Source organism: Melanostigma gelatinosum, assembly GCF_949748355.1.
Source record: "Melanostigma gelatinosum genome assembly, chromosome: 17".
NCBI classification, from domain to species: domain Eukaryota; kingdom Metazoa; phylum Chordata; class Actinopteri; order Perciformes; family Zoarcidae; genus Melanostigma; species Melanostigma gelatinosum.
The window spans coordinates 14,818,420-14,877,099 of record NC_136650.1 but is presented as its reverse complement, the minus strand read 5'-3'; the positions used below and the strand labels follow the sequence as shown (position 1 = coordinate 14,877,099).

The 58,680-nt window shown below is 43.2% G+C and overlaps 4 protein-coding genes across 6 annotated transcripts in view; 2 read left to right on the top strand and 2 right to left on the bottom strand.

Annotated features, from left to right (window-relative positions):
• The first annotated feature begins 2,310 nt into the window (after positions 1-2,310).
• Positions 2,311-9,399, top strand: pdk4 (pyruvate dehydrogenase kinase, isozyme 4). The gene is made up of 11 exons (XM_079288047.1): positions 2,311-2,594; positions 2,918-3,059; positions 4,410-4,481; positions 4,671-4,855; positions 5,179-5,268; positions 5,666-5,743; positions 6,390-6,466; positions 6,556-6,654; positions 6,871-6,984; positions 7,241-7,354; positions 7,706-9,399. Exons 1-11 carry the CDS (start codon positions 2,477-2,479, stop codon positions 7,847-7,849), a joined length of 1,233 nt encoding a protein of 410 aa, XP_079144173.1. The 5' UTR covers positions 2,311-2,476; the 3' UTR covers positions 7,850-9,399.
• Positions 9,400-10,342: 943 nt separating this feature from the next.
• asb4 (ankyrin repeat and SOCS box containing 4) lies at positions 10,343-14,358 on the bottom strand. Its single transcript, XM_079287455.1, has 6 exons — positions 14,119-14,358; positions 13,287-13,586; positions 12,972-13,211; positions 12,626-12,873; positions 12,410-12,523; positions 10,343-12,190 (listed from the first exon to the last, which is right to left on the bottom strand). The coding sequence occupies exons 1-6, from the start codon at positions 14,294-14,296 to the stop codon at positions 12,002-12,004; spliced, it is 1,269 nt and encodes a 422-aa protein (XP_079143581.1). The 5' UTR covers positions 14,297-14,358; the 3' UTR covers positions 10,343-12,001.
• Positions 14,359-15,476: 1,118 nt separating this feature from the next.
• ppp1r9a (protein phosphatase 1, regulatory subunit 9A) lies at positions 15,477-52,795 on the bottom strand (the record flags this gene model as incomplete). Its single annotated transcript, XM_079287949.1, has 18 exons — positions 15,477-17,635; positions 17,983-18,165; positions 18,459-18,482; positions 19,035-19,154; positions 20,587-20,644; positions 20,936-20,999; positions 21,132-21,279; positions 22,018-22,106; positions 23,276-23,414; positions 24,238-24,334; positions 25,284-25,513; positions 25,775-25,828; positions 27,922-28,074; positions 31,889-32,024; positions 35,745-35,849; positions 40,361-40,481; positions 41,255-41,387; positions 51,398-52,795. 18 exons carry the CDS (start codon positions 52,793-52,795, stop codon positions 17,453-17,455), a joined length of 3,435 nt encoding a protein of 1,144 aa, XP_079144075.1. The 3' UTR covers positions 15,477-17,452.
• A 4,240-nt stretch (positions 52,796-57,035) lies between these two features.
• Positions 57,036-58,680, top strand: part of sgce (sarcoglycan, epsilon) — a 9,600-nt gene continuing 7,955 nt past the window's right edge. For 2 of the 3 annotated variants that reach the window (XM_079287655.1, XM_079287653.1), the window contains exon 1: positions 57,036-57,181. In XM_079287655.1, the coding sequence (XP_079143781.1) occupies positions 57,133-57,181 (49 nt within the window). In that variant the 5' untranslated portion in view covers positions 57,036-57,132. Of the gene's footprint in view, positions 57,182-58,317; positions 58,406-58,680 lie in introns of those variants that run through there. The other variant, XM_079287654.1, reaches the window with a different exon arrangement.

Sequence of the window (58,680 nt, the reverse complement as noted above, 5' to 3'; positions counted from 1 at the left end):
AGGAGGAGGAGGAGGAGGAGGAGGAGGAGGAGGAAATCCCACCTCCTCTGACACGCACTGTCATCGCTGGTGGCTTTTGTAATGTCGCCATCTTCTGGCCGTTTGGAGAAGTGTGTTGGAGTACCAAAAACAGACAGACACATGTTTGACACTCTTTAAAAAGACCGTCTTTTATTCTTATTTTTAGACAAGTAAAGTGGCTCGTGGTTGAACACTTTGCGAGTATTAGAAAGCGTAATTTATATGTTAGCTAGAGCATTGTATGTTGCAACGGTTGGTCCAAATGTGTCTCCACTGAGGAAGATCCGTGTGCGATCAGAAATGTGATTTTATTCGCTGACTTATTTCATGTACAAAAACGTAAAACACGTAGACACGTTTTTCGAGTGGATCGTCGATAGGTGATGCTGTAATAAAAGCTTTTGTTTTGTTCCAGCACTACGGATACTACTTCTTCTTCTACTACTGCTTTTTCTTCTTCGTTAGTGTTTATTGGCGGTTCGACAACCCAGCCTAGAGGCGCATTACCGCCCCCAACTGGACTGGAGTGTAAATCAAGCGATTATGCAGGAAGATAAATACATAATACACAAATTAATGGAGGGAAATTATTATTTTAGATATATCTGTTTAAAAAAAAAAGAAAGAAAAATTTGAAAAGAAAAATAAATATATATATATGTTTCACAGTATATCTTGCCTGCTGTTTTTTCCCAAGAAAATATTTGTGTGCACGCATGTAAACATAGTCAGTGTATAGCTGAAGATATTCATTCATTTTGCACTGAAGAGCTTAACTAAATGAGAAAACACTCAGCACGTTTCATTCGTCAAGTATTCAATTCACACAGGAGTATACAAAATAGGGCCTTAGGATGTAGTATTTATTATTTATTTATTACTCTTAATCTCCATCTTGTACATTCATGAGGAATATTTAATTAATGATGCCAGTTTAATTGATGATGCCAGATCTTGTACATGCTTAGTGCTTAAAAGCTGACAGATGCAATAGCAGCATTATTTATTTCCCTTTATTATCCACTGAAGAGCCAACAATATTGCCAATAGCTCTGTAGTATATACTCATGGTTTGATGCTCTTTTCTTAATATATGACTCACTCATTGGAGTACATACTGCTGCAGCTGCACACCTTGTTCCAGGATCCTGTTCCATCTGTGAATACAAACACAGATTCTAAAAAGTGCTGATCCAAATAGTTCTGGACTATGGGCCAAACTGGAAGCCGATCTGACTTGTCCTTCAATTTCTGCTGTATGTTGAGGTCTTTGCTTGGCAAGAGGAACAGCCAGAGAGGAATGGAAAAAAGATGAAAGTGTGGGGCTGTACTGTAATTGACGTAATCCTATGCTTTCTGCCTTTGCATAAACAATCCACCCCAAACTTTTCTTTTATGTTCCCAGCAGTTTGTTTAAATGCTCTTGGCAGAATGTGTATCATATTGCCTCTGGAGATTAACCCAGTATGCAAGCATTAACTTCACTCTCCTTGTCCTCAAAGGCATTTCGCCCATTTTCACCTGCATCGCTCATACTGGAGGTTTGATTCTGCTGCTGACATGTAAGCTATATGCCCAGTCAAAGACAGATCTCATTGGTGGCCAGTATATATTTTGCAGAGATGCTCAACTTTCTCCTTACTTCTGTCTTGGCAAGCAACAAAACACATTGAAGACCCAATTACATGCTCTACCACTGCCCAATGACTTTCCAGAGAGCATTATCTCTTTCCAAATCAAAAAAAAAGATAGTGATATAAGCTTTTACTACATTTACATTATCAAAGTATGAGGAGTAATTGAAAAATCTTCCTTTAATACATATTCAGTTGTAACTGCTTTTTAACTCAAAACTAAATGGGACCTTCAGCTCTTCGTCTTCCATGTTTTGTTGTGTCTGCCTCTTCTTCCCTCCCATTAAGCTAAATCTCCTGTTTCTGTTTTTCACATTCATTGTTCCTCCATGGCGCTGCCTTTCTCTTTGTTTTTTTCTTAGCGATGGCGGCCGCGTTAATACGGACCTTTTATTACTCTCTTCCTTGATTTTCTCCCACTTACGTTTATTTTTCACACGACTAGATAATGGTCACTACGGTTCGTGCTTTCCAGTCACACACTGGTGACAAAATGATTGAAAAACGAACCCTTTCCTGTTCCCTTTCCACTTCCTCCACCACGTGCTCCAAATCCAGGCGCCCATTGGTTGCTTGCCACGTCAAATCCCCCCCTACCTCCCGCCCAACAACAACAACACCACCAGCACACTGTTGCCAGTTGCATTTGAAGGGCACACGATCAGTTTGTCGGGAGGCAAGGACGCTGCTCGAGAAACAAAACGTAAACAATGATGGGGAACTCGTAACCAGCATCTGAGACTCTGGCTGACGGTCCACAAACTGGAGCGACCGATTATCCCCTAAAACACGGACGGACTGGCCGTAAAAAGACAGGAAAAATGAAGTTTGCTCAGCTTCTGCTGAAAAGCAGCTCCGTCTCAGGGATACCAAAGCAAGTGGAGAGGTTTGCGAAGTTCTCCCCCTCTCCATTGTCTATGAAGCAATTTATTGACTTCGGTAAGTGTTTCGAGGAGTATCGATTCAGTCGGACACTGTTTGCATGTTATATCATTCTTTAGCACACTCGCGGGGCAGTTGCACAACCCCCTGACAGCTGGTCTTTGACGGATTATTTGACCGGTTTGATGCTGTTCCCTCTGCAAAAAAAAAGAAAGAATACACATACTGCTGCTGGTTCCTCCTCCCAAGGACAGATCCAGTCCACAAAAAAAAAAATCCTGGATGTCATTTCCATGTTGATGTTTGGGAAAGGTTGCTGTGTTATTTATTTGATTGGATGTTTGCTCAGTGTCTCTCTCTGTCCCCTCACGTGTCTGCAGGCTCGGCCAATGCATGTGAGAAGACCTCTTTTGTGTTCCTGCGGCAGGAGCTTCCTGTCAGACTGGCCAACATCATGAAGGAAATAGATTTCCTCCCCGACAAGCTCCTGGGCACTCCGTCCCTAAAGCTCCTCATCAGCTGGTGGGATAAAATAAACAACTCTTCCTGCACATCACAATAAGGTTCAGAGGAACTGTAGCATGAGAGTCCTATTGCATGTCTGTTGTTATTTATTTGTCAGGGTTCCCAGGCTATACCAGGGTAAAAAATTGTACTTGTTTCAGCAGGAGATAGTTATGCAACAGTAGTGTCTGTGTTATTGAAAACCCTGTCCTTATTATTTGTCAACGCATCAACAGATCCAGTCATGCAATTTGTCCTCCTTTAGTTTTGGTAAATCCACCTCGTCACACGCTCGCAGCTATGAAAACATTGCCGCCGATTGCCTCCTTCCTCACCGTCATGTTTTCTGTGCACCCGCTCGCTGGACGCCGTTGATCTTGGAAGCATATATTTGAACAGACAGACTAATGCACCGGCGGTCATGTTGGTATGCTATTCCTATGTAATATACCATAATATATTCGGTTGTATCATAAAGATGCAGCACCGATTTTTGAATTTTGAAGGATCTGCATACCACTTGGTGCATGGCAGCATTTGTTTGTGGTCACAAAACCCTCACACACAGTTAAAGTTATGTCGGCGAGTGTTAATCTGTGTGCACACACCCTAATTCAAGGTACACTGTAAATAAGAATAAGGTTGTGAACACAGAGGGTGCAGCCAAGTACAGGTGTGCATGTGCAGGAGAAGTACAACATTGTATAGCAGGATAGCTGTAATCCTTTTTTCACTTGGAGTTAGATTTTACGTCATAGTTGCTCCTTCCTGACAGGACACGGTATTCTCCTGCAGACGTTACCCTCGCGTGTTGAGTGTGTTCGCACAAGTTGTGTTCAGACACGGTAACAATTAGCATAATCCCCACCCTTTACATAAGAACACCTACACTCTGGCTTTCGCTTCTCTTTTCTCTGCTGTCACGGCCTTGATATTTTCAATCAAGCTTGTCAAAATGCAAAGCCTCCAAAAAGGTTATTTCAAGATCTGTTGGAGTGATGGGACACAGTCCAAAGTGCGAGAGCTGAAGGTCAGTGGAGGGACAAACCACACTGCTGTTCACCTTTCACCCAGTCCCTCCACTGAGAGTGTGACTCGCTGAGCTCAGCACGTCTGCGTCCGCTGGCCTCCAGATGCATTCTGTGATAAAACAAGCATCTGGTATTTAAAGAGGACGGTGTTATTCTCATCATGTGGAAATGCTCAACGCCTAATTACGCCGCTGTTTAACTGGTTAAGATCCTTTTTTTTTTTTTACCATGCTTTCACATGAATGTAGCCGAATCACCATTTTGATTTACAGTAAAACAACTAGTTGAGTTTGTTTCTGTATATTTCTTGTAAAATCCATTATTTTGTGTCCGCCAGGTATTCCCAGAGTTTGTTGGAGATTGTAGATTTCTTCGAGAAGGATCCGGATGATAAGGACGTCCTGACAAAGTAAGTCATTTACAGACGCTTTCTGGTGCATACATGTTGCTTCTGTCAACTTTAAAGGCATTCAATTAAAAAATCAGAGCAGCTGGGTGAACTCACATGCCATTCTCACTGATGTGTAGGTATACTAACAAACCCGGTACGCTAACAACCCCTCAAAGACTCAAACGACCGTCGTGTCTTCGCCCTCAGCTTCACGCAGACTCTGGTGAACGTCCGTAACCGGCACAACAACGTGGTGCCCACCATGGCTCAGGGTGTGGTGGAGTACAAGGACGCCTTCGGCGTGGACCCCGTCACCAACCAGAACGTCCAGTACTTCCTGGACCGCTTCTACATGAGCCGCATCTCCACGCGCATGCTCATGAACCAGCACAGTCAGTATAGCACTCTGTCATTGACTGTGAGTTAATCAACACGGTTGCTCACACTCGAAGCTCGTGTCCTTAAATCAAACGCAATAAAGTGCCGATAATGTTTACGAGCAGTTTGAAATGTCACAGCGCATTTTGTGCTTTTTTTGTGTGATTGTGTCCGATCTCATTTGTACGATTTTAACGCTGTAGAAAAGACACCCAACCTCACTCAAACTGGACATGTGCTTCATATTTGACTTCATATTCACAACATCTAGGGACAGTGAATTGTGTCGATACGTATTTTGAAGTCACACACACATTTATTGCATTTTGCCCTGTAGCATTAATCTTTGACGGCAGTGTGAACCCAGCCCATCCGAAACATATTGGCAGCATCGACCCCAGCTGTGACGTTGTGGAGGTAATAAAAGGTAATGAATGATTTCCCTCAGCTCCAATACTGCTGTCTATACATACACGCACACACACACACACACACACACACACACACACACACACACACACACACACGCTGGATGTGTTGTCTTTTATTCATGACTGTTTGACCTTTTATGATTTGATATTTTTAGAGTCAGTAGGCTACACAAGGTGGGAAGTGAATAGACCCTCGTATTAAATTGGAGCTGTCTATTTCTGTTTGGCGTATGGTATAGTATAGTATAGTATAGTATAGTGTAGTATATTATGCCTGTTAGTGTAAACTGCTTCAAAGATGGAAACCATAATATCCTCTAATATTGTTCTCCATCTCTCACGGTGTAAAGTAACCGCAGATGATTCATTTTTTATTTTTGTTTCACTTTCTAGATGCCTATGAGATGTCAAAGATGCTTTGTGAGCAATATTACCTGACTTCTCCTGATATGGAGATCATAGAAGTCAATTGTAAGTCCAACAAAACAACCACAATTTCCCTGTTTTGCATTTTTTTAAAGTTACTCTTGTCTATACTGTATCTTTGTTGTTTCACCTGGATGGTCTGTGTGAGAGGATAGTTTCACTGCTGTGCTCTGAACCTGAACCTATCGTCCAATCTTTGTTGGTTCAAGTGAAACCCTTTGTGTCAATGTCCAGTTAGCTGGGTCTGCCAAGAGCTAATGCAGCATCAGACATTCCTCACTTTGAACAATTATCTACAGATGAACCGCAACAGAAATAGACCAGAAAAAAGGTTTCATTCTATCATGTTCCTCATATATATATTGCTCATACAGCTGGGGTTGGATAACATTAAAAACAGTGGGTTGTATGATTACATGCATAAAAAAAGACTCTTATACTGTATACATGAATAGAATATGTAGTTTTTACAATACACGTGGTAGTTTTTGCAGAACATGTACCAGAGCTTTGAATACAAACTGTACACGCTTGGCCGGAGTTAATGTGTTGTTTTATAAAGCAGGCATTTGTCCCAGAGCTCTGCATTCACCCACCGGTCTGCTTTACAGTCAGGATGTCTGGGTTTCAGATGTGTCATAGTTGAATATAGTGCCATCCATATGATCAGTATTCTAAATCTTTTTCACAGCCAAGAACCCCGACCAGCCCCTCCACATTGTCTACGTGCCATCCCATCTGTACCATATGCTGTTTGAGCTTTTCAAGGTACAGTACCAAACAAGCCTGGAAACCAGACGGATGTTACTCCTCACCGTGTGTCCGCTCACTCATTTTGTCATCGCTTTCTCTGCCAGAACGCCATGAGAGCGACAGTAGAGACCCACGAGATGAGCCTAACGCTGCCCCCGATCAAAGTGCGAGTCTCCCTGGGAACTGAGGATCTCACTATCAAGGTAGATGAGTCAAGATAGACACTTCCATCAACTATACTACATGTCCATGTGGACCTTGTTAGCATAACAATAAAACCAACCCGTGACTTGATGCACAAAGCATGACACTGCTTAGATTCCATCCAAATGGTAAATGATGAAGAGGCGACAAGTTCGCTGCTGCCAGAACAAGAAGGAGACCCTTGTAAATCGAACACACCTCCCCTTCGTTTTTAGATGTCTGACAGAGGAGGGGGAGTCCCTCTGAGGAAGATTGAGCATCTGTTCAGCTACATGTACTCCACGGCTCCGAGTCCAGTCCACGAGGACAACTCTCGCAATGCACCACTGGTGAGGCTGAACCCGTCTTCAGTGTTGACGAGTGTCTTCGTCGGTACACGGTGTGCTACCAAGACTATAAACTTGTGTTTGCATTTGAAACTGGGATTTAAAAGTCAATCACAGACTCACACAACTGAGCATGTTGCAAATTAGTTTATTACAAAGAGGATTGTAGTCCAGATTAAACTGAAGACCTGTTTACGACACAAACCCTCCACAGTGTCCACACTATGTTTTAAACGGGACCCTTTTTTTTTACCGTCAGGCTGGTTTCGGCTACGGCCTGCCCATCTCTCGTCTGTATGCCAAGTACTTCCAGGGAGACCTGCAGCTCTACTCTATGGAGGGCTACGGCACCTCAGCTGTCGTCTACCTGAAGGTGAGAACTCCACCACCTCCAAAACACACGTCAAAAATAACCTTCAAACGCCGAGTTGGTGTAGAGTTCAAATATGCATGTACCGGTACTGTCAACAACACAGCCTGGACTGACTGAGTGGTAGCAGATGTAAAGTGACTTTGTAAAACATTCCTTGCGCAACGAATGTGTGTCTTGTCGTGAGTTATAAATCACCTCATGTTCCATGTCAGGAGACCTTTGCTGTCTCTACTTAAACCAGTAAATCAAGCACAGAGTGAACTTTGTATGGGAACTGGATCTCACTCTGGGCAGACGTGTCTGTGTGATAAGGATGCGGACTAATACGTTGCCTTATGTTCTGCATCACAGGCGTTGTCCTCAGAGTCAGTGGAGAGACTTCCTGTTTTCAACAAGTCAGCCTTACGGCATTACCAGACGAGCATCGAGGCTGACGACTGGTGCATGCCCAGCAAGGATCCAAAGAGACTGGGCAATTCCAAGGGGACTCTGTGATGGTGGACGGACGTCTTATATAGTTTGAGTTAAAGAAGCGTAGAATTTAAAAGAAAAGGGTCCATGTTGGAGGAAATTGGACAAACTTGGACTGTAAGTGGGGGAAAGGCACCAAAGGCTTTCAGCATGCTACTGGACCTGGACTTGTGTACGCGGAATGTGGATTCATTTCTCACAGAGAGAAGCCTCGATGCAGGGAAACGGTCGTTGTTGGTGTCAAGAACCAGATAAATGCACTGAAATAACTGACTGAACTATTACTACCAGCCTCAAAGCATTTTAATGTAATTGCACGATGATTATGGGCTGCTAATGGCAATGGAAACAAGTATTAATCTTCTTTTGCCACACTCACCTTTCAGTTACAATAACCCAGTTGCACTTTGTAAGTAAGCTGTTTGTGTTTTTGTCCATTTTTTGTCTTTCAAAGCAGATCATTGCACAATCATAAGACGTAAGGAAGTGCATTCGATTAAATAATTATCAAGGCCTAGAAAAACCCATCCAAAGCCAGCTGCAGCGGGGTCAGTTGAGTTAAGGAGAATAGGAAAACATTCAGCGACCTCAGCATTAGCACAAAAGGAGCAAAGTCTGTTCCTCCACTTTTGTACACGTAAGCGTTTCAGTCCTTCATAACTTCCAGCATTGATTCACACAGACTCACTACAGCATTTCATTGTGGCTTAGTTCAAATACAAGTACAGCATTTCAGAGACACAATGAGCAGAATTTGCACTGGTTCTAAAATCACATCAATGTAAAGTCAATTGTTCCATTTCAGTCTTTTAGCTTCTTTTATGTGTGATGGTAACATGATTGGTGGATGTTGAGTTCCACATGGCAAAATAGTGTGCGCCTTTCTGGAGAAGGTTAATGGCTAAAACATAGTATTGCAACATATTTTAAATGAATATATATATGGTTGAACTGTGAATATTTGAAATGTAAAACTGCCAAATGAACCATGACCTCCACAATAGAAATTCTCCTCTTGTTGAAACAGAACTGAAACACACACTTTTTAAACTTTATACAAGAAAGTTTTCAGTGTTTTCAAAGAGCAACTGTCTAGAACTGCACTATTCATTTGATAATAGCAAGTGCTGCGTAATGATGCATGTGTTGTACTTTTAAATGACTTACTTTAAAGGGTGTGAAGGTCTGTGGGTTAAATGTTGATCTACAGAGAAGAACTGTATTTGAGCTTGCTGGGATGACACATACACATAAAGTTAACGCTGTATGCAATATGTATTGATCGAACAGCTATTGCCTTATCTGTATCTAACAATTACACATATTCCATGTCCCCATTAGCGGTCAAATACACTGTACTTCCCAATTATTTCTTTGCCAAGTTTGTAGCATTTAGAATTGCCTTGAGACCTTGTTGATTCAAATATGAAGTCACTAACTTCAGATTTTTTTGATTTGTAAGCTGTCTGCACCAACAGACACTTTGCATTTGATACCGTATAGACGCCGCTCTGTACCGTGTCGCCACAGTGGAAAAACCAGTGAATATAGGAAATAAAAATCTCACTTCTCAACTGACTGGAGATTCTGCTGTTTATAGTGTGTAAAGTACGCAGCATTGTGTGCCACTGCTCTGTGCAACAACGTCGCTGGAAGTTGTTGCATGCTCATTGTCCCCCTGACTCCCCTCTTCTCTCCCCACAGTTTGTTTTTCGGAAACTTTGCTCTGTTTGTGTGTCACCATCTCGGCCACAGTCCAGTGGCTTTTTCCGTGACCAGCTGCCAATAGGGGTTTGAGAACAGGCGGTCCTGCCCCGTCATTAGTGTGCCCACATGCCACACTCTACTCTGGTTTTGTGCCTTTTCTCTGCTTGTCTCTCTGAATCCTGTTTTCCAGTTCATTCCGGTATGATTACAAACACAGCATTATGCAAGCTCGTTCTCAAAGATAAGAGCAAAGAGATCACTGCAATGTCAGAATCACCACTGCGTTCAAGTTAAGTTAAAAGCCAATTTCCCACTTCCTGTTATGTATTATTTTATTATTAAAACATGATTTAAGAATATAGGCTCTCTCTGCCTGACTTTTACTGGTCTATTTTAAGAGTACAGGCAACCAGGCCTGACCCTTCAGTCATCCAGACAATGTTCCCTCCACAGAAGGTGTCTGGTACACATGCCGACCGACAGAGCTCAGCCACACCGGTTTACATATATGACCTATGGACTGCCATAGGTTTGGTAATAATAACACTGGCACATCAAAAGAACAAGCAACTGTTGTAAAATGGTGAGGTCACTGATATGACACTGGCCTCCATTTACCCGGATTGTTGAAAGAATGTGGAAACTGGAAATTCAATTCCTATCATTCTCCAAAGGAAAAAAAAAAGATATCTTTGTCTTAGTTATTCCTTTATAGTGACAATCTAAAATGTATGTCTGCCATGTGTGCACTGTATCATTGGAGAGGAAGAAAAAGCTCCGGTTCCTTTCTCCCATCCTAATTCAGCCTTCATCTTATGCTTCCAGTTCATTTCTCCCCATTCTCCTCTTCAACAAAAACACCATACAATAGATCAGCAGGGCTTCCCTCTCCAGGCAGCAGCCTCAGCCGCATGAGTGCTTTCCTCTAATAGACACCGATATTATCTCCCCATGTCAAATTAGACTTTACACCTTGATGAAATAGGCCGAGATGCTCACACCATTACAGCATGCTGTTGTGAATGGGCTGATTGGCGCAGGTCACAATGTAAGGTTTACCTGAGACTTTTTAAAGTACTTTAGTGGTTTTCCTTTAATCTAGAAGTCGGGATGGAAAAAAAAAAAGTTTGTGTTGAGTTGGTGGAGATTCTTATAAAACTTGACAAGGGTATTAAAGGTTCTCTATACCAAACTCAGAGCATATCTAGAGCCTCCACGTGGTTCACGACATGACGAAGGCTGAGCCGGCAGCTTGCAACAAACACTGCACAAAGGCAACAGTGCTGACAGAGCGAACTGTGTTTACCTGTCGGGGGGGAACAGAAATGTGTGCACTATTCTTCCACGATGACACAGTGAGTCAGGATGGCGTTATTAGCTCTAACCGCAGTAGGAAAGCAGTGCAGAGCAGCAACCGTGAGCTAACCAGTGGAGCACGCTCACATGTACCAACATGCACTACAAATAACACACACATGTCAACAAAGAACAGAGAAGCTCGGTTTAACAACACACACACACACACACACACACGGAAGGAGAGCGACTTCATTCTGTGCTCAGGTAGACATTACTCCACTACATCTTCACATAGCAAAAAGGTGTTTGCTGTCAATGCTCCGAATATCAAATTCAGCATCTTTAAGTTACCAGCACTGTTTTTGCAGAGTGGCCTCTGTTTAGAGAGAGTTGAGAGAAGTATTTACTTTATTTCTGGCTGACAAAAACGGTCCCATATACGTGACTTCATGTGCAGTCGACTGGAAGATACAAGCACTCGTGGTGGAGGGCTTTGTCAAGTGTTTGTACAGCAAAGAAAGGGGTATCGCGAGAGCATTAGCCCGAGAGTCAGCATTAAGGCTGGTTGCCAGGTAGATATGGATCCTCTGAAGTATGTGGCAACACTGTGATAGAGAGACAAGACTAATTGTATTTACTGACACTCATGCCACCGTCAAAGGAACCAGTACCTCCACTGTAGAATGTGAACGATATACATAATGGAAGGATTACAGAAAGAGAAGTTGTGGAGATTGACGGTGCTTCCATGTGACCCAATGGACAAAAATTCTCACTTGTCCATCACTATAAATGATTATTAGTAATTAGCACAACAATTTGTATCAGTGGATTGCTATTTCCTCATCTGTCCCTCAAATCTCTGTGCATGTCTGGATGAATAGTGAATCAATTCTCTCATGTGCAGCCTTAAACCACCATCTTTAAATCAGTTTCAATGGTGGTCATGTGATTAAAGTTCTACTCCAGCAAAGACAAGTTGCATGTTGTTTCTTCTGTACTGCCAAAGAGGGATTTCTGTATGTTCCAGAAAAAATCCTCTCGGAATGATGAGCAAAAATATAAAAGAGACACCCGTTAGTACCAGCTCCAATTAGCAGGCTTTTCACTGTCCAGTCAGCAGACAGGAAGTGAATGTTTCTATTGAAACTGTCAGGTGACAGGCTTTCATCAGTACAGTATCCCCTCAGGTTCCAGTTGTAAATATTGCTTCATGGGCGATGGCAGAGGCAGCTGTGGCACACCTCTGTGGCAGAACCCACCCAGGCTGGCTCTGATGGCACATCTGGTCAGGTGAAGCAGGCTCCGGGGAGAGTTGGTGCAAACAGCAAACAAAGAGTCGTAGAAGTCTTTGTGTCGCTGAGTGAGCGAAAGAAAAACAGGTAAAGATTTGACATCTTATCCGGATTGTAAATCATTTATAAAACCCCACCTTTCAAAACAAAACAATTGATCTCTTTACACAGCTTCTTAGGCTCTGACCTACCTTGTTTTTTAGTTTTTAACCAAGCGAGTCATATTAATCTTACTCACTGAACACATACTTCATACTGATCATGTCGTTTATCACTGTACTACCTTGTAGCAGTCATCAGGAATGGCAGCTCTCCACTTATTTGTGGGCTTTATGCGTTCATAAGAGTTGATCATGATTTCCACGGCTCCGGGGTAGTCGTAGCAGGTCTGCAACACCTGCACAAAACAACACACAACATTTTATTATTACAGCACAAGAATCTGCAGCTTCATAATGTGCAAAATATTTTCTAAAAACACAGGTCTCTATCTCTGTACCTTGTGGAACTGGGGCGGGTAGATCCGTGCTGCATTATGGTTGAGCAGCAGCTGATAGCAGAGCTCGGGTATGGCAAAGGGCCTGACATCAGTCACTTTGAGGACATACTGAATAGGGGCACAGCCATTGATGTCCATGGCTCTGGTGTCAGCTCCGGCCTCCAGCAGCATCTGCATCAGGACGTGGTCACAGTTCCAGGCTGCCTTGTGAAGAGCCGTTTTATTGTCCTCTTCTCTGAGGTTGGGATCTTGGAGAGAAGGAAAATGTTGTAGAAAACAAGACTCAAAGCATTCCATGGATGGTACACAATGTCAATATAAGTACAAAAGTCCCAAAAAAACTCACCAGCCTGGTGATCCAACAAGAGGCGACAGACAAGATGATGATCCTGGCTGTAGGTTTGCTCTTTAGAGTCAAAAGCCCAGAAGCACACAGTCATCAGGGGCGTCTCCTGGAGAGAGTTGGCTGCATTCACAGACGCTCCGTGGGCCAAGTAGAGAGCGATCAGCTCTGCGATGCCGAATCGGGCTGCTGTGTGCAAAGGTGTGTCCTCATTGTTTTGGCTGGGCATATCAACATTGGCACCTCCATGGGGAAACAAACAATGGTTATTATCACTTTCATTTATCTGCTAATGCCCATTCACCCTTCCCTGCTGACCTTTGAGGATAAGCTGCTTGGCACAGTCCACAGACTCCCTGGTGATGCAGTAGTGCAGGGGGGTGTGTCCGCTCAGCGACAGGCTGTTGACTTTTGCCCCGTGAGCCAAGAGCAAGGCGACACAGTCACCGTTGGAGACCTCGCAGGCCACATGCAGCGGCGTCTTCCCATTGGGCGTCCGGTTGATGGCGGCACCTTCTTGAAGAAGCACCAGTGCCGTTTCCACAGCATTGTACATCACGCTTACATGAATACCCATCGCCCAGGACCTCTCCAGTTTGTAGCCTGGGAGCCAGTAGGAAATAAGACAACTACTTAATCATTCAGGATCCCAGTGACTACTGGGGCCCGACAGGAACACAATATTTCCGGTCAAATGTAGAACTGTTACTGTGCGATTATTTCACAGATTTCTGTTTGTGCCGTTTCCTCTGTTCTTGTCTTACTGGTTTGAAATAGTTGGACTTCATTAGAAATAATAACATTAATTAAGGATGTTTTTTTTTCTTCTTACAAACTGAATTTTGATTGTTCCCCAGGAGCCTGAGCATGTTATTGTAATCCAGCTAGTGTCGAGTGTTTGTCCAGTTTTAGGATGAATGGGGATTTAACACCACCTACTGGAAAAACGACAGAGTGTGTTTACAATCTATTTTTCTAACTTAATGCTTTGTTAAAACTATGTCTCACAATCTGGTTTATTCTGGATTCTCACATGATAATATTTCAGGGCTTTAGTGCTTGATATAGTCTGACAAACATACAGTATATCAGCGTTGATTGTATTGCTGCAGGTGAAATGTGGCTCAATCTCTTCCTACTTTCTCCGTACCTTGTTTGTATGAGGCCAGCACCATGCTGGGGTCCTCCACCTCTAGCACAGTGTCAATGTCTAGCTTCCCAGTGTGCAGAATCTGCATGACCTCTTGGGCGTCGTTGGCCTGCAGGGCCTCCAAGAACTGTCGCTTCAGCTGTTTGACAGCCAGTTGTCTGGGGCTCAACTCCTCCATAAGCTCTGTGAAAGAAGGGCCTCGCACCTCGTATGGCACTGCCAAACCAGCCGGCTCCGACACTAACCCTCTCCACACAGCATGGAGGAGATTGCAAATAAACGCAGAAATAATAATAAAGGTGTCAATCATACCCACACTCCAAAAACCCAGCCATCAGATATGGGAGGGGTGTGAGGAAGAATATGCAGAGGGTCAACAAGTGACAGGAGGGAGCTGTCAGCGAGGAAAAAATAGGCCTGAAGTGAAATTAGGCTGAATATAAATAGAAAGAGGAGAGGGCGGGACTGGAAAGCTACAGCTGACTGGCTGTTCTGGAGTCAGTCTGCTGAAATGTCCACTAAGAGAAAGGCATCAGGTAGCGGATGGTCACATGGTAAAAACAGCAGGCCGTAGGGATGGCAAACAAATGTGCTTGTCCTCTTCTATTGTTTCTTTACATGACTATCAGGTTTCCCATGATATTATAGACAGAGAAGAATGAAAAATATGTCATATACAGTCATAACATGCATTTTGCAAACAGTTTTGCTGCAGAGATTTCTGTCCCTAGCTAGCAAATGACCACTAAAAACTATGTGTAGGAAGTCAGACAAATGGTAGAAAAAAAGAAGAACCAAAAGCAGACTATGGACAGTGACTGCACATTTTATTCAGTGTGACAGGTAGCTGCCCTTTCAAACTTTTCAGGATGCGAAGAAGAGAGCACGGTAATGACAAAAGAAAGGGAGGAGAATAAGCAGCGCAGATTTTTAGAAGGGTGAAAAGCACGGCGAGCAGTTTGTGGCGATTATCTTTTGCTCTCTTAATACATGAAAGACAAACCCTTCCGGGCATGACTCAAAACGCCTGCCAGGAGCACCAGGGTCTCATCCATACGTTGGTTTCATCATGCCAGGCAAGCTCAGTCAAGCACACACAGAAAAGATCCGGGAAACACATTGTGGCCTCAGGTGTGACCCTTAAGCTCCTCAGCCCTCAGACAAACTGTGCACACATACTGTCACCATAGAAAACAAGGCTTCTTTAGGATTCGTTCAGCATATTGCTCTGTGTTTTACTATACATACAAAAGAGTCAAAAGAGTGCAGTCGGCGGACTGAGTCGACAGGGCTGGGCTGGGCTGGGGGGGGGGGGGGTATTCACAGAAAGGTTCAAGTGTTAAAAAATATTCCATAAGAACACATCATGAGCAGTTTATTGGAGTTGCACTGGAGCAGCACTGTGGTTATTTTAGAGGAAAACAACAAGCACGGCGGGGGAGTATTTTCAAACTTTAAATCCTTCATTTGATAAAAAACATTTGAATCTAAATCACTTTTAATGAAATGTTTACTTATGTTTTGGCAATAGTTAGTAATCATACAATTCTGGATAAATCATTGTTAGGTGTTAATAATACTCGCAGTTTGAATAATTTATCATAAACAGTCGTCAGTTGCTTTCATTAAATACAGAAATAAATAAATAATAGCATTAGTACATCAGTGATACCTGTATTACTGTGGGATTGCATGGAGGTATCTGTAACCCTTACTCTATTTCTTGCTCTTAACCAGTCAACAGTACACAGTCAACAGTGTCTCTAGTCACTGTAAACCTATACGGAACGATTCTCGAGGAATGCTAAAGAAGTAACACAGGAAACATGTCTCTCAGTGAGCGTCATAATCCTAAAACAAGGATTGCAGAAGGTACACATGGCAAAACAATTTCAAAAAGGTCGATTTCTTTTATATCTGACGAGTAAATCAACGTGTTTCAAGTCTTGCTGAACCAGTTTCATAGGACAATTAAAACACAATTGCATCTATCAGGTACAATTCCCAGTGTAGCATCAGTAGTATCAGGCGTTATCATCTTTGAGACAATTTCTGGACTCACTGCATCATGTCCTCCGTCACAGAGATGACTTGTCTATATGGCAACATTCCTAAAATATTTTTCAGAATTAAAGTAATTTGCAAGGTGAACTTTGTCCTGTAATTGTACGAAAGGAAATAACAATTATAAATGTTTAGTCTACTGTATACGCTTGGACACTCACACTGAAGCGGCTAGAGTTCAGAAATCTATTCTAACTATTCTAGAAGTTGGAAAGGCAGTGGCGGGGTATTACTTTGTTATTGAGAGAGAATACAAAAAGAGGTCAAAAGCAGGTTACACGCCGTGTCGAAGCAACATTATGCATCTAAGCAGGAAGTTTAATTTTACAATTTTTTGTTTTGTTTTTGTGGTAAAGGAGTGGTTAGTTACAAATCTCATGATTACATCGTACCTGAAGTCTCCATCAGAACCAGTCCAATGAGTTACAGTATGTCCTTGTCGTCGTTCATACTTTGTGAACTGCTTTAGTATGGTACATGTGTACTGTAGGGAGCATTGGACAAGCCAGTGCAGAGGTTCAATTTACAGTCTATGCACTTCCAGTGTCCTTGCAAGTACTGAGAGAGTTTGTTTCTCCCTCTTAAACTTGGTTCCTGCTTCAGCTCCTACTGGAAAGTACCAGTGTTGCCTCCTCCGGTAGTGAAAGTAAGCAGCATGGGGACACCCAGTGGTGGGAGATGAATACTGCCTCATTTATTCCCCCTCACAGGCCTGACCTCTATGAGCTTTGTCAAAGCAAGAGAGCAATTTCACTGAGCTATGTATCTGAACAGGATATACATAAGTCTATTGAGATGGCACAGCAGACAAATCTGTATTATCACTGTACATGATCGCCTACGGGAGCTTTTTATGGGTAACACAGACGGCTCTAATGGGATGAGGATGAGATAAACTTTTCACAGACTTTTTCTAGCTATGAATAAATAAACCAAATTTACAGCAATAAACTGCAAAATAAATAGAACGGAGTAAATCTTAAATGGCCAAAAAAAACTCGGGAGCCAAAAGGATGGGAGTAAAATGAGGCAACTGAACGGGGCAGGATCCTATTATCCAACGGCTTGTTTTGGTTTAATTTGCTTGGTGGAAAAGTCACTCAACAGTCTCCGACAGTTGGGTGTGTGGCTCCACCAGTGAGAACTGTTAAACTACTGAGCAGGCGTCCCTCAGGGTTCATTTGTGGGACCTACTGCCGTTCTGTTCCTCGAGACGCTACTTGGTGTGGTGCTACAGTAAAGCGGGAGGTCGGAGATCTAACAATTCACTTCACTCTGCCGTGCTGTCTTTGTGCGCCTCTTTCTGCTGCTGCTCAAGCTCTCGCTTCCGTAGCTTCTCGCGTTGCTTCTCCACTTTCTCTCGGTTCCTCTTGGCCTTCTCCATCAGAACTTTAAGGTCTTTGATCTTTTTCTTGATCAGGGCACGGTCCTGGGAAGAAGAAACTCCAAGGGCCTGAAACAAATAAAACCCCACAAGTATCTTTCCTCTTTTCCAGCTTATAGTCTATGATATGACCGTTTATTTCACTTACATTTATTTTGTGACATCTTACAGCTGAAGAATAAACATTGCTCTCTCCATGTAACGGCAGCACTGTTTTTAAATTCCCCCCAAACATATGTTTGGCATTGCTATACTGCAATTTCTTGCACTCATTGGCTGACATGTGTACTGATATATATGTGTTCTCTAATATACAGTATATACGGTACATACAGTATATATATATATATATATATATATATATATAGATAGATATATATATGTATGTGAGCATGTATGAATCACTTTGAACTTACCTTGAGCTCAGCACTCTCCAGCTGTAGCAGCTGTTCTCCATCTATGTTTTTGGCAGTGAATTCTGGGATGTGGTGTTCTAAGTTGAGGCCCAGTAGCCAGCGGGCCACTTGCTGGGAGGTCCACTCAGTGATGCTGCAGTTCTGCCAGTGATACGGCTTCTGAGACTGTCCCTCGTCTAGGATCTGAACACATACAACAGGAAGAGAGACAGACGGGGAAAAAGAGGCAGATAAGATGCAAATCTTTCCAACTCGAACATACAGCAAGATAATGTTTAATGAACGCTTAATGAGCGCAGATGAAATCAACGACACATTCAAGACATTTCCAGAGTAACCATATTCTGTAGCAACACATACTGCTTTGTGGGAAAAGCCTTCATCACCGTGAATGATGTGTGGGAATGAAACACAGACAAATGGCTTTTACGCAACAGACAAAGAAAGACATGTATGCAGTTGAACACAGGTCTCACCTCATCGTCTATCATATCCAGACTCTGAATGCGGCAGCATTGAAATGAACAGAAGACGACTGGGTTGTTAACAAGGAAATCAATACAGCTTACACTACAACAGCCGAGACCAGCATTTGAATACAATGGGCCGAAGATGGTGCATTGATTTAAAGCTTGTTGTTTTCTGCACGATGAATATGAGAGAAGCTTCTTCCTGTAGAGATAATGCTTTTTCTGTCTTTAAAGCCATTAAGATAATAAATGGGGGCACAGAGACAACTGGAAAAAGTTGACAGATGAGTTGACAGACTACATTTTTACCAAATTGGGATTCATGTGGATGTCAAAGTGGATGTCATGTTAAGAGCATTTTGGCCACATTTGAACTGACAAGTAACAATAAAAAAGTACTACTTTTGTTAAATGTTCATTTTGTAAGTTTGTGTTTAGGGGGTGTTCCCTTGATGTGTTGAAATCAATCGCAGGTATATTGTTTGTTTAACCGTTCAGATAATTCATCTCATCTAGCAAACTACCATCACCTCATCCGACTTAATATATTTAATGTACAATATTTCAAGTTTATACGTTTACCTCATCTGAGGAGAGCACCAGTGTGTGTGAGCGTCCCGACATCTTGGCTTCACTCAGCAGGCCGCTGATCTCCACTGAGCTGCTGCTGCTGGCACTCAGACCATCGTTCAGAGTGGGTGCCTGAAATCAAAAACACACGTATAAGACTGGTGGTTAAGAGCCAACTGGCTCTGAGGCTGAGTTCTATTTCTTAAACAGAGAGATTGGATGAGGAGTGAACAAATCAGAAGGATTAAGACTTTTCCTTTGAGCACGTACCAGAATGATCTATGTGCTTCCTTCCTAATCTTTGATGGTCAGTAAGAAGTACATTCAACTAATGTATTTAAGCTGTTTGATAGACTGCAGGACGTCAGGGTTGTGCACATCCCTCATCTTTAAAGACATTCCATTATAGCACAAGCTGAGAATGTGATTAGTGGTTGGAGATGATGTAGCTGGATGCTATCCAATTGAAAAACATCTCTCTCTCTCTCTGTGTCCTTGTGAGTGTGCCAGAGTGTGGACATTTATGGAGTTACAGTATTAAGATCCAAGATCTGTGCACAAACATGCAAAGACAAGCTGCTGCTGAGAAATACGGACTGAAAGGAGGAGAAAAACTAATATTAATATACAGTATAGAGCAATAGTTGTTCTTACAGGCCTCCTTTTCTCCTCCTAGAATATACAGTATTTACATTGGTCCTCTGAATGAAAGACTTATGTGTTGAGTGTCAAAGACAAAGTGTAACATTACATATATATCAGATTTAGAGTTAAAGTCTAGCATTTCATCTTACGTGTAGCTTCATACTGTAGCTCAAAGAGTTCTGTCTGAGGTGAAAGCGAAACGAAGACTTTCAGCTCTTTGGGCTGAATCCTCACTTAAAAGCTCCTCATAACTATTAATGTGAATACATTCTGCGTTGGTTTATCTTCTCACTCCTCTCAAGCTAAGAGCATGTCCTTGGAGAGAGAAATGGATTTGATTGGTGCAGGATCACAAGTAATCTCCTTTTTAATCCTATGGTAACCACATCGGAAATTACACAGGATTAGAAACAGTTTTCATTCATTCAAGTTCCTTCACCGCAACGAATGCCCATGTTAACAACTTTAATCTTATTGTATCAGTACGACATCTAACTGATTGAATGCGCATTATGAAACAGAATGATTTACTAAACCGTGATTTAATACTTAAAAACAGATCACACGATTGCTAAAATGGACATTTCTTACAGTGAAGGCATAGTTAAGATGATAAAAGGATTATTATTGTTCAGGATTATGTAGGAATACTCGTTGATTTTCTTGGAATTATTAATGCAATTACGCATGTTTTGAAGTACAATACAATACCAAGTAATATGAATAGGAGAAGAAGTGGGGCGATGTAAGGGAGGCCTGTTCAACAGAAATAACACAACACATCAAAACTTGTCATCAAACTTACAGTATGAAGGTCTAAATATACAGGTCTGGCAAAAAGTCTGCTCTGACTCAACGTATAATCACATTAAAACAAAGTCCTCACTGTAAAGTGAATCATTATGTACAGTCACCAAACCTCAAGTACCTTGGCCTTGAGTTTCTCTGGACTGTCCTCTGCTGACATCTCTGTGGCGCTGAGGCGGAGAGGAAACACACATTCATAAACAGTTTCTGGACTTCCATTTCCAATAACATCAAGAAGGAGTTGTCCAGTACTGTGCACTAAATAGTTTCTGTGTATTCTGTACACCCATCTTCTCAAGTTAAATTTCCTCATCACTTTGACCACATCAATCCTTTAAAATAAGTTTTACAGGGAAATACAATCACTTTGAGTACCAAATAATCACAGAAAAATGACAAATTAATCATATGTATTTGTACAACTTAAAACGAAAACATGGCATTCCAGTATTTAATCTTACCCGGTAGCTTGTCTGTGTTCCTCCACACAGTGAGAGGGGCTCGACATCGCAGGAGACTGAGAACCTGAGATCACAAACGCCCCACACTGAGATGACTCCTACTTCAAGTGCTGAGTCGATACAGTTTCAGATGTATTGGTGACCCTTCGATCCTTCATTATGGTATGTGCTGTAGTGAGGGTGCAGGAGTGCTGACCTGCAGTGGACGGCCGGTGCAGTGTTCGTCTGGGGGAGCTTTCTGCGCTGCCAGGGGCCCCGAGGGCTGCAGCTGCTCCATCACAAGAGGCCACACTACGAATCGAAGCAGGCCGACTGCGGGCTGGACTGCCGTGTCCTTCTGAGACCTGAAGCCAGACGTAAAGGGACAAAAAGGAAACAAGAAATGAAGCAAGTGGAGGAGCGGGAAGTGAGATGAGACCAGAAGATGAGAGACAGGAAATGCAGAGATGAAGAATTGCGATGGAAAGAAAATGAATGACACATTTAAAAGGGAGGAAAGCAAAGGCTCAGCAAATGGTCACAAGAAAAAGGAATAATAAAGTGCAATCAAAGTAAAAGTGATGTGGACAGCCAAATGCAGAAGACTAATCTGAAAGAAGTCACTTGACATACTTTCAGTATTTCTAAGTCCTCGCCCTCTTTACCCCTGGAAGCCTCACACTGCCTGGTTTCTGTGTTCCTGTCAATTCGGATCCTGCTCTCGAAGTTGTTCATCCAAGCTAAATCCATGCCTGCTCTGGCTGAGTTAAGTGACGGCATTAGCCAGACGAGAGCCTTTCTTCCAGAAAAAGACTATTATCACACGCCGGGGAGAAGACAATAAGTTGTGACAGCGCCACAGTCACAATTAGTGCCGCAGAGCAACATGTAGCCATTAATTCACTCAAGGAATAGAGCGGAATGGACAGCAACAGCAAACACAGAGGATGATGAACACACACACATTAATTACATACCATGTGGTGAAATTAAACACTAATTAATTAAGAATCGTCAAATGAACACGCATCTGGTCGACATTTCAACAGATGTTGTTCAACAGCAAATCTGTTGGTCACTGGAAAAAAGATTTGAATACAAACCTCTCCCTCTGCAGAGCTGATGCTGTCTCGGCCCATTCCAGCGTAGCTCTCCTTTGTGCTGGGTGAATGAGGAGAGGCCTCCCTCAGATCTAGAGTCACACACACACACACACACACACACACGCACACACACACAAAGAGTGAAAACAACTTCAGTAAAAAAAAAAGCTGAAGCAAAAATAAATATACCGTATAAATCATTTGTTCACTAATTGTTGGGTTTTCCTTTGTTTCAGATTTATTAAGGGGCACTTCATTTGATCGGACATCCCCATTCAATGAACTAAAAAAACTAAAAAACATTAACGCAGTTAAAATATCAAGTCGTCCACAAAAAGTAACACCATTAATGAGGCAGGCAATTATAATGTTTCTGCTCATTTCCTGACTGCACACAGAGAGGCTGCAATCAATTCAATTTAAAAGTTCAGCAGATTCCATCCTCTCTCTCTCTCTCTCTCTCTCTCTCTCTCTCTCTCTCTCTCTCTCTCTCTCTCTCTCTCTCTCTCTCTCTCTCTCTCTCTCTCTCTCTCTCTCTCTCTCTCTCTCTCTCTCTCTCTCTCTCTCTCTCTCTAATATTGCATAATGGGCTGCGTCACTCGGCTCAGTGCAGATCCAATCACTCTGTTATTCCGTCTGCACTCTACAGTATCACATATTGCACTTATCTGTGCACACAGCGTTCTGACAGATGCAGCGACTGAAATAAAGCCGGCGCAGCTTAAAAAGACTTGAGGAGAACACAACCAGACAGATGAGTCTAAAAGGGATTACGAGTGTGTTTTTGTTTCCAGAGATTCAAAGTGCAACTGGAGTCAGAGTCGAAAGTGTGTGTGAAGGTTAAGGCAGCAGAGGAGGGGAGGATGTGTGAGAAAGAAATCTGTGTGGGTGTGTGTATTGCATTTTGTGTGTGTGTGTGTGGGTGTGTGTGTGTGTGTGTCTTAGCCACAAGAGAGTCAAATCTTTTCAATGTCCTTCACAGGGCAAGAGATGTCAATAAACCGCAAGGGTTTAAAAAACACGGGTCATCTTCGGGACAAAAACAGCTAGCCTGACTCGATTGATATGTTCCGAAAACAATCCACCCACCAGCCCCTCTACAGCTCAATAACGTGTTTCATTTCTTCAGTGACAAACATGAGAGTGGTGTCGATCGTGTCACCCAACTCTATTCTATATTTCCCGACATGTAGAACATCCCTTTGAATCCATATCACAATCATGAACCTGGCTGTGACTTGTCCCCTCACCAACACACCTCTGGCTTGTGCTGCAGCCCTGTTGGGGCTGTGCTGCTGAGCGCCGAGCCTCTCGGCACTGTTGCTGTTGTTGTTGTTGTTGACCTGGATGCCGTTCTGCTTCATCAGCTGCATGAGCTCGGACTCTAATGTTGCAATCTGTAGAGGGAGAGGAACCGATCGATGAGCATCTACTCGTCAAAAAAGCTGCTTTTAAAGCACTGAAATAAAGGGCCAACACGATGCCGACCACATCATTTATCTTTTGATTTCATTTTAGAATATGTATATGTGTCCTATGGGTGTTGGTGTAGTGCACATAAAGCGCACAGGTAAAGTCAGTTTCGTTAAAGCATAACCTTCTAGTCTTGCTGTTGCCTTAAATGACAGATTATACTGTTTTTCCACCACTCTTGCTTGTGCCACACTACACCATTCAGCCTTTACAACGCAGTGCAGTGGGAGAATGAACGAATGAATGCTCACTGTGCAGAATAATAGCAGGGGACAGTTGGGTTGACTGCCCACTCAACTGTGGGCCATGGCTTGAGACTTGAGCAGAAAACAACACAACTGTCATGTTTTAGGACTAGGAAAGCGGAAAATCAATCCAGAGTTTGACATTGGAACCAACCACAGGCCTCCGGACACCAAGTCCATCTGCCGTCACTGTCTCAGGAGGAAACAACCTTTACATGTGGCAGAAGTGGCACAGATACCCTGTTAAGCACGAGTGATGGAGTGATGTTACTGATCTTTTTGATCATGTTGATTCCCAGATTTAGATTCAATTTCTCTTAAACATTTACAGCGTATGCTATTAAATAAAAAGTACTGCATAAATGAATGTAATGTTTCATCAAGCACAGAGAAGAACTGAAGTGTTTGTTAGTTTATTTCAATTTTAGGGTTGTTTGGGTGCACAGAGAGGGAAAGATGGAGGTGAGAGATAGACAGAGTGGACTTTACAGATGTGGTTTACCCTGACTTGCAGTCCCTGGATCTCGGCCAGGTGAGCTTTCTCAGCCTCCTCCAGCCGCCTCCTCTCTGCATCCTCCTTATGGATGAAGTCCACCTCTCTGGAGAGACGACAGGGAGAAGAGATCGCAACGTGGCGAGTGGGTGAGAGCTGACAAGATGCAATTGCCTGCGTGTGCATGTTTCACCATGAGTGACAGTGCCTGCCTCTCGCACGAGTGTGACTACTTATAGTGAACACACACCGACACACAACACATATCTACAACCAACGCAATAAAACACACACATACGTTTTCATCCCTAAGAATACGAAATCCAGCCGTTTCCTCGGCTTTGTCCTTGTTCTGTGAGCTCTACGTCTCTCCTCAGCATAGAGAGTTTGTTTCATCAGTTAACTTCCATTTGGCCTGCAGGGCCAGAGCCAATTAGAGGCAGTCCGACTGGAGCTGAGCAGGAGCGGTTGGGATGGGACTGACCAAAGAGATCAACGTACTGAAAAGCAGGAGAGCTGTGCTGCATGAGAATGGAGACTCGGCTCATACTAGTGAAATGTATAAAAAAAGAGGCCCTCTGCCTCACAGATGTGTTAGATATTCTCTTTTTCTGTTCGGTGAAACAAGAGAAGCTGTAAAAAGGTCATGGAATGGAAAGATTATAAAGATGATGACAGTGTATTAGGGCCATTGGAGGTAAAAGATCATAATTTATTCATTATTTTTACCTCCAATGGCCCTAAGGATTGATACAATGACCTCATTGAAGACATGATTCAAGTGTTATAGACATGTTTCATGCCTCTCTCAGCGAGTTATGGAAACAGAGTTGGTTAAGGAGCAGAAGGTTTTGACTGCATTATCTGTTGGTACGTCGTGATGAATGTTACTGTTGGCATTGTTTAGGTACGTAAGTGGTGTTCAAAGTACAACCGGGGACTTTCTGTGGTACTTCTCGCCATAAAATTAGGACATTTTCCATGTTCAGAATATATTGCTCCCTCGTTCCATAATCCCGGATTAGGATGACCAGTTGAAATCCAGGTTTACTCACTTCTGTTGGAAGTCTTTGATGAGCTTCTTGGCCTTGTTGTACTTCTTCTCTAGAGTTTGGTACTGGGCCTGGGCCTCCTTCAGGTGTTCGTTGACCGTGTGGCAGAGGGTCTGCGCTTCGATCCAGTAGCTCTCCAGCTTCAACATCCTCTCCTTGTTCTCCTCGATGCTGGCCTTCAGCTGGCTCTTCTCCTTCTCCCAGCGCTGCTTCTCTCTCTCCACTGACGCCAACTGCACAAGGACAAAAAACACTTCCGTTACAACATGGGAGCTTTTAACAGAAACGTACATGTTACTGACACCGAGTAAGGAATCCTACACAAGAAAAAATGCATTTTGGAAGAAAAGCTTTTCACTTTCACCATCTTATAGAGTTTGTCTGTCAAACCAAAGCATTAGTCGATGTATGTTTACCGTCTGCCACTACATGAAAACATTGGATGAGATCAAAACACACCAGATTTTCTAAAACTGAACGTTTTAATCTCTCACCTTGTTTTTGAGCTTCTGGATCTCGGCCTCGGTCACTGTGTGTTTGATCTGGAGCTGTTGAGAGCAGAGGCGGAGAAAAGAGAAGATGTGGAAGAAAAGAAAAGAGAGGGCGGTCAGATAATCAAGTGCATGGCTGCGCAGGCTCTCTCTGCTGTCGATAGTGTGACGGACAGAGGCGGCCGACCCTGTCCTTTCTCTGACAGCATCCCACTGACGCACACTCTCAGAGGAGAGGAAACACATAGATAGACAGAGAGCGATAAAAAGCTAGACTGTTTTAAAAAGTAATTTGACATAGCATTAATTCTAAATCGCCTTTTTTTCAAAATGCAATATCTTTCATTTTTTCATGAAGTCTGACACGTGAGATGGACGGAGTTGGAAATGGAGGGAGCAGCAGCGGAGTTATGCATGAAAGTTGAGATGAGCAGTGCTTTACAGACAGACAGCGAGAGAGAGATAATGACAGAGCAGAAATTAAAGAGAAGAGGAGACGAAGAGGAAGAAGTAGATATGGAACAAGAGACGTGGAAATGGGAACAAATGAGAACTATAGAGAAAGAAAGAACGTAGGAGGGACAATCAGAGCTCTAAGACAGTGTAACAATACGAACAAGGACCGTACTTTCTTTTACCCTTTGAAGCCAGATTTTTTTTCAGGATAGGTTCACTCAAAGTCACGCCGCTGCAGCTCAGCAAAGAAACAGCGGAAACATAAAGAGGGGAACCCTTTCTAAAAAGACCTCAGAAGATACCCACTTGATTCAATTTACTCAAAATGCTGACTCCTCATGTTAAGTTCAGACAAACTTAGGAAGTAGTTTCGTATTTTTTGAAGGAGGACTGAGGATTTTGATCACTTCCATTGGAAGCATGTGAGGCGGGCATCTTTGAAGTCCAGTATGAACAGGAGGAATGATTACAGCCACCAGCTGTACATACGGCCACTTACCATGAGCACAAAGTAACAGTAAAACACAATCTGTCTGCTTGTTCCAACGCTTAATTCAAGCTTTATGATGGTTATGTTTCTTATGGCTTACCTGATGCTGATTATGTTTTATGTGTGTGTGTGCGCGTGTGTGTGTGTGTGTGTGCGCCTGCCTAGAAGAGTGTGAGTAAATCAGTCAATAATGCGTCTGTGTTTACTGCGGCATTTGGCTCCAAGTTCAAAACATCTTTAAAAAGTTAATGGACTTGAACAGCAGCCTTGTAGGGAATAACAATGTTTCTAAAAAAGGACATTAAGATGATAAAAAAGTTTAAGAAAGATGTATTCACTGTTGAACTTTGCGAACTACAAACATTTGTTACTGTCACATCTTCTTTGTGCTTTTTAAAGGCTTATTTCTCAGCTGCCTGACTTCTTTTTCCCTTGAGTGTGTAAAAGGCAGCAAAGAAAGAAAGAAAGGGAAGAAGTGGGAAATGGGAGAGCCCTTTAAACGAAAAAGGTAAAAGATGCATTCTGGGAGACAGAGGTCAAGATACAGAGAAAATGGAGCAGATGTGCATCCTGTGAACAGGGCTTTGCATTTTAGTTTTACTCGATATGCCCCTGCGGTGGCTGCAGTGCAGCTGAAGCCATTTGTTAAATGTGTCATACAGCTATTGTGGCAGTCTACAGAAAGGCTTCAAGTGTTGTAGTGCCAAAGCAGCAGTGGAGTCAATCTATATTACCAGCCTCTCAGCAGTTCATTGACAGCAATTTGTTCAGCAAAAGTTGAACAAAATATGTTTCTTTTCCCAGAGGCCGGCCGTGTGGAGAGTTGCCAAGATCTAGCTCTCTCTCCTCATCTGTGGGTTTTAACCAAACAATTAGAGATGTAATGAGCATTTGTCTTACATCGCTTTTGTATTCACGCCTCCAATCATCCAGATTAGGAATTAGGAGGGGTAAGCGGATCTCAGATTTGGACAAAACTCCATTGTGTCTCCATTGTGTCTTTTGTTGTTTTTATTGAATCGCTTGTCTTTTTCCTGTGGCTAAGTTATTCTCGTGGCTGTGTGGGGTATATTCCTTCTTTTAAATGTATTCTTTAAAGCACCAACAGAGACAATGGGGTGGGCTCCCAACAGTTGTGTAATCTTCCCATTGGGATATTCAAGAGTGGGGATTGAACCGTGGATGAGAACGCATCGGACTTTACCTCTCTGAACTTCTGGTAGAGCTTGTTGGCGTCTAACTCTGAGGGAGACAAGATGTCCTCTGACTCTGGCAAATCGAACACCTCGATGCTCTTGTCGTCGCCTGCGACCGTTGTCCCCGCGTCCTCCTCATCTGTGGCGTACTCTCCCGTCTGCTGTAAGAGGAAAGGCGTGAGTCCATCTGCAGATGCTGAATTAAACTTACAGGAAGACAAGGCTCCACTTGATGTGCTTTGTTCAACAGAAATTGCCACCACAAACACGAACAACATATGCACGTGTCATTTTGTATGAAAATATAAAATGTTGTAAAGAAACCAAAACTGATCATGAAATGTTTTGTTTTGGAATATGTATTCATCCAGATGGTTGTAAAAGTCTTTGAGGATTCTGGCAACAACATCAACAATAAAAACATCGTGGGAAGTTAATATCTGGTGGTTATATCTGTGACTTTGAGTAATGGTAATACATGAACGGCACAGACTGGAACGAGCTTTAGCCACACCACTCTCTGAGCACAATGTCACGCATGGAGCCGTCGAGTGCATTTAAAACCCGCTTTACAAGATTTAATCTGAAAAATGAATCAGCTGAAAACATTAAAAAGTTAACCGACTCATAAAGTTAGCATGTTTATTTAATCAACTGCTTGCTAGCTGGCTACATGGCTGACAGTTGTCATTTCAGCCGGGGAGACCGAAGAAATGGAACAAAAAAAAGCCTGCTTTTGTCTGCCCAGCAGCAGGTTTACTCATTAAAATGGAGTCCAACAAGCTGCTAAACAGCATGAACAGAGAAACCACCCAGTCAGATATCCAGCTGTCCAACTGCAGCATCCATTTGTCAGCTCTCTTTCGCTCTCTTTCCTCTTACAGCTGTCTGTCTTCCATCTCTCCTCAAAGCTGCACCAGTCAGAGCCTCCCATTGCGTGTCAAGCACGTCCAGAAACTCCTGCCCGTTTCCACCTTCTATTTTACATGAAGTCATGCTATTTTAATGCTACCAGTTATATAAGGATGAGGTAACACAGTAAGTTGGCCAAAACTTTGTCAAAAATAAATTGGTTTGACAGCCTGGTGAGGCATTTCTATAAAGCTAAGTTGTACTGGACACATTTCAATGTCTCTTTTTATTATCTTCAAGTATTAGTCACCATCTCGCCTCATGTGTCAGGCGGATACCGGTCAAAACTCCTGTAAATTGAGCCTGTAAATGTCTCTAATGGAGACAATTCTAAATGTCAGCAATCTCTTGGATATATAAAAAAAGATCTCTGACTCATAAAAGTTACCATCTGTCAACGTATTGTTGACATTGATGTCTGCCATTATTCATGCTGCATGTATTCTTTCCTGCAATTCTCAAAATGAATGAATGTTGGCCTTGGCTATGAGGCATTGGATCGAAATGGATCAGTTGATTCGCTCTTTGGCTGATGACCAACAGAGCCAGATTTTTCGAGTGAAGCCATTATGTGAAAACATCTCGGCCTCCCTCTTAACATCACACGCATGTTCTATCCTTTCTAACGTCCTCTCCTTCTGTCCAAGTTGATGCTTTTTTTTATCTACATATAAATATTTATGTCACTGCTCTCTGTCTCTCCATCTTGTCTGGTCTATCTATCATTCTCTCGCTACTTGTTTTCTGGCTTGATCTTTCACACGTATGTACTACACACACGCACACGCGCGCACACACACACACACACACACACATCTCCTCTCTCATCATCCTGGCCTATATCTTCTCCTCATCTCATTCCCTCCATCCATCTCCCTCCCAGATAACAGCGCTCAGGCCTGGTTTGTTTGCATGCATGACCGACATAAGCGTTCTATTTCCATAATGGGCTTGCCTGTTGCCATGGTACCAGCATCCTACATTAACGTCCCACGGTGGAGTTAACCGTTGAACACATGGCAGGTCAGTCAAACACCAATTTGCATATGATAAATGCATCACCTCCCACCACATGCATGGAGAATCAGGAGAGGGAGAGACGATTCAGGGAGAAATGTTGCAGAGCGTGTGATGAGCTGCACTATGCATGTCTATTACGAGTAGCATGTTGGCATAATGACGGAGGAAAAGGGCTAAGGGCTCCTCTGACTGGAGGAGGAGCGCACGTGAGCCACTGGGCACAGCTTTGTATGTGTGTGTGTGTGTGTGTACTATTGTTTCACTGGAGCCAATGTTTTGATTTGATGTCTTGTTGTTTTTAATATTTTTGTCTATTTAAATTGAAATCAATACACGTTGAAATGTCAGGCGACTTTATTCTTCCTCACAATACCAGTGATGCAAACGCTCAACTATCCATCCACATATGTAAACGTGGTGTGTGTGTGTGTCTGTCTGCTCACATGTCTCCATGTTGGTGCTGACATGAATTTATCTGTCAGCATGGTGATGCAAATCAGCGAGTTGTATTCATTCTTGATTGATGTGTTACTTTCTGTTGACTTCAGTGGAACAATGAGTCTTCTCTTCTGCATCTACAGCATCTTTGTCAAGAGCATCACGAACGATTGTTGCGTCGACTATTTTTCTTTGATCTACTTTTTATGAAATATAATAAAACACAAATGATGACCACAATTTCAAATTTAAAGAGCAAGATTCAAAACCCCAATTCATTTACAAGCACAGCAATTGAAGTAGCAATTAAAGTGAATATGGGAATGTGAAGCGTGTGTGTGTCCATGCTTTTCCCACGTGATTTCGCATTCACGTGCTGACAGATGAGCATGCATGTGTGTTAGAAGATACAAAATCAAACCCACAAATAGAGTGGCAAGTGTGTGTGTGTGTGTGGTGTCTATTGCTAACTGAAGGAGTATCTCTTCCTCTTGGGACGGGAAGCCCCAGCACCAATAAAGAGCTGTCTGTCAGATCAACCCAGGCAGCTCTCACAGTGAGAAATAACCTCCCCCCCTGGTGAGAACTCATTGTAATATTTATAGAGATATTAATATTGATGACTTCCTTTTATTACCCCATAGATCTTGGTAATGGTTTTGTAACTGTTTACCCTATCGGCAGTTACGTAGGGAGTTATGGATGGCTTGGTGCTTAACAGTGGCAGATTTCAAGAGTGTTTCACAGCGGTTGGTAATCTATGTATGGATTAACAATTTTAATACAATCACCATTCTTGTGTTTACGTGTTCTTGCTGGGATCTGTGGCACAGGGTGTTCATGGAAAAAAAGAAAGAAACTCAAGCTGTTCTCCTAAGCTTTGTTTGAACCATTACATACCTGAGATATGAAGTGATGACCGGCAGAAGAACAAAAGTTCCTTGCGTGTTTGAATTAGACTCGCAAATGGCTGAATCCTCAACTCTCTAAAGGAGATATATATATATATATATATGTCTTTTGCATGAAAGCTCTCAATCAACACAGAAAATGAAAGACCTCAAACAACACTGATGAAGACAGCAAAAGACAGCAAAAGAGGAGGGAAGAGCTGCAAGCTCTTCCCTCCTCTTTTGCTGTCTTCATCATTTTCTGTGTTGATTGAGAGCTTTCATGCAAAAGATATATATATCTCTCCTTTAGAGAGTGAAGGGATCCTGATTGTCTCACTCACGGCTGTATTTAATCCCACAGTAGAGACTGAGGCGAGGGACGGACAGGACGGAAAGCTCCTGCGGCGTGTGCTCGGAGGCGAGGCAGGAGAGCACCCAGCCAGGCCCGTTAGGGTTTAAAACAATAAAGAACCATTGAAACCGTCATTCCACCGTGTGCTGGCATCATTGTGCTCCCCAGACCCACCGGGTAGCAGAGAACCTGCTACATATGCTTTATTAATAATATATGATAATCTTACCCTGTTGGCACATTGGAAATATTTTAAGATCCACACTACGATATACATAATCTCATATGTACGTACACACAATCCTTTATTGCACCTCCAGGACGGCCTGGACAGTGGCCAGGGTTGTGAGTGGTCATTACCTCGTCATCATCAGCATCATATTGGCCGTACTGCTGCTCCAGCAGCTCTCTCTGTCTCCTCTCTTGCTCCAGGGTCTGCTGGATGAGCGTGGCCACCTCACTCTGCTGGCCCGGGCGCTCTCGTCCAATCACAAACCTGCAACAACACGCACTGTTATAGACAGCCCTGGCAACACACGCGACCAGAGTCTACACAACAGTTACTGTACATTTTGAAATAAACACACATGAGCATTTGAATTTCATGAATGAACAATTGCAAGTCCAGTTTTTTTTGGACGGAAAACATCTTTACGTCAATGAAGAAATGCTTATCAATGTTTATTCTTTCCTCTTTTTACAGATATTAAATTGACACATCATGCCTGATAGTTGTGTCCTTTTTCAGGCATATATAAACATATTTACTATACTTCTGTTACAATGTGTATTGGGTCTTTTTCTCGTGGTGGTGTGTATTTGTGCAGTGAAATGACCACAGCAGGCACTGTGTGAGATCAGCAGAAGCCCACAGCCAACATAGCAATGACAGCGATATCTGCTGACGTATCAGGGCAGGGCTGGGAGACGGGCCACACATAATAATACAAGAAGGCAGTCAGCTCAGCCAGGGAGCCTGTTATTAGCCTGCCAAGGAACTCAATGGAGAAAGCCGCAGGCTCTGCCTCCGAGCTACTGACTACTAACTACCGCAGTTACACATGGGACCTAATACATATCAGATTAACATGGAGACGGGGTGAGAAATAAGAGGAGAAAGAGCACAAATTATGTTCGAAAGAAGTTTAGGTTTGTCACAGATATAACCTGCCCTCCTAAAAATGACGTGTGTTTGTCGTAAGACAGGGATGAAGTAGGATAAAGTCATCTTCGATTCAAGATAGTTTACATGATCATAACTCTAAAAATAAAAAGAGAGCGGCTTTAGGATTTACTCATATAGAGGTGCTGCGACTCTATCTCCAGTGTATTCTTCTCATAACTGACTAAACCAAGCAATGACGTATAAGAATTTCTCTGAACTATTCTAGGAAACCTCCAACACAGCAGGGGCGGAAAACACTTTTTTTTTGGATCTGCCCAAAGATACTGTTTTGGGAAAACATTTGGAAATCATGCAGATTTTTGAGCTGCAGATGTCATTGACATTCGTGTAACTTTCCTTGGATGATCTGCCAGATGGAATAACAGGAAATCACAAATACTTCCTGAAAAAAATACGAACATGAGAAACAATTTAGAAAATGAAAGATGGACAAAATGGATACATTTGTTGGAATGTGGAACATGTTTGGTGGTTTGGATCGCTAATCCTGTCTCCTACAAAATGATGTTCCCATAAAGCTAAACTGCACTCTCAATTACGTTTCGAGGGAAACTTATTTTCTCTACCTGAAACAAAACAAAGCAAAACCCCCAAAAAACGACTTGGTTGGGTTAAAAAAAATCATAGTTTGGCTTAAAATGACAACAAAACAATATACGATATAAAGATTTCATGTCTCGATTATCCTGACGAAAATAATTGCAATTCATTATATTGTCCCAATAATTATGTAAAAATATGCTTAAAACTTTTTTAATTAACTAAAACATTCTAGAATCGCTTTACCTTGCTTTTTGTTAAGAAACAAATACTTTGTATCGCATCACAGATAGGACCTGTTTTTGTGTGAAAAACAATGTCATCATAAGCCTTAAGCCCCCTTAAATAAAGGACAAATAAATGAAATAGCAATATTGTGACATAATATTTTCTTTAAATGGTCATTCCTGTATTTTAAAAATCAGGCTCTATTTTTTACTTCTCTACATGATAGCTCATGTGATGATAGCCACGATTATTAAAAGACAATGTACCACAATCAACTTGTTGTGAATGTTTTTTTATCCACGATAAAATCCTATATCTTCACATCCCTACATTTGACAGACAGCCTTTTTATTTATTTTCTATAGATATTGAGGTAATATCGTCGTCGTGAATTATTATGGCCAAGATCATCTGATATTGTGACAGCTCTATCATGCTACCAAGTGCGTATTACTCTTGTGTTTTCTCAAAAGTGATCCATAAGACAGGGCTTTTACATCTGTGTTTTATACTGTCACGCTGGGGGGAACTTATGCCCGAAACCTGGACGGTATAGTGCTGGAAGTCAGGGTTAAAGATAGCTAAAACGGCAAATCTAGGACAGTTGGCCATAAAACCTCTGGTGATCAGACGGAGGAGGAGGAGGAGGAGGAGGAGGAGTGAGTGGGTGTGACATGATAGAGGAAGACTGAAATAGAGAGAGAGCAGTGAGGAAGAGAGTCTGGGGAATCGATGAGAAAAAGCAAGAACTGTCATAATCATTCAAATTTGCGATACGATTGTTAACAGTGTTGTATTTTTCATACGGTCAATTTAAATAACAAAATGTAGATCTGTGTTGAAGTCACTAATTGCATTTCTAGAGCTTCAATAGACTGATTAGACAATACATCTTTCTTCACCGCACATTTTAACCTATTTATAATTGACGAGATAGATGGACAGGTGATAGATGGAACCTTTCAAGCCTATAGTGCCACATCCTGGTATATGGAAAAAAAACCCTTGTCAATATTAGTTCAGCAAACAGCATATGTTCAGATACTGTTGGACATGTCTTCGTTCAGCCACCAGCTCTTCCCCCGGGCCAGGTACTCTCCACAGTGCACACATCTATCCTCCCACAACTGGCTGAGTGAACATTGCACCGGAATAGTTGACAACCCCACTGAGGCTGATAGATTATATAATAATCCATAATAATAATAATATCAAGGATATGGGGATGGATGGATTTATGGATCAATTCGTTTAGACAAATTGAAGCATGGCAAAGTAAACAAAACTGGGATAGAGGGGTGCAAACAGACAACCCGTTCTCATCTAACACGGACGTTTGGTCAGTGCCCCTCGGCGCCCGATACCGACACACAGAGGCACCCTTTAGCGTCGGTATATGACCAGGTTGGGAGTGAGAGGGGAGAGGATGAAATACTCAATAAAAGATGATGGTGATGAAACATGAACAGAAAAGACAACAGTAAATCATAAAAAATCAAAGACAACAGAAAGTATGAAAGTAAGAGATGGCAGGCAAACAACACTGCCAAGGACAAATCAAAGCTGCTATGCTCTGTGTGTGTGTGTGTGCTCTTCGCGAACCCCTGCCAAAAACTGCTTGACTGTCAAACGCACCAGACTTTTGTCACATACGGTGTTCCCACATTCTCCAGTATCTCAGATATGGTAATGGCGTTGAGGGGCCTGCCAAACAAAATCTCAGAACGGCTTCAGCGGCTGTTTTGCCACTTTTGCACCATGACAGCAGGATGAGCAGCTTTCAGAATTGCACCATGCAGTGGTCGTGAACAGCGAAGACGAAAGGAGTTTTTTTAGAGGCTTCAGTTTGTTAGTAATTATGTCTGCTACTGTACGATGGCACGTCTGGTGCTCGGGGGCTGATAGCTGCTCGACACACTTCTATAATCTTATCCAAAGGTCCTCATCAGCGGGTGAAAACCTACAAATCTAATGTGTGAATGCAATAAATAAATCGTCAAATTTAAAAAACAAATTGATCAAGCACTGAATCTTTACATCGTATTATATATATAAGCGTCAACTGATGTTGGAGTACCATAGAATATGTGTGCAATTGAGCTTGATTTTATTTTTAAATTAAATCACTGGCATCACTCTGTCCTGTTTCCATAAAGTCCTGACTAAGTAGTAGAATTGTTTTTGTACTGAAATAAAATATATATCGGATCAAAAGACTGTACGGGACTAATAATTAGCTGCGTGTTTGTTTGAGGGCCGTACCTGACGACTCCTGATGTGTTCCTGAGGACGGAGGCGGCGAAGCTCTGGGTGACGCCCACCAGACTGGTCCCATCCACCTCCACGATCTGGTCATTCACCTTGATCCTGACGCACACACACACACACACACACACACACAGATGAAAGCAGGAGTGTTAAACTGGCGAGTCAGTTTGTGTTCACCATCTGTGCGTACGTGTGAGATGAAGTAATCCTGATATGGCCAATACGTACACAATGTCCCTGACTAGTCTACAAAAATAAATGTCAAAATTACATTACGACTCATGCAGCAAAAGAAGCACAGGGGACAAAGAAACTGGCCTGCATATTCACATTATTTTCAGAATTGCAACAGTGTCAGACTTCCTTGCGGTCACACATCTCCACTGCGATAGCTTCAGACGATTGCCTGACCGAGAGACAGAAGAGAAACAAAACTCGGAGGGCTAACGAGCTCACGGAGGCCAGCGAGCATTTCGAACAATTCTGCTCTGAAAACAACGAGAGATCAGCTAAGCTTGAAATCAAACTCCTGATGAACCACTATTCATGACAGGGAAATAGAGGGAAAATGACTTAAAAAGAGACGTCCTTGCTAAATATTCCATTTTACCCCACTTGGAAATCTGCATAAAAACCAGACTGAGGATTCTTCTGAAACATAGTTTTAAATAATTTCTTCGCCATATGAATAAAACTAAATTTAGCTCTCATTATTTTTCAACAAACAGCAGATTGTTCCAATACTTCACTGCTTGAAGGCACCAGACATGTATCATTTGCTTCTACAACAAACCCACTGCAGAGGCCGCACTTCCATTTGGTCCAAGTCATGAAAAAACATGGAAATATTGCATGTAGGGCTTCCGCCAATCTCTTCAATATTGTTGAATGCAGACAATTTAATTACACTGTAATCGAGTCAAATTATCACATTTTGTGACATAAAATGGTCCAATCAAACCAGAACAACGAGGCTGGAGCCTAATCATGCTCAGGATAATTGAGAGGATAATGAGTAAGTGTTTCATGAGAGTTATTCAGTTCTACAGAGATCAATTAGCACGCACCAAACTAATTCTGCCTCACGTACAATTTCTAAATACATGGAGTTCATTCAAACAAGCTGACTCTACAGTATTTTGTGTAAATGTTTATGAATGCTGTAATCTGAGCACCACTGGCCGATGAAAGCCCCATAACTCAATTTTTCCTAATTTGCATGATGGAACAACAATTAAAGGGAATAATAAAAATTAAAAAAAGTAAAAGGTTAAATTGCTATCGGGGCATTTATTGTTGAAAGAGTATAGTGATTGATACTTCAGGGACTCACAAGACACAGACAAATCCTTTCTTTAGTCCCTAGAATGGGTTAAGCTCCCAACTCAACACCGTTTACTTTCTGCAAACTGAATTTTTGAGCAGATTTCCTGCAAAGACAAGATCTAAATCAAGCAATGTCCTCCGATGGTCGCATCAGCAACTGCAGTTAGCAATGTCCTCTCTGCTCCTCTCTCAGCCTGTCACAACGTTCAGCCGCTGCAGAGCTGGATTCAATATAACCGTGACACCCAACACGTCAACCGGAGCTGCCGCATGGACGTAGAGCGACGCGTCAGCCTGACAGGTAGACAAGAGAGCGAGCTGGTTGTCGGCCAGTCAGCAGCTCAGACGCTTTTCTGACCTTCACAGCATCTAATGTGTCAATGTGGCTTTAGGTGACCGAGGCTGGTTGACATACAAGCGGCTGAGCGAGGGCAGCTGGAAAACAAATAAAAACAAATTGACCACAATTCATGGGAATATAACAAAACACACACACACACACACCTTCATCTCCCCATGTCACCCCGGGACACACACAGACACACATATAAGGTCACCTGCGCCAGACAATACAATGAGCCACAACCAAACCCATATATCTGTCTGCCTGTGAGTGTGTGTGTGTGTGTGTGTGTGCGTGCGTCAGACCATTACATCCGACTCAGCAAGAGAAAGAGAGGGAGAGCACTAAAGCTGGAAAGGGTAATGATGATAGGAAATTACATTCTGGCTCGTGACTCCTCCCCTGAGTGTGTGTGTGTGTGTGTGTGAGTGAGTGAGATAGCACTTAGAAAGCAAATGAATGTGCACAAGCTATCTAGTAATTATTGCGAATATCGCGAGTCTTCGGTTTATTTCTCTGATGTTGTGATGAAGGTTTATTGTGAGATCAATCACGGAGACACAGGCAACGCTGCAGATTCACAATAAAGGATGATTAGAGGCCCTAATCATGCAATTTAATGTTTGAACACTGCATTAAACTGACCTACACTGTTAAAACATGAGATGTAAAGAGGAAGTATTCCTCCTCCATCTCCTGCTCTAGCAATCGTAATGTTTCCATCACGATACTTACTACTCTCATTCTCGGAATAATTCATGTCATATGCGTTGAATGTGTTGTAACTCTGTTATGTTGTTCATTCTGTACACATGACATCTGTTGCACTTCAGTCCCTCCTGGGAGAGGGATCCCTCCTCTGTTGCTCTCCCTCAGGTTTCTTCCTCTTTTCTCCCCGTTAAAAGGCTTTTTTGGGGGAGTTTTTCCTGTTCCGATGCGAGGGTCCTGGGACAGAGGATGTCGCATGTGTACAGATTGTAAAACCCTCTGAGGCAAATTTGTGTTTTGTGATTTTGGGCTACATATACAAAATAAATTGAATTGAAAAATTTTAACTTGAATTGCTCTGTTTGTTGAAAGGTCAGCAGCTTAAGGATCAAAGTTTAAACGGGCTAAACTAAAGCTTTTGTCTTTTGTTAGATGAGAGATTTTGATGAGATGGAAAGATGGTAACCCTTCAACATTTGCACAATGGATTAGGGATGTGTTGTATGTCATCAAGTTGGAGAGGTCTGGTATACTATAGGGGGGTCCGCTGACAAGTTTGCATCGATATGGTAACAATTCTTAAGCCGCGTTGATGCTTTAGACTCTGATAACTTGACGGCTGAGCAAAGTCATTGGTATATACTGTGTGTGTATAAATAGGAGCGTAGGAAGTAGGATTTGGAAATTTCTTTCTTAAACTATGATTATTTTATATTATTTGTATATTTATGTGTATTTTTATTTCCCTTGCATAGTTGAAGTTGTTATTATGGGGAGGGGAGAAATCTACGAGTCCAGAGTCCACAATTTAGACAGAGGATTGGAAGTAAGTCTGAATAGTGAACAGAGAGAAACAACACCATGTCTGTTTTAATGTGTGAAATACAATATGCAACGCTACCATGTACACAACTACGTCCACACCCTTTTAATCTGACCAATTTCTTTTTGTTATAAACTTGCAGTACCACCAACATGGCAGTCTGGACCAAAGCAGCGAACAAACCGACAGACCGGCATTGCCATCCCTAGAAAACATGCCGCAAGCATGGCTGACAATGTAAGCAGGCATTGTTTATCAAGAAGACTCTTTATTGATTTTGAGTCTGCGAGAATTATTAATAAAACAGCAAACACATTGAATAGATTGTGGAGAACTGAGTACAGTGACATTAAAACTTTGTTCAGCTCGAATAAATGAGAAAAAGGATCAAATCGACAGGCTCAGAATTGAATTGAACCTGAGCTTTAGCAAAGCCTTCCTCTGATCCTTTCAACTTTTCATACTTCTTACTTCTCAGTCACTGAGGGAAATGAGACTTTTTCGAGTGCAACTGTCATCTTAGAACTTCCCCCCTCACTTTTAAACAAGACAAACTCTCTGCTCGCTACAATTTAACTAATCCCACTCTCATGTTTTCCTAAAAATGGCACATGAAAGAAAGAATTAATCCCCAAGGGTAACGCACCTACCTACCGCAAACAGCCCCAGTGCACTAGGTTTCCCAGTGTGTATGCCGAGCTTACAGTACTTACTGCTCTCATACTGCATGCAATGGAAGTGCCTTTCAGTCTTTTAATCTGTTTCAGGGGAACCTGAACCACACACAGACACACTAATAGGTAGAAGCTGGCGGCTTAGAGGCAGAAAACCACAGCTCGTCTGCTGGGAAGCTGTCGTCTCCTCCTCTATCGCTGGCTGAGTGCTTACTCTGCACCGTTCACACTTTAGAGTGCACAAATACACACGACGTATACACATCTTCTCCCTCGCAACAGCAGCGACACACACGCGAATCATCTCGGGACATATACAGAGACACACTCATTTTCTACAGACTAACTTTTGCAAACTTGCACAGAAAACACAAAACATAATACACTCCAATGAAATGTGTCCCTCGCACACACACACACACACAGTCCTGTGTGAGACTTCATGTCCCAGACCGCGCCTCTCCCAGTGGGTCTAATCCTAACCCATGTTGCTAAAGCTGACAGGAACAAAGCGTGACTGTGTGACTGTGTGAGGGTGAGAAGGTGAGAAGGTGGTGGTGGGAAAGTGGAAACGAAACAGCTGATTGATTGTTGTGTGTATTTTTGGACAATAGGTGTTAAGTGCAACGTTGGTCACATGGGAGCTTTCCTGCAACTCTAATCTGCTTCGATGTGTCCCCAGACTCACCTGTCGCTCAGGGATATGCGTGACGTCCAATAGGAAAGCAGAGCTCACCTGGTGTCTCTCTCAGCGGCTCCGCCCTCGATGACGGTCTTGACGAAGATACCCAGTTTCTCCAGGCCTGCGTCAGCGCCGACACCCATCCCGATGATACTGACCCCCAGGCCATCTTCATCTGGGAACATACACACCACGTAGTTAAAGTGTTTGAGCCTCAATAAGTGTGTGGCGGGTTAAAAGCTTCCGTTTTCCAACTTTCCAATAAGCTCGGATCAAACCCAAAATGGCTCTTAGTATACTTTTGTCAGGTGGACTGAGGGACACAAGGAACAATGGATGGATGAATTCACTCAAACAGAAGAACAGCTGATTTATTAATGGAGAAGAGGAGGAGGCGTTTACTATCGGCAAGTTCACATGAATAGGATATGTGCTGGATGGGAAATTCCCTAACAGAGTAGCATTCATCAGTCTCCATCCTGCATTCACTATTCATGAGCTGTTAGGGTTACGTAACAGCGAGTGGATGGTGATATGATGCAAAGTGATTGTATTTCAGGTCCTTGGCAACGTTGAATTTCAACACAGCAAAACGTCAACAGGAAAAGACAAGTGAAGAGGCTCACGCTGGGGAGTTAGGAGAAGCTGTACGCTGCAATATCGTTTCATGTGATCTGATCAGATTTGTAGTGAACTTCCGCAAGGGTATTTCAAATAAGAAGCCTCGTTGTGAATGGCTGGCCGTGAAATTCAAAACATTAATTGGGGGGAAAATAATGAGGAAACAACCCCGGATAGAAAGACGAAAATAGAAATATCACTGCTTTGATTAAAGAGAAGTGACACCCCGTACATCCCGTTCGTGGGTGATTCTGTCTACTGGCTAAAATGGGTAACTGACAGGATCCACCCCCTCGTTTTACGATGTTCTTAGGTTTTCTTTCCCACCTTTCTCCAGCTCCACGGGGAAGAGCTCCAGTTTCTCCACCCTCTTCTCCAGCTCGTACTCTGCGGAGGAGGCCACAGGATCCACCTCTTCGTTACGACGGTCATAGTCCTCGTTGGAGTAGGTGTTGAACACCTGGAGAGGGAGCACAAGGAGTTAAAGAACATGGCCACACAATATCAAATGCTAATTTCCCCCGCTGTGGGACTAAGATTGGATAATCTTGTCAAATAGAGCAGTTACAGAGATAGAGATAGTTCCACCACCTCAGCAGCACGATCCTGGATGTTTGATCCAGTTTTATAAAGGAGATATTGTACTGACAAATACAACAAAACACTTCTATTCTTTGGTGATTCGTGGTTGGAAGCAATTGTATTCCCAAACGTTACATTATCTACACTACAAAGCTGACTAACCCTGGGATAAATAAAGGCTCTTATAAAAAAGCATCAGCTACAACCACAAAATCAGCACATTAACCAACAGATGACTGTAGCTTAGAGAAACACAATGTGGTGATGGAGGATAGGGAGGCCTTTCTCCTCCTCTAAGCAGTGAGGTCCTCAAAGGAGCCTCTCCGCACAGCAAGAGTCTGCCGTCACTTCACATCCCATCCCGGCCAAGCGGGGAGGGGAGAGAGCCGCGCACAAGCAGACTCCAAAGTGCATGTTGTCTGTAGTGCGGCGCTCTGCACAATGCTGGCTGCTGGTGCCAAATAAAGGGGTGCAAGGGTATGCAAAGTATCTTTGCAGCTCTGTGCACAGGCACGCTAGTCTGTTTCTCACTGAGACACACAGCTGCAGAAAACCCACACTGATTGCGGCTGCTATTATTATAATCTGATAATCTAAAGCCATGTGGTGCTGTCTACAAGTGAGAATTTCGGGATGGGGACATCACACATTTAGCTTGATGACGTAAATGAATCAAGTTATTCACAACGCTGGACGCCCACAGAGTGTTACCACAAGCAGCCGGCTGTAGAGTCACTGGGGATCTCAGTGCCCTGACCTCTTTGAATTGGTTGAAAGAGGAATGTCTCAATAGAGAGATCAATAAGGCGCTATGTCGCATCACATCTATTGATCTGGCCTATAGCCTGATTTATGTTTGTCAATAAGCAATGCTGGCTCCTGTCATCAACATTTTAGTGATGTTGGAGCCGTGACAGTTACCAATGATGAGGGCAAACAAGTTCAAAACATGCATGAATATCGTCAGTCAAGACATTTGTGTTTTGCTGTAGGGGATGTGGCATGTGTTTGACTGATATCTACCACATGATAAAGACACCAAAACTACAGTGAACATATAAATGGCCCTCTGTGTAAGAGACACTGTGCTGGTTGTATGCACAGCTTGGGCACATTGATGTCACGGGATGCTGCCAGGGTGAGCTTTTATTCCTTTGTGTGAGCATGCGTGAGCTCTATCCGGACCATGACCCTGTCATCAATCATTCAGTGTGATCAACAGCCCTGCATTATTAACACACACACACACACACACACACACACACACACACACACACACACACACACACACACACACACACACACACACACACACACACACACACACACACACACACACACACACACACACACACACACACACACACACACACATCCATTTGTACACCCCCTACATAATATTGTGCATTTCATTAAATAAATATAAAATAAAATATATAGGCACAAACCCTCAGCAATCAGTAAGAGACATACACACACACTCATAATAAAAGCCACAGCACAAACACACTGCTGACGAATGCTAACACCAGCACTGCACGGGACGTCCTGGACGTGATGCTACCATGAAGTACACTCTCTAATGGCCTCTCTCAGTCACTGTGTGCTCGCTATAAACACATTAGCATGTGGCCAGTCACTTGAGAGAGATCAGTGAGGACAGATGATGGTGGATCCATGAGAGGAGGCGAGCAAAGAAGAGGCAGAGCAGTGATGGAGATCGATAACAAAGAGGCAGAAGAGGGAATTCCAAAAAACCTGAGAGTCAGATGAACAGAGAAGACAAAGGGTGGACAAGAGCGCATTGGCGATTGAGAGAGGGAGCGACAAGATAAATTAAAAAGCACGCACAAGGGAAATAAGAACAGACAGAAAGAGAGTGAAAGAGAAACAAAGAGACAGACTGCACCATCAAATGGAAAGCATTCACCCAAAAGATAAAGAAAGACCTGCCGGTTTTCTCCAGATAGTCCGGCCATGTTCAGTTCATTTGGTACATACTGAGGCAACCAAAGGAGGAACACAAAGGAAAAAATATCCTGCGTTAAAAGAGGATGAAAAAAAAGGTAGGACAGCATGCTGAAACGAAAAGGTCACGCAGAGCAGACCGATTATGAGTCAGGCTAGGTTTTTACATTTCTCCTCTTAGATAGGACGAATAATCGATGACAAGAACTGGATTTTGTTCTGCCAAAAAAAATAAGTAACAGAGGAAAGCTAAGGAAGAGGCAGAAAGAGAACATGTGAGACGGTGCAGTAATGTGTGCGACTGTGTTTGATCTTGGCAGTATGGCAGGACACTGATCTCAAACGGTTTGTATTCTATCAGCTAATTCAATTTGGAATGTGTTTATTGCTTTGTTAATGCTTTGTTTAGTGCTAATTAGTAAATGCTAGCATGCTAATATGAACACGCAAAGCACCGTCAAGAACAGTGTCACAGAGCTGGTAGCATGGCTTACTCTTAGTGTTTTTAAGTCCGGGTTGCTTTGATAAGATTATTGGCCTTTACAGGAATTACAAGATCATGCAAGATTCCTCTCACGATGACAACCCCTCAGCAAAATAGTGTCCGTCAGTCAGCCTGAATAAATGTTGGGTTGGCGTCAGGGAAAGAGGAGCGAGGATTAACCAGGAGCTCACTACGACACAGGGGAGGAGAGAGGAAGAGGGAGCAACAGAGCATCGGGGTAAGTCTGGATGAGAAAAAGGTGAAAAAAAGGAGATAATAACATTTGAATGGGGAGGAAAATGAGAGATGGAGACGTGTACTGGGACAAATGTGGGGACACGAGAAGAGATGCAGGAGGCTTTAAGATGATGAGGAAATGGACGAGTAGTAAATGAACAGGGAGAATCGAGTTTACAGAGGATGGGCCGCAATGTCAACAGAGAGAGAAACTGAGTGACTCATATGATTCATGGGTTAGAGCAGCAGGCAGTCAGGCTATTGAAGAGCCAGCAAGAGAGGAATAAAGAAAAGAAAATGGAAAGAAAAAGAAAAGCTGAGGAGCGAGTGAGGCTTGGGGGTAATTTGCTCCAGGGTCGTTTGAGTCCCTGCCTAAGATGTCACAGCATGGTGCCAATGCCCAGCCAACCGCCTCTGATGGTATTAAACCGGGCCATTGGTGTGTCGGTGCCAGTGCCGTCGCCTGCGCCTTCCAGACAGTGGACGCTGCCCAGGGCAATAAGAGGCTCGAAAGCCCAGGAGAAATGTTCCTACTACTGTGGCGCGAGCCCAGCAAACCCTGCAGTGGATTAACTACAACCTGACACACTCACACACACACACACACACACACACACACACACACACACACACACACACACACACACACACACACACACACACACACACACACACACACACACACACACACACACACACACACACACACAGACTGCTGTGCAGTGACAGCTCAGCACATTTGCATTCTATTACTTCTACCTGTGGCCACCCACCCACACACACACACACACACACACACACACAAGAGCTGACAGGTGCTGAAGAAAGTGTCTGGATGCTGAAGGACGAGGCAGTTGCTGATGATGGAAATTAATTCATGTCTTGAGAGAGCAGGCAGAGCGAGACTGACAGATAAAAAGAGGAGGTGCAGATGGGATGAAGTGAGAGTGAGAAAAGAGAGAGACAAACAGAAACATTCAGTAACCCGTTCTGTATGAAGATAAGTGACAACGTACAGATGTTTACAGTCAATTGAAGGCCAACCTTTCCGTCATCTTGACATACATCACCCCTCGTCTGAGGAAGTGACACTGACTTTTGACATGTCGGGGAATGCCAAAATCGTAGTCAGCATTTCTTTTTTTAACCGAAGTGCCTTCTGCATACACAGTAGACACACATACTGCTCACACAAGTGGAGATCTTTGAGAGAAATACACTGCTAATACCTAGTATTTTTCAAAATGTAATGAAGATGTAACTTCCGGGTAGCTTTAAAGTTTTTTTTCAGCTCAAAAATGCACTTCAGTTCGCTGTTTACGGCACAATACCACTGGGTGCCATGACTCCCACACCAGCAAACCAAGCCACTGGCCAACTACAGGATGAGAGAGAGGGAGAGAGAGGGAGAGAGAGGGAGAGAGAGCGAGGGGCCAGCTTCAAACAGGGGCAGAGCGTAGTAAACAACGAGTGAATGGACGCAGAGTAGACAATGTCCTGCTTTATTTCAGGTCTTGGTCATATACAGTGAGTAGGAGCTGGGATCAGAGAGAACACAACAACAACAACAAGTTGCTTGTTACAGTACTGCTGCTCTACTGCCCACTATCTACGCTGTGGACTTCATCATGCAACAATGACTTGGCAGAGTTTGGGACCACACAGCATAATAATAACCACTCTGTGTGATCTGGAATAATTCTGCTTGTGGCACAGATTTCAGGACAGAAAGCAGTCGATATTATTCAGCATTTCAATCGGTTTGAATCCAGACCGTTTGCCTTAATCATGTTCCTGACTCACTGCAAACAAGGACACGGCGACAGTGCAGCAGGCTGAACCGTCCTCAGCACCGGCTTAGCAAACACTGAGAACATTGTGTCACCGAGACACTCTGTTCTGTGCCGTTTTTTACCTCAATAAAAAAATGGCAGCACGCTGATGATATCATGAGCAGGGGACCAGATTGAATTGGGTTGGATGGCGGTCTATGACACTGTCCACTGTAAGGCAACTGACCAGCCTTAAAAACCGCAAGGCCCGTCTCGCCTTTCCTGGATCGTTAAAAATGCATCCCTAAGGGAGGATTGGGTGGCACCGAAACAAGCAAACAAAAAAACACTGCATTAATAATGGCTATAAGCTACATGCACGCACGAATACGCACATATCCAACACCCGAGCTTGGAGTAGTTGTACCTGTCAGAGATAAGAGAGGAAGAAAAAAAATCCATCGAGTCACAAAAATGGGCTTTTCCATAGCTGGACTACAACGCAATAACACATTTATGGGCTGAATTTTAATCTATGGTACCTACGAATAGTGCTGGATTGTTTATGCTGCCTTTTAGCACATGACATATAGAGTCACCACACAAGTTTTTCCACTACTACACGATCCGTAAGAAGTCTAGTTGTTGGTCAAGATTTTCAATTTAGCCTCCACCAAAATACCTGACTGAGCTCAGCTGCTGTTTTTTGCGTTTCTTACCAAAATGTCAGCTGTTATATTGCTACTGTACCAGTGTTGGAACTCTCTCCCAAAAATACCCCTGCTGTCTCCCATTAAACCCAGCCACAGATTGCATAATTAGTAGGGCTGACAGCCAGCTTCACTCATCCCGCAGAGGGAAAACACCAGAATCCAGGGCAGAAGGGAGACGATGCTAAAGAATGTAGCAAATAACATATCGTAAAATAATACGTTATGAGTTGTTCTGTATTGAGAATGACTGGAACAGTCTTATATGTCTGCATATGTTTTTCTGTCGATGCATGTACGTTGGATTTAAACATGTACAGTGGGGAGGCTCTGCCATGTACTGTATTAAGGGCAGTCAAATGAGCTCCCAAATGACCAAAACCGTCTGGCAAGGGGGGTGCTGGTTGGCATTTTCTCTGTTTTTAAGCATCAGCAACTTTGTCTCTATGTTCTTTCATGCTCCAGTACAAGTACAAGATGAGTCTCTGAATTGCTTTGATGTCTTGTAGCCTGAGTTGCAAACCCGCATACAGCAAACGGATATCAGTCTGAGGCAGTAGCGGCTTTAGAAAGTTTAGCCAGACTGAGGGCACAGTAAAGCAACTGTGGCTATAATTCACTGTGCATTATTAATAGTAACATTGTTTATTCTGTATAATAATGAATACCAACACTGCTCTGGTTCCCGCCCCTGGTCTGAGGCAAATGAGTCATCTAAGTGACCTCATATTCCGCTGTGTTGACCTCACATCCCTTTAAATACCAGAACTGAATCTCCAACAACAGCAGTGTTTACAAGACATAGATGTTTATACATCTTAGAAAGAGGATGACCACAACCATCCCTGTCACAGAACAACACACCCGTCAAAACATTGAGTAAAAGACATGCAAAATGATGTCTCGCGGCTCCAAAACCACTGCCACGGAGAAGAGGAGCGACACAGATCTATCATATCGGTTATGGCTCCGAGCTCAGATCCATGGTACTCAGCATTCCACAGAATGCAGCAGGAGTGAAGGGGCTGATTATGGTGGCCTGTGAGCTGGTGCTCCGCTCATCACATCTGCTTAATTCCATTAAGAAATCGAGTGATGAAAACGCAGCTGCTCTACGGGCACAGTAAGTATCATTAAAAAGACGATATAAATGCCGTTCACGTAGAGGGTGAGAGAGGCAAACAAGAGGGGAGACTGACACAGCGTGCAGAGGGAGAAGACGTCGTCTGCCAAACTCCCAGGGTGCGGTTCAACAAAGAGAGGAAGACAACACATTGCTTGCAAAGAAATCGGCAACAAGTGAGAGATGGTTAAAAGCTTTTGGGATTTGTTTGCGATCAAGGCTGAATTTTTTTAAACCGTGAGAGAACCACACAGGGGAAGTGAACGCTGGCTGAGCTGTGTGCCATACCTTCGGTTCAAACAATGTATTGTCAATGTCATATCACCTACACCGAACATACTTTGACAACAGGACATCAAAGGTGCGATAGAAGACTGGATCTACCTCAATACATGAGTCTATATGCCTCAGACTGAACAAGCAAACTAGAGGTGCTAACGTCAACGATAAAAGCGGTTGCTTGAATGAACAGGAGATGGGATTCTGCTCTGTAGGTCAGTGCCTTCAGGAGAGCTAGCTGCCTTCGCCTCGGGCAGCTCAAAGCACTTCCCACTGGGTCAGTCAGGGTGTTACAGCTGAGTGAAAGGATGTGGAAGTAATTATTAGTTAAAAAAAGAAAGAGTTTACAGCCTCTGTGAGGGTGTACAAGTACTACAGGCAAAGCAATAGCACATGCTCACGATGACATTATTGTAAAGCATAATGTTAAGCACATGCACCATCTTAGAATAGCGTGTTAGCATGCTAACACTTGCTAATTAGCACAAACGCAAAGTACTCCTGACTGTTGATGGGAATGTCATTCGTTTTGCAGGTTGTTCATGACCCAATTTGACTGGTTTTTGGCTGTCGCATTCTTGGTGAATGCTGAATAAGACATTTTTAGGCATACAAAAAGTTATTATTAACTTTCATGACCTGAGAACACACTACGCAAGGCTTAATATTCTAAGACAAATATACAGACGACACCCAGACCGGACAGCGCTGTGGTAACAACCTGTCAATCATAAGGTAGCCGCGCCCTAAAGCATACCCTGCTTCGTGGTCTTTACTATAAATGTGACCACAATTTACGAAAAGACCATCATGCTGTATTGAAAAAGACTTGAAACTCGCGATTTAGACCATAAACTCATGTTTACAGCGTTTACTGAGGTAATAAATCACGTGAGAAGTGGGGCCAATTTGTTACGTAGTGATATTTCACAGTGTAAGTAAAAACTCTGACCTGCTGGTGGCGCTAGATGGAACGTCAGAGGCTCACCAGTCAGTAGGATTCATCCTCTGAGGACCACGATTGTACAGACAATCCAGTGCTTTTTGAGATATTTCATGCTGGACCAAAGTGGTGGACGACCATACCACCCCATCCACAGACCCGAGCTGCTAACATGGCTAAAAACAATAGATATATAAACTCAACACTCGTGAAGTCAACACAACAACAGGCTTCTTTGAGAATCTGGATCAGAGAATCGTCCTCTCAAACAGAAGTCAGTGTGCATGTTAACAGAAAGGATGCCAAAGCTAGTTGTGTGTCATCTTCTCCCTGTGGCTGCCATGATGCTTTCTAAAATTAATGAAGCTTTCAAAGCTGGAATGTTGAAATAATTTATCCGCTTTAAGGGGCAGGACTATAAGGAATATTACATGAAGGGGAGAGAACGTTGAGCATTAGATTATAACACGGCAGTTTCTTTTCTCGGTCTTCTCTGCAGTCTCCTCCCACAGGGGTCAAGCTGGACTCGTGCAGGGCCGAGGGCTGAGAAAACAGCTTTCTCTCCTTCACTGTATCGACGAACAAAAGACAGAACCCTGTTTGTCCCTCATGCGCTGACAGAAGGGGGGGGGGGGCGTGTGATGAAGAAGTGGGAGGGGTGCATGTCTAATTGTGCATGTGCGTAAAGGGAGGGGGGGGGGGCAGTGCGTCTCTTGAATATTCCATATGATGAACGAGCGTCTGTCCTTTTCATAGAAAAGCGACGGCTTAAAACGACAAACAACAACAGAGGAGCATATTCCCCGAATGTTCGACCTAAATGGGACAACAAGCTTTGTTGTGCTCACTTTCACTGTATGATGAACGGAACATTTTTCAAATGATCAAAAGCAGATTTTGTATTTTAGATTGTTGTTAAATGTATTGTGACATATGATGCTATGTTATATAACGTAACAACGAATATCCTGAGTTGAAATATGTGCTTGCGATTGTGTGTGTGTGTTCATGCACATGTGTGTGTTGAGTCCTGAGGAGGAGGAGAAGAGAAAGATGCAAAAGGACATACTGCAGAGACGGCACGGGGTAATTAGTGAGGCAACATCTCGTATTCTCCTCAGAATAAGTGGGCTAATTGTTCTGGTTCGTTACAGCATGTTAATGGGATTGATCCTCAACTTGTGGAACGTTTGTGTTCGCTCCAAATCTCTCATACATCAATCTTACTCTCTCAATCACAGACACACACACACACACACACACACACACACGCACATCGCTTGCATGTCAAAAGTTTGAAAATCTCATGACTAAAAATGAATTTCACTGACGAATTAAAGACATAGGATAAAAAAAAGTAAAGTATGTTGTTTACTATTGCAAACGTTAAGCTTATTGATGCTAATGCTGAAGGATAAGACTGACAAATATTTCCCATAATCTTCCAAATCTATCTTCCCAAATCCACAAACACTGGCTGCATTGTGTCCAATTTAGCCCAGAAACAATAATTCATGGCAGATGATGCAACAAATACTATGGTACTTCTATTTCTATTAATTAAAATAAGAAGTTACCAGGAAAATGAATCTCTGTGGGAGCTGGGCGTTATGGATGTATTTCATCAGAAACAAAGACCATTTTTCACAAGTGAAACCTTAATGTGGTGTAATAATTACTGTGGGAAATCTATGTGGGACGGATGGTAAAAACACAGCTAACCTCTTGCCATAAATCTGCTGATATCACTGAGCATAACGGACAAAACAAGGTTAGCTACTCGTAAAACACACACAAACACTATGTCGGCTATATTCTGTATATACAGTATACAGAATTTGACAGATAAATTTCGACTCTGCCACTGAAATGCACATCCTCATTAAAATCGTTGAATTATGGCTCCTCGTTTAAAAGACAGAGATGGGACTGTTTGAGAAAAACAAACGCAGCATCATGTGTGAAAACTGTGTGGGTGCAGAACCAGCATGACTAACACATGCACAGATGTTCTACTCATGAACACGTCAATTTCCCAGAGGGCGACGCTTTGACCCTCACGCTCTGCATCACAAAATAGCTTCTTTTTTTAAATAGATTTTATCTATCGCATCACAGACCGTGTTATAGGACGACAATGTGAAATTAACATGAAGGTCTTATAAAGACTCATCATTTTGTCATTTTATTTTATAAAAAGCTAGCCGCAATTCAAAAGTAACTATGGATACAAGCCGATATAAAGCTCTGAATACCAGATTAGCTTTCTGTTGTTTTAACCTACTTTTGATAAGAGCTGCACAAAGCCTTTTATGTTGGATTGCTCACACAATTAAGCCGTCCACAACATTTTTGTTCAGTACCCAACTTACTGTGATGGTGGCAGTGCTGAAACGTATCTTCCTCTTCGGAGGGACGTCCTCTTTGTTTTCGTGTGGCAGACCAGGGATCTCTGTCAGATCAGAGCCCGGGTCGTAGACAATATCCTCATCGTCTCCGTACAGGTCATCCTCAGGATCTGTGCAGCTCTCCCCCCAACCCTGGTAACAGGCATCCCCGTCTGCGTTAAAAATCACCCGCTCGTTCCCAATGTATTCCTCATCGGGCTCTTCCGCCTGGTCCTTGGGAGGCTCAGAGGACTTGTCTTCTCTTGAACCATCCCCATCCTCCTGGCCTTCCCCAGGTGGTGTAGTAGGGGTCGGCAATGGCTCACGGGTTGCATCTTCAAAAGCTTTGTCGGTAATCACAGCATCATCTGTAGGTTTTGAAGCTTTGGACACCCCGAGATCCTCAATATGTTTTCCTGTTTCTGAAGGTCTCTCCTCTTCTTCACATGAACCATTCACCTGGCTTCCATTGGTGGTGACCCCAGAAAGACGCCGCCTATCTCTGCCCGTGGGCTCAACCTTGTCCGCTTTGTCTTGGGCTTCTTCCTCTTGTGGTACTGGCTTCAGCACCGTCTCGGTCTCTGTTCCGGGACTGGCGCTCAGAAGGTCCTCAGAAGACGAGGATGTGGGACACTTCCCACCTGTCCTGCTCTGGTAGCTCCCACGAACTGGAGACTGTCTTGAATCATCTTCGCTGACGTCACCTCCAGGGCGGTGGCACACGTCTGGTGAGTAGAGGGCCCGTCTGCTGACTCCTTTGTGGTGCGCGCCATGGTTGTGGTTGTCGGTATTTTCAAAAACAGCACTCAGTTGACTGACAGTTGGCGAGGACGCCTCTGTTCTGGAGCAAAGTGAGTCCAAGGAGTCTGTGCTGCCTCGATTAGACCTAGCACCTCGCCAGTCATCCAGGTGCTCATGGGAACCTCGTTTATCACGTCCGTATGGAAAGACTGGGGATTGGGACTGGTCACGTGACTGCTGCTCAAACAGCTTCCTGGTTTCAGAGAACTTTGGCCCCGCACCTCCAACCCTGTCAGCTGATAAGGAATGCTGGAGTTTTATCACTGATCCGTCGGCCTTGTTGATGAAGTTGGTGGGCTTGACCAGCTTTTGAGGCGAGGAATCTTCACAAACAGTGGCCTTATCCGGCACACCTTCTGAGCCCATCTGCATGAACATGTCCTTAATGCGACTGACATGGCCGCCATACTGGCGGCCCCTTGGCTGTTTCACACGTTGTAGGTCCTTGGGCCTGGAGTCTCCATCTATCCGAGGCTGGTCAAAGGCCTTCTTTAGTGCCTGAAACTCAGCCCGGTAGGCGTTACGGTGGGGGGAGGCACTCCGGAGGCCGGTCCTCTCCCCTGAGGCCTCCGTCTTCAGCATGATGATTTCTTAAGATTCAGAGGGGATGTCAGCATCGCCGTGGCCTCATTAGAATGTAGAAGTGAGGAGTCTAGTTTGACCTACCGCAACGCTGCCTTATCAGATCCACCCGTTGTTATAGTTCCTTTAGGCCCATTCATACCTGCAGAGACAAAAAGAGGTGTTATAAAGATAGAAACATTTGGTATGATTGAGTGAGCTCAAGAGAGATAACTATTTAAACATGCACACAATAACATCACATCGACTGAAAGTGGCTCTTACTAATCTAAATTATGATTACAAAGCTTGAAAAGAGATCATTTCTACCTTCCATCAATACCACTATTCAGAAGCATGGGATATATCAAAGTTCTGAGCACAAGAGGACTAGATATGAGAGCCTATTGCACTCTGATTATCTTGTTTTTTCAGCACTGCTGCACCGTTTACCTTCTCAAATCAGTACTTACACATGGGTGTTTGAGCTCTTTATGTTTAAACTGGTACTGCAGGGGATATTATTTTTAATGTTTTCTTCTTCTCTTTTCTCCCTCCCACTCGCTCTGTTTTATACAGTGGGCTGTGACCCTTGTGCGCTGTCACATCCTGCAGCTCTCTAAACCATCACTGACATTATGCTGGTTCTCACTAAATGCCAGCCCTAAACAAAGCATTGCATGACATTTGCAACCTTTGCTGCACAGAGAAAATGCTGTTGAATGCACCAAAAATGTGTTGATATAATTCAAAAGAGAAAAATACTTCAGGAACTGAAAGACTTGCATTTTACCCACAGTGCTGCGTGAGAGCGGAGCAGCAGGCTAGTCTGGTTTAATGTTCCAAACCTACAGCCATTATTGTTTAATGCTGTTTGGAAATGCATTCCACAAAGAGGAAGATGAAATATGACACACGCACACAAACGTTCATCTGGGACATAGGGAATCCATTAATCTCTGTTGCGCTGAATTGGACGCAGCAGCAGCAGCGGTTGAAACCCAAATGCCCTGGTTCAATATTCATGATTCACCATGCTGGACTCTTGCTGGTCCACGACAACACCGATGTGAAATCCTTGAGCAAAGAAAACATCCGTTTGAACTTGACCAACATCCTATGCTGCCCCGGAGGACATATCGCACAGAGACACATAAAGTTAGAGGTTACAGATGAAAACGAGGCTTTAACATCGTGTCAGTGGGATCAGATAAACAGCCAGAGCCGCCGCCGCACACAACATGACAGCTCAGGTTTCCCCCCTCCTGACGCTGATAAAACATCTATTTACCGACATGAGTTCCTGCTGTGCAGGTGTATGCATCGGCAGGAATATAAATGACGGACCTTCCTTTATGATCACTGAAAAAAAAAAAGACTAAGTTAACTGTTAACCACAAACAACAGCGACGCTGCTTCAATGTTACAAAAACAAAAGAGTCGGACTTACATTCATGGCTCCGGCTTCGTTTTTTGACGCGTGATGCAAAGCAACTGAAATCCAGAAGGCTCAGGAAAACACAGACGCTCTCGTTGCAAAATATTGCGTAAAAAAAACATTTCTATCCCCCCCACCCCGCCCCCGCCCCCACACCCGCACCCGCACCCGCACGCTCGTAAATTGTCCGGGGACGGGATCGCCACTACAGAAGCGTTTGGACACACTGGAGCCGCTTCAACGCCATTGCAGGCAGTGGGCGATGCTGCCGGTCGCGCTGTAGGGGAGTCGGTGCAATTTGGCTGCTCGTCTCTCTGAGAGCTGCAACTGTGGCCGCGTTTGCAGGGGCAGGTCCGATACGCGTCGGTAGTGTCGAAGAGTAAGCGCGCTAAGCTGCAATGGTAGCCGGTGATTTGCAAATGTGAAGCCTCATGTGTGACAGGTGCTGAAACCTTGAACTGCGGCAATGGTTTGGTCCGATCATCTGCTGCGCGGTGGGGGTTTCAGTGAGCTGCAGTCTGGCATTGAATACCAGCACACAGGGACTGTAACTTCACGCGTTGCTTATTGTCCATCGATGGGGTTTGGGTGGGGACGATGGAGTCAAGGACCAATCCGGCGCGTGCCGTGGGTTGTTCAAATGAAGGTGTCTCAAAGCGTGGTGTGGGGACCACCAGGGGGCCTAAAGGAGTTGATGCGGAGGTAGAGACAGAAATAAATGAGGTGAAGTTTGATTTCACTGCTCAGTTACTCATTAAAGGTCAGTCTGCTGAGAGAAATGAGGATAACTGATTCACAACATGTGCTCCTTCCTCTGTCTCATCAATCTATGCATAAATGCAACTGAGCATTAATTCAGTCTGGAGGGTGAGACATGTTTGAAGGAGACTTATTTTAGCCTCGTGTAATGAAAAGAAAGACCCTGAATATCAAAGTTGGCCACTGAAGACCAACTCACACACACACACACACACACACACACACACACTAAATGCGTCTCAAAAATGCTATAGTTCGCAGTCTCTCTCCCCAATTACAGTGTCTGCATTAATGTTTTAACAGTCTTACAATAAAGAGGATAAGAGGGTAACAATTGCAGCTGGCTGGGTCACACGGGAGCCAACAGCAACGGCCTAAAGCACGGGACTGAATTCATGTGATAAATCACTTGAATAGAAGCTTTGTCAACGTACGAATGTGTGATTATCTTAACAAACGGCAATACGGCCTATGGCATTGTTGCTTACGTACATACTTTGTAAGCACACATTACAGTCTTTATTTTAAAAATGACATTTTAATTTAAAGGATAATCACAATGAGTTCAAATGTAATATTCTGCACAAATGCCTATATTCCCGAGTTTATTTGTCACTCTCTCAAATGTCATGAGGTAAATCTCATTTATAAATGTGTGCAGTCATATAATCTGCCAAAATATGTGAATTACATTATAACTATTTCAGTACTGAACTCACTCACAGCAGCATAGTTGTTGTCTTTTTAATACTGTACATGCACCAGAACAGCATCTTGAACATAAAAGATGAGATGAAAGAGTGTCTTTGCCGTGAGGTGTGTTGTTTCTGCTGCACTACTGGAAACACAGACCCCCATGAGCTACAGTTTGTCCCCATTTAGCATCAGCCCTGACTTCTGAGGAGAGTGGGGAACGTTGCATTTTGTCTCACTGCTCAAATCCATGTATAACACACAATAACAGTGCAATTATAGAAACTTTCTGCAGACTACACTGAAACAGAATTGGACTGATATCAATCCATAGCAGTCCACATGTGTCACATCAGATATCAGACACATTTGGCCGCTATGTCTTCCCTCTTAAGCCAAGAGGGAAGGCTGTGTTTTCCAAGTCTTCATTACCACGAATGTCAGCGCAATGCATTGAGATATAGTGACACGCAGTCCAATCATTGGCGATGTGAAGATGTTGCTAAGCAACCTAAAAATATAATCTTAAGGGGATAAAAAGGGGAGGGTGAGAGAACAGAACAGCCTCGCACTGCAGAGCTCAGAGGATGGATTCATGGCTTCCTCACATGAGGAAGCCATGAATCCAGTTTCAAATACGCCTTCATCAAACAAGAGCCACGCAGCGACCGCTGTCAGCGCGTTAGCCAGAATTAGGATCCCTTTTCTGCAGGATCAAAGTGCTCTCTTAGTGGTAGTCAACATCAAGGGAGCATGCAGAGTTTAATTAAGGGTCCCACAGCCCTTTAGCAGGCCTGACTCAGAGCCAAAGGGGCCAAAATATGACCATCTGTCTGTCTCCACAGGGGGTCCGGACAGATTGGAGTAGACTTCTCAAACATGTCTCTGTCCTCTAACAGCTGGGCTTTTAGGAGGTCATGATCTGGTGAGGGGACAGCTTGTGTCGGGCCATGCGCGTGTGAGAGTCAGATGCTGAGTCTGTCTTTACTTTACACATGATCCACATTTCGGAGGCATAAATCATCAAGCTGATAGACTGAAAGGTAATCAAAGATGCCTAAATGTATGAATTGAGCAAAAGATGAAAAGATGCTTTCAGAGAATTACAATGTGACAGTGACATGTTATCCTAGATCAGAAATAGAGAGGTCATCAGAAAAGCAGCAGTTGTATTTGATATAGAAATAAAAAAATCACTGTTTAACTCTATACCCCTATCCCACAGAAACATGTTCTGTAGGCATAACGCTCCTCTTCTGAGTCACACCGTGTTTCTGCCCTATGTTTTTATACCAGACAACCATCTTTTTCCATCCAGATGTTCAGCCAATGAGAAGTCGTGCGGCTTTCCAGTGAAGGAAGGAGGCGGAGGAAGGAAGGAATGCTGCAGGATGCTTATTACTATGGCTGTCAAACCCAGTGGCGATTAGAATAAAACATCCTCTTTTTTAATGCGAGATTCGCGAGGATGATGTGCACCATGTCCGCTGCAGCTGTGTCGGTGTGGCTCGGTACGGGTACGTATCCATTAAAACGGGTTAAAGATCCGGGAGCTTTGCCTTTGATGCGGGTGAGGTTATCCGTGCTAGTTAGCTAGCTAGTTAGCATGCTACTGTGTAGCTACTGTGCTCACTCCCCCCCAAAGAGGCTGAGGAGGAGACATGGAAACACGGCTAACAATAGTCATCTATACCGTTATACGTGTGGAGCTCCTAACGTGACACATTCAGCGTGTTTTGTACTGTTTGCTACATCTACAACGATGCATATAACACCGTTATACGTTGCGTTGTTACGTTTCTTAGTCGTTCATTCAGCTTACCTTTGAGAAAACAGCATAGTTCCTCTTGCACAGGCCTGTGTTTGTATGCAGACCTGCAGGTGTGTTGTGAATGCCTAATTAAGCAGCTGATGCTTGTTTAGTAGCTCAGGTTAATTACATGAGATGATAATATTACAGTGCTCCATGTGTTACTGCTGTGTGTCACTGGCAACGTTGTCTGTAGGCAATATGTACCTTCAGTTGCCAGTTTATTAGGTACACAGTGATAAAACTAACTCCTACCATCATAAAGGTTATAATAGAGTTGTGATGTAAGTTCGTCATTGTAACAATTAAAACATCAGCCTACTGTCACTTTAGAAATAAAGATGTTTTAGCAAGTCTAAATAAACAATTACTCTAATCATATTATAGATATTAGTTATTATTTTCTGTATTAATCCATTATTTGTTTGGTCTATAAAATGTCAGAAACAAATTGTAATAAATGCCCATTATAATTTCCCACAGCCCAAGAAAAGATATCCATGTCTTGTTTTATTTGACAGTCCAAAACCAAAATATATTAAGTTTACTGCCATAAAGAAAAACATCAAATCCTCACATTTGAGACGCTCTCAGTTTCTACATAACACACTCCCAGAAAACACGAGTTCATTCAGGCGTAACGTAACTTTTCTGTCTGCCACTGCTTTTTCATGAAGTTATTAACTCAGACTTAAACGTCTGACCTCGGATGAACTTGAATATGAAAACATTCATGAAAGAAGACTTTGTAGCACAGCTGATGTACTAGGCTGCATTAAAAACACGCTTGTTCCATTCATGCTTTTATTCATTGACCCAATAGTTTACATTGTGCATGCCTGTGATGTCAAACACACCGCTTGTCATGAGAGAAATGCCCGTGTGGAGCGATCCATGGGCTCGAGGCAGAGAACAGCCCAGGACAGAGACGGTGAGTGGGTGTGTGAGCAGTGGTGCACTTCATGTGTTGACCCCCCCCCCCCCCCCCCCCGCCCCTCGTCATAACACAGTGACACAAACTGGTTCCACATTAATACTGCCGTCATTGTTTTCACTTGTCTGCCGTCCCACAGACTTGGCCCACTTACATTCGCCGTAACAGCAGTTTCCCAAATTTAAATTGTGCCGTAACCTTGTCCTGACTAGAAGTAGAATTTATCCTAAATGATTAACAAAATGGATATCTTCTGTTTAACATGAAGCTGG

Coding starts and splice junctions, on each gene's coding strand:
- pdk4 (XM_079288047.1), top strand. CDS start 2,477: ATGAAGTTTGCTCAGCTTCTGCTGAAAAGCAGCTCCGTCTCAGGGATA. Junction 3,060..4,409: donor CTAAAGCTCCTCATCAGCTG/GTGGGATAAAAT, acceptor TGTGTCCGCCAG/GTATTCCCAGAGTTTGTTGG. Junction 5,269..5,665: donor CGTTGTGGAGGTAATAAAAG/GTAATGAATGAT, acceptor TTCACTTTCTAG/ATGCCTATGAGATGTCAAAG.
- asb4 (XM_079287455.1), bottom strand. CDS start 14,296: ATGGAGGAGTTGAGCCCCAGACAACTGGCTGTCAAACAGCTGAAGCGA. Junction 12,874..12,971: donor CTTGTTGGATCACCAGGCTG/GTGAGTTTTTTT, acceptor CTTCTCTCCAAG/ATCCCAACCTCAGAGAAGAG. Junction 12,191..12,409: donor TTCCTGATGACTGCTACAAG/GTAGTACAGTGA, acceptor TCGCTCACTCAG/CGACACAAAGACTTCTACGA.